Raw genomic sequence first — 72,089 nt, 5'->3', positions numbered from 1 at the left:
TCAATGTCATTAGCTCAGAGTCCATATCAGTAACTCTGAGTCCATATCAGTAACTCAAAGTCCATGTCAGCAAATCAAAATCCATGTCAGTAACTCAGACTCCATGTCAGTAACTCAAAGTCAATGTCAGTAACTCAGAACCCATGTCAGTAACTCAGAGTCCATGTCAGTAACTCAGAATCCATGTCAGTAAAACAGAATCAATGTCAGCAACTCAGAGTCAATTTCAGTAAATCAGAGTCCATGTCAGTAAATCAGACTCCATGTCAGTAACTCAGAGTCCATGTCAGTAAATCAGAATCCATGTCAGTAACTCAGACTCCATGTCAGTAACTCAGAGTCCATGTCAGTAACTCAGACTCCATGTCAGTAAATCAGAGTCCATGTCAGTAACTCAGACTCCATGTCAGTAAATCAGAGTCCATGTCAGTAACTCAGAGTCCATGTCAGTAAATCAGAGTCAATGTCAGCAACTAAGAGTCCATGTCAGTAATTCAGAGTCCATATCAGTAACTCAGAGTCCATGTCAGCAAATCAGAATCCATGTCAGTAACTCAGACTCCATGTCAGTAACTCAGAGTCAATGTCAGTAACTCAGAGCCCATGTCAGTAACTCAGAGTCCATGTCAGTAACTCAGAGTCCATGTCAGTAAATCAAAATCCATGTCAGTAACTCAGACTCCATGTCACTAACTCAGAGTCCATGTCAGTAACTCAGAGTCCATTTCAGTAACTCAGAGTCCATGTCACAAACTCAGAGTCCATGTCAGTAACTCAGAATCCATGTCAGCAACTCAGAGTCCATGTCAGTAACTCAGAGTCCATGTCACAAACTCAGAGTCCATGTCAGTAAAACAGAATCAATGTCAGCAACTCAGAGTCAATTTCAGTAAATCAGAGTCCATGTCAGTAAATCAGACTCCATGTCAGTAACTCAGAGTCCATGTCAGTAAATCAGAATCCATGTCAGTAACTCAGACTACATATCAGTAACTCAGAGTCCATGTCAGTAACTCAGACTCCATGTCAGTAAATCAGAGTCCATGTCAGTAACTCAGACTACAGGTCAGTAAATCATAGTCCATGTCAGTAACTCAGAATCCATGTCAGTAAATCAGAATCAATGTCAGCAACTAAGAGTCCATGTCAGTAATTCAGAGTCCATATCAGTAACTCAAAGTCCATGTCAGCAAATCAAAATCCATGTCAGTAACTCAGACTCCATTTCAGTAACTCAAAGTCAATGTCAGTAACTCAGAGCCCATGTCAGTAACTCAGAGTCCATATCAGTAACTCAGAGTCCATGTCAGCAAATCAGAATCCATGTCAGTAACTCAGACTCCATGTCAGTAAATCAGACTCCATGTCAGTAAATCTGAGTCCATGTCAGTAACTCAGACTCCATGTCAATAACTCAGAGTCCATGTCATTAACTAAGACTCCATGTCAGTAACTCAGACTCTATGTCTGTAACTCAGACTCCATGTCACTAAATCAGAGTCCATGTCAGTAACTCAGAATCCATGTCAGCAACTCAGAGTCCATGTCAATAACTCAGAGTTCATGTCAGTAAATCAGAATCCATGTCAGTAAATCAGAGTCCACGTCAGTAACTCAGAGTACACGTCAGTAACTCAGACCCATGTCAGTAACTCAGAGTCCATGTCAGTAACTCAGAGTCCATGTCAGTAACAAAGAGTCGATGTCAGTAACTCAGACTCCATTTCAGTAAATCAGAGTCCATGTCAGTAACTCAGACTACAGGTCAGTAAATCAGAGTCCATGTCAGTAACTCAGAATCCATGTCAGTAAATCAGAATCAATGTCAGCAACTAAGAGTCCATGTCAGTAATTCAGAGTCCATGTCATTAAATCAGACTCCATGTCAGTAACTCAGACTTCCCGTCAGTAACTCAGAGTCCATGTCAGTAACTCAGACTCCATGTCAGTAACTCAGAGTCCATGTCAGTAACTCAGAGTCCATGTCAGTAACTCAGACTCCATGTCAGTAACTCAGATTCCATGTAAGTAAATCAGACTCCATGTCAGTAGCTCAGACTCCATGTCAGTAACTCGGAGTCCATGTCAGTAACTCAGAGTCCATTCCAGTAACTCAGAGTCCATGTCATTAGCTCAGAGTCCATATCAGTAACTCTGAGTACATATCAGTAACTCAGAACCCATTTTAGTAGCTCAGAGTCCATGTCAGTAACTCAGACTCCATGTCAGTAACTCAGAGTCCATGTCAGTAACTCAGAGTCCATGTCAGTAACTCAGAGTCCATGTCAGAAACTCAGAGTCCATGTCAGTAACTCAGAATCCATGTCAGCAACTCAGAGTCCATGTCAGTAACTCAGACTCCATGTCAGTAACTCAGAGTCCATGTCAGTAACTCAGAATCCATGTCAGTAACTCAGAGTCCATGTCAGTAACTCAGAGTCCATGTCAGTAACAAAGAGTCGATGTCAGTAACTCAGACTACAGGTCAGTAAATCATAGTCCATGTCAGCAACTCAGATTCCATGTCAGTAATTCAGACTCCATGTCAGTAACTCAGAGTCCATGTCAGTAAATCAGACTCCATGTCAGTAACTCAGACTACAGGTCAGTAAATCATAGTCCATGTCAGTAACTCAGAATCCATGTCAGTAAATCAGAATCAATGTCAGCAACTAAGAGTCCATGTCAGTAATTCAGAATCCATATCAGTAACTCAAAGTCCATGTCAGCAAATCAAAATCCATGTCAGTAACTCAGACTCCATTTCAGTAACTCAGAGTCAATGTCAGTAACTCAGAGCCCATGTCAGTAACTCAGAGTCCATATCAGTAACTCAAAGTCCATGTCAGCAAATCAAAATCCATGTCAGTAACTCAGACTCCATGTCAGTAAATCAGACTCCATGTCAGTAAATCTGAGTCCATGTCAGTAACTCAGACTCCATGTCAGTAACTCAGACTCCATGTCATTAACTAAGACTCCATGTCAGTAACTCAGACTCTATGTCTGTAACTCAGACTCCATGTCACTAAATCAGAGTCCATGTCAGTAACTCAGAATCCATGTCAGCAACTCAGAGTCCATGTCAATAACTCAGAGTCCACGTCAGTAACTCAGAGTACACGTCAGTAACTCAGACCCATGTCAGTAACTAAGAGTCCACGTCAGTAACTCAGAGTACACGTCAGTAACTCAGACCCATGTCAGTAACTCAGAGTCCATGTCAGTAACTCAGAGTCCATGTCAGTAACAAAGAGTCGATGTCAGTAACTCAGACTCCATTTCAGTAAATCAGAGTCCATGTCAGTAACTCAGACTACAGGTCAGTAAATCATAGTCCATGTCAGTAACTCAGAATCCATGTCAGTAAATCAGAATCAATGTCAGCAACTAAGAGTCCATGTCAGTAATTCAGAGTCCATGTCAGTAAATCAGACTCCATGTCAGTAACTCAGACTTCCCGTCAGTATCTCAGAGTCCATGTCAGTAACTCAGACTCCATGTCAGTAACTCAGAGTCCATGTCAGTAACTCAGAGTCCATCTCAGTAACTCAGACTCCATGTCAGTAACTCAGATTCCATGTAAGTAAATCAGACTCCATGTCAGTAGCTCAGACTCCATGTCAGTAACTCGGAGTCCATGTCAGTAACTCAGAGTCCATTCCAGTAACTCAGATTCCATGTCATTAGCTCAGAGTCCATATCAGTAACTCTGAGTACATATCAATAACTCAGAACCCATTTTAGTAGCTCAGAGTCCATGTCAGTAACTCAGACTCCATGTCAGTAACTCAGAGTCCATGTCAGTAACTCAGAGTCCATGTCAGTAACTCAGAGTCCATGTCACAAACTCAGAGTCCATGTCAGTAACTCAGAATCCATGTCAGCAACTCAGAGTCCATGTCAGTAACTCAGAGTCCATGTCACAAACTCAGAGTCCATGTCAGTAACTCAGAATCCATGTCAGCAACTCAGAGTCCATGTCAGTAACTCAGAGTCCATGTCAGTAACAAAGAGTCGATGTCAGTAACTCAGACTACAGGTCAGTAAATCATAGTCCATGTCAGCAACTCAGATTCCATGTCAGTAATTCAGACTCCATGTCAGTAACTCAGAGTCCATGTCAGTAAATCAGACTCCATGTCAGTAAATCAGACTCCATGTCAGTAACTCAGACTCCATGTCAGTAACTCAGAGTCCATGTCAGTAACTCAGACTCCATGTCAATAACTCAGAGTCCATGTCAGTAAATCAGAGACCATGTCAGTAACTCAGAGTCCATGTCAGTTAATCAGACTCCATGTCAGTAAATCTGAGTCCATGTCAGTAACTCAGAATCCATGTCAATAACTCAGAGTCCATGTCATTAACTCAGACTCCGTGTCAGTAACTCAGACTCTATTTCTGTAACTCAGACTCCATGTCACAAACTCAGAGTCCATGTCAGTAACTCAGAATCCATGTCAGCAACTCAGAGTCCATGTCAGTAACAAAGAGTTGATGTTAGTAACTCAGACTACAGGTCAGTAAATCATAGTCCATGTCAGTAACTCAGAATCCATGTCAGTAAAACAGAATCAATGTCAGCAACTCAGAGTCCATGTCAGTAAATCAGAATCCATGTCAGTAAATCAGACTCCATGTCAGTAACTCAGACTCCATGTCAGTAACTCAGAGTCCATGTCAGTAAATCATATCCATGTCAGTAACTCAGACTCCATGTCAGTAACTCAGAGCCCACGTCAGTAACTCAGACTCCATGTCAGTAACTCAGATTCCATGTCAGTAACTCAGACTCCATGTCAGTAACTCAGACTCCATGTCAGTAACTCGGAGTCCATGTTTGTAACTCAGAGTCCATTCCAGTAACTCAGAGTCCATGTCATTAGCTAAGAGTCCATCTAAATAACTCAGAGGTCCATGTCAGTAACTCAGAGTCAATGTCAGTAACTCAGAGTCCATGTCAGTAACTCAGAGTCCATTATCAGTAACTCAGAGTCCATGTCAGTAACTCAGAAACCATGTCAGCAACTCAGAGTCCATGTCAGTAACTCAGACTCCATGTCAGTAACTCAGAGTCCATGTCAGTAAATCAGACTCCATGTCAGTAAATCAGACTCCATGTCAGTAACTCGGAGTCCATGTCAGTAACTCAGAGTCCAAGTCAGTAACTCAGACTCCATGTCAGTAACTCAGAGTCTATGTCAGTAACTCAGAGTCCATTTCAGTAATTCAGAATCAATGTCATTAGCTCAGAGTCCAAATCAGTAACTCTGAGTCCATATCAGTAACTCTAAGTCCATGTCAGCAAATCAGAATCCATGTCAGTAACTCAGAGTCCATGTCAGTAACTCAGAGTCAATGTCAGTAACTCAGAACCCATGTCAGTAACTCAGAGTCCATGTCAGTAATTCAGACTCCATGTCAGTAACTCACAGTCCATGTCAGTAAATCAGACTCCATGTCAGTAAATCAGACTCCATGTCAGTAACTCGGAGTCCATGTCAGTAACTCAGAGTCCAAGTCAGTAACTCAGACTCCATGTCAGTAACTCAGAGTCTATGTCAGTAACTCAGAGTCCATTTCAGTAATTCAGAATCAATGTCATTAGCTCAGAGTCCAAATCAGTAACTCTGAGTCCATATCAGTAACTCTAAGTCCATGTCAGCAAATCAAAATCCATGTCTGTAACTCAGACTCCATGTCAGTAACTCAAAGTCAATGTCAGTAACTCAGAGCCCATGTCAGTAACTCAGAGTCCATGTCAGTAACTCAGACTCAATGTCAGTAAATCAGACTCCATGTCAGTAAATCTGAGTCCATGTCAGTTACTCAGACTCCATTTCAATAACTCAGAGTCCATGTCAGTAACTCAGAATCCATGTCAGCAACTCAGAGTCCATGTCAGTAACAAAGAGTTGATGTCAGTAGCTCATACTACAGGTCAGTAAATCATAGTCCATGTCAGTAACTCAGAATCCATGTCAGTAAAACAGAATCAATGTCAGCAACTCAGAGTCCATGTCAGTAAATCAGAGTCCATGTCAGTAAATCAGACTCCATGTCAGTAACTCAGACTCCATGTCAGTAACTCAGAGTCCATGTCAGTAAATCAGAATCCATGTCAGTAACTCAGACTACATGTCAGTAACTCAGAGTCCATGTCAGTAACTCAGACTCCATGTCAGTAACTCAGATTCCATGTCAGTAAATCAGACTCCATGTCAGTAACTCAGACTCCATGTCAGTAACTCGGAGTCCATGTTTGTAACTCAGAGTCCATTCCAGTAACTCAGAGTCCATGTCATTAGCTAAGAGTCCATATCAGTAACTCTGAGTCCATTTCAGTAACTCAAAGTCCATGTCAGCAAATCAGAATCCATGTCAGTAACTCAGACTCCATGTCAGTAACTCAGAGCCCATTTCAGTAACATAGAGTCAATGTCAGTAAATCAGAGCCCATTTCAGTAACATAGAGTCCATGTCAGTAACTCAGACTCCATGTCAGTAAATCAGAGTCCATGTCAGTAACTCAGATTCCATGTCAGTAAATCAGAGTCCATGTCAGTAACTTATACTCCATGACAATAACTCAGATCCATATCAGTAACTCAGAGTCCATGTCAGTATCTCAGAGTCCATCTAAATAACTCAGAGGTCCATGTCAGTAACTCAGAGTCAATGTCAGTAACTCAGAGTCCATGTCAGTAACTCAGAGTCCATTATCAGTAACTCAGAGTCCATGTCAGTAACTCAGAAACCATGTCAGCAACTCAGAGTCCATGTCAGTAATTCAGACTCCATGTCAGTAACTCACAGTCCATGTCAGTAAATCAGACTCCATGTCAGTAAATCAGACTCCATGTCAGTAACTCGGAGTCCATGTCAGTAACTCAGAGTCCAAGTCAGTAACTCAGACTCCATGTCAATAACTCAGAGTCCATGTCAGTACATCAGACTCCATGTCAGTAACTCAGAGTCTATGTCAGTAACTCAGAGTCCATTTCAGTAATTCAGAGTCAATGTCATTAGCTCAGAGTCCAAATCAGTAACTCTGAGTCCATATCAGTAACTCTAAGTCCATGTCAGCAAATCAAAATCCATGTCTGTAACTCAGACTCCATGTCAGTAACTCAAAGTCAATGTCAGTAACTCAGAACCCATGTCAGTAACTCAGAGTCCATGTCAGTAACTCAGACTCCATGTCAGTAAATCAGACTCCATGTCAGTAAATCTGAGTCCATGTCAGTTACTCAGACTCCATTTCAATAACTCAGAGTCCATGTCAGTAACTCAGAATCCATGTCAGCAACTCAGAGTCCATGTCAGTAACTCAGACTCCATGTCAGTAAAACAGAGTCCATGTCAGCAACTCAGAGTCCATGTCAGTAAATCAGAGTCCATGTCAGTAACTCAGACTCCATGTCAGTAACTCAGACTCCATGTCAGTAACTCAGAGTCCATGTCAGTAAATCAGAGTCCATGTCAGTAACTCAGACTCCATGTCAGTAACTCAGAGTCCATGTCAGTAACTCAGACTCCATGTCAGTAACTCAGAGTCCATGTCAGTAACTCAGAGCCCACGTCAGTAACTCAGACTCCATGTCAGTAACTCAGATTCCATGTCAGTAAATCAGACTCCATGTCAGTAACTCAGAGTCCATGTCAGTAACTCGGAGTCCATGTTTGTAACTCAGAGTCCATTCCAGTAACTCAGAGTCCATGTCATTAGCTAAGAGTCCATATCAGTAACTCTGAGTCCATTTCAGTAACTCAAAGTCAATGTCAGTAAATCAGAGTCCATGTCAGTAACTCAGAGTCCATGTCAGTAAATCAGAGTCCATGTCAGTAACTTATACTCCATGAAAGTAACTCAGATCCATATCAGTAACTCAGAGTCCATGTCAGTATCTCAGAGTCCATCTAAATATCTCAGAGGTCCATATCAGTAACTCAGAGTCAATGTCAGTAACTCAGAGTCCATTTCAGTAATTCAGAGTCCATGTCATTAGCTCAGAGTCCATATCAGTAACTCTGAGTCCATGTCAGCAAATCAAAATCCATGTCTGTAACTCAGACTCCATGTCAGTAACTCAAAGTCAATGTCAGTAACTCAGAACCCATGTCAGTAACTCAGAGTCCATGTCAGTAACTCAGACTCCATGTCAGTAAATCAGACTCCATGTCAGTAAATCTGAGTCCATGTCAGTTACTCAGACTCCATGTCAATAACTCAGAGTCCATGCCATTAACTCAGAGTACATGTCAGTAACTCAGACTCCATGTCAGTAACTCAGAGTCCATATCAGTAACTCAGAGTCCATGTCAGTAACAAAGAGTCGATGTCAGTAACTCAGAGTACATTTCAGTAATTCAGACTCCATGTCAGTAACTCAGAGTCCATGTCAGTAAATCAGACTCCATGTCAGTAAATCAGACTCCATGTCAGTAATTCATCAGAGTCCATGTCAGTAACTCGGAGTCCATGTTTGTAACTCAGAGTCCATTCCAGTAACTCAGAGTCCATGTCATTAGCTAAGAGTCCATATCAGTAACTCTGAGTCCATTTCAGTAACTCAAAGTCCATGTCAGCAAATCAGAATCCATGTCAGTAACTCAGACTCCATGTCAGTAACTCAGAGTCAATGTCAGTAAATCAGAGTCCATGTCAGTAACTCAGACTCCATGTCAGTAAATCAGAGTCCATGTCAGTAACTTATACTCCATGAAAGTAACTCAGATCCATATCAGTAACTCAGAGTCCATGTCAGTATCTCAGAGTCCATCTAAATATCTCAGAGGTCCATGTCAGTAACTCAGAGTCAATGTCAGTAACTCAGAGTCCATGTCAGTAAATCAGACTCCATGTCAGTAAATCAGACTCCATGTCAGTAACTCGGAGTCCATGTCAGTAACTCAGAGTCCAAGTCAGTAACTCAGACTCCATGTCAATATCTCAGAGTCCATGTCAGTAAATCAGACTCCATGTCAGTAACTCAGAGTCCATGTCAGTAACTCAGAGTCCATTTCAGTAATTCAGAGTCCATGTCATTAGCTCAGAGTCCATATCAGTAACTCTGAGTCCATGTCAGCAAATCAAAATCCATGTCTGTAACTCAGACTCCATGTCAGTAACTCAAAGTCAATGTCAGTAACTCAGAACCCATGTCAGTAACTCAGAGTCCATGTCAGTAACTCAGACTCCATGTCAGTAAATCAGACTCCATGTCAGTAAATCTGAGTCCATGTCAGTTACTCAGACTCCATGTCAATAACTCAGAGTCCATGCCATTAACTCAGAGTACACATCAGTAACTCAGACTCCATGTCAGTAACTCAGAGTCCATATCAGTAACTCAGAGTCCATGTCAGTAACAAAGAGTCGATGTCAGTAACTCAGAGTACATTTCAGTAATTCAGACTCCATGTCAGTAACTCAGAGTCCATGTCAGTAAATCAGACTCCATGTCAGTAAATCAGACTCCATGTCAGTAATTCATCAGAGTCCATGTCAGTAACTCAGAGTCCATGTCAGTAACTCAGACTCCATGTCAATAACTCAGAATCCATGTCAGCAAATCAAAATCCATGTCAGTAACTCAGACTCCATGTCAGTAACTCAAAGTCAATGTCAGTATCTCAGAGCCCATGTCAGTAAATCAGAGTCCATATCAGTAACTCAAAGTCCATGTCAGCAAATCAAAATCCATATCAGTAACTCAGAGTCCATGTCAGTAACCCAGACTCCATGTCAGTAATTAAGACTCCATGTCAGTAACTCAGTGCCCATGTCAGTAACTCAGAGTCCATGTCAGTAACTCAGACTCCATGTCAGTAACTCAGAGTCCATGTCAGTAACGTATACTCCATGTCAGTAACTCAGACTCCATGTCAGTAACTCAGAGTCCATGTCAGTATCTCATAGTCCATCTCAGTAACTCAGAGGTCCATGTCAGTAAATCAGACTCCATGTCAGTAACTCAGAGTCCATCTCAGTAACTCAGAGGTCCATGTCAGTAACTCTGAGTCCATATCAGTAACTCAAAGTCCATGTCAGCAAATCAGAATCCATGTCAGTAACTCAGACTCCATGTCAGTAACTCAGAGTCAATGTCAGTAACTCAGTGCCCATGTCAGTTACTCAGAGTTCATTTCAGTAACTCAGCCTCCATGTCAGTTAATCAAAGTCCATGTCAGTAAATCAGAGTCCATGTCAGTAACTTATACTTAATGCCAGTATCTCAAAGTCCATCTCAGTAACTTAGAGGTCCATGTCAGTAACTCAGACTCCATGTCAGTAACTCAGAGTCCATGTCAGTAAATCAGAGTACATGTCAGTAACTCAGACTCCATGTCAGTATCTCAGACTCCATGTCAGTAACTCAGATTCCATGTCAGTAACTCAGACTCCATTTCAGTAAATCAGCCTCCATGTCAGTAACTCATAGTCCATGTCAGTAACCCAGACTCCATGTCAGTAATTCAGACTCAATGTCAGTAACTCAGTGCCCATGTCAGTAACTCAGAGTCCATGTCAGTAACTCAAACTCCATGTCAGTAACTCAGAGTCCATGTCAGTAACTTATACTCAATGTCATTAACGCAGACTCAATGTCAATAACTCAGAGTCTATGTCATTAACTCAGACTCCATGTCAGTAACTCAGAGTAACTCAGAGTCTATGTCAGTAACTCAGAGTCCATTATCAGTAACTCAGAGTCCATGTCAGTAACGTATACTCCATGTCAGTAACTCAGAGTCCATGTCAGTATCTCATAGTCCATCTCAGTAACTCAGAGGTCCATGTCAGTAACTCAGACTCCATGTCAGTAACTCAGAGTCCATGTCAGTAACTCAGACTCCATGTAAGTAACCCAGACTCCATGTCAGTAAATCAGACTCAATGTCAGTAACTCAGAGTCCATGTCAGTAACCCAGACTCCATGTCAGTAAATCAGACTCAATGTCATTAACTCAGAGTCCATGTCAGTAACTCAGACTCCATCCTACCTTTGTCTATTCGTGGCATGGGAATATACCGCAGGATAAGATAGTGGACCAGCAGAACAGTGGAGGGAGGCCAGAGCTTCACATGGGGACGATTGATGGTCCCTACCCCACTGAGTTCACAACCCATCGCGCATTCCCTGCACCCTCCTAGGTAATCGCCTCATTTCCTTGTGGCGTAAATCCTGCAGTTCACCGCACTCACCACAAACCACAAAAGGGGGACACCCACAGGGCCGGGTTCAGCATGCCCATCTGTTTGCCTGAGATTAAAAACAACAACAAACTGTTTTGCACCATTGTTGTATCATCTGTTTCTTGTAAATGACATAGAAGAGTACACAATGGTAACGTAAAAGAACGGTTGACTGATAGGATTTCTCTCTCTAAGCAAACAGTGCATACAGGTTGCCTTGGAGATAAAACAAAGAAACAATGGAAGCAAGAGGATATTTGACCATCTTTTGCATTATGATATGTCATTATTATAATGCATGATTTGTCATATACGTTCAAATCATTTCCTTGACCAATGTGTCACACCAAACCTCACTATAAGCTTTCAACATGTTTCACAGACTTCACTCTGTTCTAAGCCGTCCCCCATATCTCCTCTTTCTTACTAGCTGCTTTCCTGGGTGAAACCCTAGCCTGCTATTACAACCTGACGGACCCGGGTTGACATCTCCCAACACACTGGAACGGTTAGGAGGGGCTTGACCCCCTGACCTCCTGACCTCACCTCCACTAACACGTACATACAGCCTCTCTGAGATGCCCCCAGGGAAGACATGGGGGAGAGGGGTTTGGGGGGGGTAATGGCTGAATGGGCCCCTTACTCCATGTTTGGACCTTTTCACCACACACACACACACACACACACACACACACACACACACACACACACACACACACACACACACACACACACACACACACACACACACACACACACACACACACACACACAGTGTTCTGATAGTTCTGTGCGCTACAGACACAGTGGTCCTGGGTTCTTGGAGTGAGGATAAGAAGCCCTCTGTCATTCTTTCATGGCCTGAGTCACATTCCCTCTGGTCTGTGGTGGCGTGATATAAATGGCTTTGTAGCAAAGAGCTGCAGCCCGGCCGTCAGAACATGAGGTTCCCTTCCCCCTCCCTGCTCTCTTTTTCTACACACATAGACACACAAACACATCAAATAACAAGTTCTTGCCACTCAGTCTGGATTTCCTTACCTTGGGTTATAATAGTTAGACTGTGAAATCATCCATGCATCCCTCCTCCCCCAGTCACTTATAGCAGATCTTTAATATTTATGGCTGCAAAGCCTGGGGAGCGGGTGGGGGTGAGGGCCTGGGTTGGTCTACTGCTCCCTGGGTATTGTCAGTGGACCGGCCTGGGTGGTGCTGGTGGTGGTGGTGTGCAGGGCAGGCACCCCGAGGCTTAGGCCCCCATACTGAAGTGATTAGGGCACAGGAAGCAGAACCTGACATTGCTGACACTAGGCCCCACCGCCACATCCTGCCTGCAAAACCCTTGCCACGCTGACACTTGATTCGCCGTGACAACCGCTGGCTGATTTACATCTTGTGATAAAGGGAGCTGGGGTGGTATTGACATGTAGGAGCTATAGATGAGAAGACACTCGTAGAGGATTGTATTACTAGCAGGAAACCCAGACAAGGAACAACTGTCTTTGTTGGCCTCTTCCTTTATTGTGTTGCTCCTTGTTAGTGTGATGTTGGGTGTTAACTGGAACAAACAATAAGGACCGCCTATTTTAGGCCTCCAGAGAGACTAATAGAACTTCTGCTTCTTTATTTTGGCAATCAATCACTCACAACCAGAGCCACTGCTGCAGTCCAGAGTTTTCCTGTGAGGGATAACGTTATTTCCTCATAAGCATGCTCAAACCCTGGTCTCATCTACATGAGCATCTCTGAGAACTAATTCCCTCTGACTCTAAAATATACAGTATATATATTGTACGTATATGCAGAGAGAGGGAACATACTAGTTCCTTTGAATATGATTTCATGTTGCAATGTATCTCACTTTCCTTCCTTCCTGAAACAGTAGGTTAAATGATAAATGTTTGCTTTAAATATGTGTCAAATGTTCAAAAGCACGTGTCCAGTTCTATTACACGTCAGAATTCCACTGCTACATATACATTTTGCTCTCAATAGTAGGTATCTTAAGTTACATGTAGGCCTAGATCAAAGGGTGTATTTTAAACGGACTGAGCAAACTGCAATCTTCTCAGATCAAAAGATCTTGAAGACAGAGCACTGCTGCCACCTGGTGCAATGGGGTGTGAAGGAGAGGGCAATCATGTAGCCCAGCGGTTCCCAAACTTTTTCTCGGCCCCCAACCATTATTGGGGAACACCAACCCCCCCCCCCAGTCTTATGTGTGTTAATGTGATATCTGAGTGACTCAAACATTACAACAAAACCACTTGGTTTGGGAACCACTGATGTAGTCCAAAAGAGTCATATCAACACACCAATAAAATGAAACACCATTTACATAATATCAAATTTGCAACATAAACTATTGTCTTTATTGATAATCACAAACATACTGTGCCTTTTTCTAGTAAAGCCGTAATTTGGTAACGTGGCTTGTAATACATGTAATTATTATCTACAGATAATTTTACAACTGAGACATTTTCAAGGAACACATTTTTCATGAGAAAAAGGAAAATGTTGACATATTGCCTAGTTACTGTAAGGGAAGCTTTGAGCTCTTACAGCAGAAAAGGTGAGTCATTTTCCTGAAACCAGATATACTTTAGTATTAGGAGAAGCGATGATGGGTTATAGGGCAGGGGTGTTGGGCAGTGTACCCCTTTCCACCCTTACAATGTTTTCCTTAATAACAGACCATCAGTGTTGCCATAGGGATACAACAACTCTAGAGGATGTGTTTAATATGGTGCCTTGGGGTTGTAGACAGGAGCTTTTAATCCAAGTTTGTAATTAGTCTGTCTGTCAGTTTTTTTTTTTCTCTCTTCCATTTCGTCGTCCTTCAGAGATACTTCCTCTAGCTTCTCTGCATAGCTAAGAATATTTTTTGAACCATATCTTTGACCAAAAGCATTCTCACAAAGCCAACATTTCAGTTCAGGGAAAATTCCCTTCTTGCAACTCTTCAGTGACTGATTGTTATGTCCTTTAATTTGTTTATGGCACATGAATACCTCTACTATTTGCTAAGCATTACCATTGGACCAATGGAACAGTTTCATGCTAACCCTCCAGCAATGTTCCATTTAAAATAGTAAAGACAAATCGATTGTCCATCAAATTGACAAAAAGTATGATTCCATAACTTCCATAAATTCTGGGAAATGTTTAGTGACTATCATGACAAATTTTTTTTACTATTTTTGTCTTGCCAGTTACACGCATCATCAAGGTATGTTACACTCTAAAAATAGTCCTTACTTAGACCTCATTCTGACCTCTGTGTAAATTTGAGATAAACACCATCTGGTATGGGCATAATTAAAAATAATGCAAATTCATATCCTGTCCAACAAACATATATATTTTTGTACTCTCCTCTCCAATTCCTCCTGCAGTACGCTCTTATTTTTTTGATCTCTTCTCTCCCTGTCAGAATATCTCCAGCTCTTCTCTTTGTCTGTAGCTTCCTTTGACTCCGGTTTCCTACCGAGTGTGTTCCATTTCACTAATGCAGAGGTGAAGCCAGCTCAACTAGAAGAACAGGATCTCTCCGAATACACAAGGGGCCACAGAAATAATCAAAATAGTGCAGAACCAGGGAGGAATACAAACTCCAGTTAAGAACAAAGGAAATTGAAATCAATCGCAAAATATGCAGATTTTTTTTTTTCATAGAGCAAGATGCAAATCATCCTTTGGGACTTCGCCTTGCCAGGTTAAAAATATATAAAGGAACATATAAAATGCAGCTTTTCAAATAAAGTGGCAAACCATTACACCTACTTAGTGTTGCATATACGAAAATGTTTGGAAACAGTCAGTTGCTAACATACTGTAATGCACCAGGCATGAGGTTAGACACCCTAAGGCAGTGGTCATATCATTCGACCTCACTATGTGTTTACGGCAAATGCGGGGGCACCAGAAGCAGGGAGTTAAAATGTTTAATGCTAGCCTCATTATTGAGGGGTAGTGTCTTGTTTAGTCCATATAATAGTAGGGGTTCGAATGGGGTGGGAATAGTTGTTCTCTAGTAAAGGAAACAGCTGTATTTGTCAGTCTGGCGACACTTGAGGAGCTTGAGGAAGGTCTCCATCTTGTGCGCGTCCTTCTTGAAGCAGCTGAGAAGAGTGTAGTCCCTCGGAACTGACTCCAGCACCTCAGACTGCATGTCGTATGGAGCCACGCCCTGCTCGTAGTAGGAGGTGGTCAGCATGCCCTCGTCCAGCATCTATAGTACGCAGGAAGGACAGGACAGAGTAGACAGGGGGATGAGAGAGAGAGAGAGAGAGAGAGAGAGAGAGAGAGAGAGAGAGAGAGAGAGAGAGAGAGAGAGAGAGAGAGAGAGAGAGAGAGAGAGGTGATGGCAAGGAAATGAGGCATTGATAGAGGAGTAAGAGATGTGAGCAAATGAGTGCTAATGGATTTGCATTGTGTGAAAATGCATTGGGCTTAACAATGCCTAAAGGCCACAAGTATTAGAGTAATGATACTGAAGTACCTTCCTGATGAGGACCACGACTCCTTGTTCTAAACTAAGGAGTTTTTCCGACACCAATTTGGTCTTGTTGAGTAGAGTGTCAGGGGCGTCGTCATAACGATCCAAGGTGGTTTGCAGGTACACCAATGGCTCAATCCAGGACTGGACCAGCATTAGGACAGAGTGAAGGAGCCACTTGTCCTGCACAACACAGTTTATGGAGCACAGTTTGAGTTTTGTGACCATTGTGTACTGAACAGCACTGTATTATTGTGCAGTTTTAATATAGTTATGTAACTGGATTCAGCTATAGCAATTACATACTAACCTAAAAATAATTACCCTCAAATCACAGAGGCACAGAGGCACAGAGGCACAGAGGCAATACCTTCAACAGTAAAGTCATCGATCTATCTGACAGAAACATTACAGTGCTAAAAGTACAAGGAAATTGTTTTTCTGTACTCAATTAAACTTTTTGGCATTTAGTGTAGAATGCAGAGGGAGTTCTGGTGTTCAGCTAGCAGTTACAGTAGTGAACAATTATCGTCTTCCTGCTCCGAACTCACAGTGTTCCACTTGTCATTTGTACGTTGTAGAGGAATACTTATAGATATTTATGTTTGAGCAATCCACATTTTCCCACCTCAACCTTTATATAAGTGCTGCTGCTTAGTTTCCAACTCACGGACTTAGCTGACCTTAAAGCTAAAGAGTTTGGCCCTGGCAGGATCACAGTTAAAGGTGGTCTTGGTCATCTCCCGCTTGAATGGTGTATGTGCAGCCAGGATCCAAACAGTGAGCAAGCGCTCCGCTTTCTCTGTGTTTGCCATACTGGCGTGTGACTCAGATGTTTGTTGCTTTTGTGTTTGCCATTTCACGGTCTGTGCTTGTTTTGGGAGGCGGGGTGCGGGCTGTATTTGCAAACCCACTGTAGCTTATAGCAAACTTTTAGTAAATTCCTGTCAAGAAGAGAGACACAGAAGACCAGTTAGCCTAGCTAGCCTGTAGTTTGAAATGGAGGTAGCTAATTAATGGTTTCAACGCTACAGTGCTCTAATCTGGGGCAATGTGGACTGTCTGGACTTTCAATGTAGCAACTGTTTGCTCGCAGATGACTACAGAGGCGAAGTGGCTACTCTTAGCAAACAAATAGCGAACTTACACAAGCTACTGGGGAATCCACGTCCGCCTACTTTCTCTTTCTCTTCTACTCCAGTAGCTGGAAAATGGTGTTGGTAGGATGCTTCTGGATGACTTAGAGGATGCTTATTTTCTTGACCATGCCAACCAGCCATGGAGGCACGTCACTCGTCGTGGAAGTCGAAAGTAGCGGCCTTTGGCAGTAGGGGCCTCCTTGGCGGTGGGAAGCCCGGACCGGATACAGACTTCAAACAGCTTTGCTGCCCTGAATCTGGAGGTTCCGTTACCCTCATACCTGGGGGCTTCCACTTTGAGATCGGTTCCGGAGGTATCTGCGCCTTCGTCCCCTGTTCTGGCTTCTACGGTGAATGAGGCTTCGTTGGTTATGGCAGGCTCGAACCGGGTGCCAGGAGTTGCGAGCGTGCAAGTTTCTGCCTCTCGCAAGTCCTCGATGGGTCTCCCGAGTCATGCTATGTGTAGGAATGGGCAGATTTCCTCTTCCATCTTGCCGGCAGTGTTCTTAGGCAGCTCTATGGTAAGAAACGTCTCGGTTTCTGGAGCAAAAACCATGTGCTACCCTGGTACAGGATATTACTAGGCTGCTCCCCACCGTTCTATGTCAGCACATGGAGATTGATGCTGTTGTAGTCCATGTGGGATTTAATGACATTAGGAATGGTATCTCGGAACGGCTGAAACAGGATTTTGAAGAATTGATTGGGTCTCTGCTGAACACCCCAAAAATGTTTTTGCAGGCTAATAGCACTTCACAACTGGCTACGTGACTACTGCAGCTCCTTGGGTGTAACTTTTGTAGACAATTCTGACACCTTTTTGAAGCAGAGGATGCTCTATAAGGAGGATGGGATCCACCCTAATCATTTGGGTGCCTGGATCCTGTCCAAACACTACAAGGCAGCACTGAGGCATTGACTGGTCAAATCAAGCTCCTGAAAGGTATCTACTCCGATATCATTCCGCCACAGCTTCCCATGTTAATAGGAGTATTGTACATAGCAATTCTGTGCCTGTTAATTTAATTTCCATTGATAGCTCTGTTAGCGCCCTTAAGGAACCCACTGTTAGCTCCACCTATGGTATTAATAGTTTTATATCAAGCTATTGTTTTGCTACATGTGCTCATAAGCATAGGCGTGTTGTCAATAGTAATCCTGTGCACAGTTACCTGAATTCTACTATTAGCTCTCTAACTTTGAATCCAATTAGGAAGCATATTGTGCCTAGCTCATCCAGTTCTATTGACTCCTGTGACACTATGGATACTCCTGCTGTTTTCAAATCTCGCACAGGGCTTGGACTGTTACATATAAACGTGCGAAGCCTGATGTCTAAACTGGACTTTCTGGATGTCTGGGTGCATGACACTGGCCCAGACGTTCTGGTTATCTCAAAGACCTGGCTGAATTATTTGATTATGGATAAGGACTTTGCCATTGCGGACTACAACATTTTCAGATGTGACAGACACAAAAGGGGGGAGGGGTGGCTATTTAGGTAAGATCTTCCCTTATGGCAACATGCTCTCTTAGCATCTCTGTCCCCAAAATGTGTAAGCTGTTAGTTATAAAAGTGTCCACAAGCCAAAAAGTGCATATATACAGTACCATTCAAAAGTTTGGACACACCTACTCATTCAAGCGTTTTTCGTTGTTATTACTATTTTCTACATTGTAGAATGATAGTGAGACATCAAAACTAAGAAATAACACATATGGAATCATGTAGTAACCAAAAAAGTGTTAAACAAATCAAAATATATTTTAGATTTTTGGCATTCTCTCAACCAGCTTCACCTGGAATGCTTTTCCAACAGTCTGGAAGGAGTTCCCACATATGCTGAGCACTTGTTGGCTACTTTTCCTACACTCTGCGGTCCAACTCATCCTAAACCATCTCAATTGGGTTGAGGTTGGGTGATTGTGGAGGCCAGGTCATCTGATGCAGCACTCTCCTTCTTGGTAAAATAGCCCTTACACAGCCAGGGGGTGTGTTGGGTCATTGTCCTGTTGAAAAACAAATGATAGTCCTACTAAGCGCAAACCAGATGGGATGGCGTATTGCTGCAGAATGCTGTGGTAGCCATGATGGTTAAGTGTGCCTTGAATTGTAAATAAATCACTGACAGTGTCACCAGCAAAGCACCCCCACACCATCCCACCTCCTCCTCCATGCTTCATCATGGGAACTACGCATGGAGAGATCATCCGTTCACCTACTCTGCGTCTCACAAAGACACAGCGGTTGGAACCAAAAATCTCAAATTTGGACTCATCAGACCAAAGGACAGATTTCCACCGGTCTAATGTCCATTGCTCATGTTTTTTGGCACAAGCAAGTCTCTTCTTCTTATTGGTGTCCTTTAGTAGTGGTTTCTTTGCAGCAATTCGTCCATGAAGGCCTGATTAACGCAGTCTCCTCTGAATAGTTGCTGTTGAGATGTGTCTATTACTTGAACTCTGTGAATTATTTATTTGGGCTGCAATTTCTGAGGCTGGTAACTCTAATGAACTTCTCCTCTGCAGCAGAGGTAATTCTGGGTCTTCCTTTCCTGTGGTGGTCCTCATGAGAGCCAGTTTCATCATAGCGCTTGATGGTTTTTGCGACTGCACTTGAAGAAACTTTCAAAGTTCTTGAAATGTTCCGGGTTGACTGACCTTCATGTCTAAGTAATGATGGACTGTCGTTTCTCCTTGCTTATTTGAGCTGTTCTTGCCATAATATGGACTTGGTCTTTTACCAAATGGGCTATCTACCTTGTCACAACACAACTCATTGGCTCAAGAAAGAAGGAAAGAAATTCCACATATTAACTTTTAAGAAGGCACACCTGTTAATTGAAATGTATTGCAGGTGACTACCTCATGAAGCTGGTTGAGAGAATGCCAAGAGTGTGCAAAGCTGTCATCAAGGCAAAGGGTGGCTATTTTGAAGAATCTCAAATATATTTTGATTTGCTTAACACTTTTTCCATATGTGTTATTTCATAGTGTTGATGTCTTAACTATTATTCTACAATGTAGAAAATAGTAAAAATAAAGAAAAACCATTGAATGAGTTGGTGTGTCCAAACTTTTGACAGGTACTGTATATTGCTGTGGTTTACCGCCCCCCAGCCGCTTTTGGCAGAGGCTGTTGGTATTATTTCAGATTATTTAAAACCCTTTCTTGTATCTGAACTGGTTGTGTTAGGAGATCTTAATCCTGATTAGCTTATACATGCCTCAGATCAGTTTAAGAATATCTGTCTTGAGTTCATCTCCACTCGGCGGATAACGAAAACCTCTCGGATTAAAGAACCTATCAAACTCCTCATTGATTGACCTTATCCTGACTAACTATCCCCATAAGTAATTGGTTAGTGGTGTTTTTTCAAATTATATCAGCGACCACTGCCCTATGCTTGCAAATTGAAAAATTCTGACCCTCGTATAATTGCATACTGCATACCAGACCCTGTTTTGGCACTTTTTCTCGTCAATTTTTACCTCTCTGGATGGGCCAGTATAAAAAAAAAAGATTTAATCACTAACTGTAAGTCGCTCTGGATAAGAGCGTCTGCTAAATGACTAAAATGTAAATGTAATAAACATGCCCCTCTCAAGCGACTCAGAGTCAACAACTGAATGAATCCATGGTACTCTCCTAAACTCTCAGACTTCTTCTTGATAAATCAGGCCTGTGTTAAGGCTAGACAAACTAGCTCGTTAGCTAATTGGCAGCTATTTAGGCAATTGAGAAATAGGTGAACTGCCATGGTTAAACAGGCCAAATCAAACTATTTCCTTAGCGCTATGGAAGACTCTGTTAGTGATCCCTCTAAATTCTGGAAAACCGTTAATTCACTAAAGCAGGGTAATTCTTCTACTTCCCTGCCTAAGCAAGTCATTTTAGACTCCTGCATCATACTGAAATAGTTAACATTTGTGATGATTTTAATCAGCATTTTTATCTCAGCTGGTCATACTGGTCTTGGCCAGTTAGTTGACTGTTCTTCCCACATACAGCCTCCAGTTGCCTCGATGGATGATCAGTAAACCTCACTTGGCTTGGGAAATGCTAATCAGGGTTTTTATTTTCTGCAACTCACAGAGACAGAAGTTCTTGATGTCTTATTAGCTATTGACACCAAGAAGTCATAGGGGCTGACAATTTGGACCCGTCTTTGCTTCAGTATGCAGCACCTCTCATTGCTGGCTCAGTAACACACTTTTTTTTTTTAAACTTTAGTTTCAGGAAATATTCCAAAAGTGTGCGCTACCACTCCAAATGGGCGGGGATAATAAGGATCTCGATAATGATCAACCCATTTCCAGGCTCCCTTGTCTTGCGAAAATATTAGAATCATTGATCAACAAACAGCTACGTTATCAATCCAGATTCAGACCTAAACATAGCACCACTATGGCTACCATGTTTGTTGTAAATTATATTGCAAATGCCTTAGATGATAGAAATAATTGTGCTGCCATGTTTGTAGTCTTATCAAAAGCTTTTAATACTGTAGACCATGCTATTCTGTTGAATAAGCTGTCCTCGATAGGGTTGGGTACTGATGCTTGCCAATGATTTCATAACTATCTCAAGGACAGAACTCAGGCCATCAAGGTAGATGGGGTCAAATCTGAGTTCCTTGAATTACATTAGGAGGTGCCCCAAGGTTCGATACTAGGGCCACTACTGTTTACAGTCTACAGTGAGGGGAAAAAGTATTTGATCCCCTGCTGATTTTGTACGTTTGCCCACTGACAAAGACATGATGAGTCTATAATTTTAATGGTAGGTTTATTTGAACAGTGAGAGACAGAATAACAACAGAAAAATCCAGAAAAACGCATGTCAAAAATGTTATAAATTGATTTGCATTTTAATGAGGGAAATAAGTATTTGACCCCTCTGCAAAACATGACTTAGTACTTGGTGGCAAAACCCTTGTTGGCAATCACAGAGGTCAGACGTTTCTTGTAGTTGGCCACCAGGTTTGCACACATCTCAGGAGGGATTTTGTCCCACTCCTATTTCCAGATCTTCTCCAAGTCATTAAGGTTTCGAGCTTGACGTTTGGCAACTCGAACCTTCAGCTCCCTCCACAGATTTTCTATGGGATTAAGGTCTGGAGACTGGCTAGGCCACTCCAGGACCTAAATGTGCTTCTTCTTAAGCCACTCCTTTGTTGCCTTGGCCGTGTGTTTTGGGTCATTGTCATGCTGGAATACCCATCCACGACCCATTTTCAATGCCCTGGCTGAGGGAAGGAGGTTCTCACCCAAGATTTGACGGTACATGGCCCCATCCATCGTCCCTTTGATGCGGTGAAGTTGTCCTGTCCCCTTAGCAGAAAAACACCCCCAAAGCATAATGTTTCCACCTCCATGTTTGAGGGTGGGGATGGTGTTCTTGGGGTCATAGGCAGCATTCCTCCTCCTCCAAACACGGCGAGTTGAGTTGATGCCAAAGAGCTCCATTTTGGTCTCATCTGACCACAACACTTTCACCCAGTTCTCCTCTGAATCATTCAGATGTTCATTGGCAAACTTCAGACGGGCCTGTATATGTGCTTTCTTGAGCAGGGGGACCTTGCGGGCGCTGCAGGATTTCAGTCCTTCACGGCGTAGTGTGTTACCAATTGTTTTCTTGGTGACTATGGTCCCAGCTGCCTTGAGATCATTGACAAGATCCTCCCGTGTAGTTCTGTGCTGATTCCTCACCGTTCTCATGATCATTGCAACTCCACGAGGTGAGATCTTGCATGGAGACCCAGGCCAAGGGAGATTGACAGTTATTGTGTGTTTCTTCCAAGCTGCTTGGCGATGGTATTGTAGCCCATTCCTGGAGAGCTCTTTGGTCTTGGCCATGGTGGAAAGTTTGGAATCTGATTGATTGATTGCTTCTGTGGACAGGTGTCTTTTATACAGGTAACAAGCTGAAATTAGGAGCACTTCCTTTAAGAGTGTGCTCCTAATCTCAGCTCGTTACCTGTATAAAAGACACCTGGGAGCCAGAAATCTTTCTGATTGAGAGGGGGTCAAATACTTATTTCCCTCCTTAAAATGCAAATCAATTTATAACATTTTTTACATGAGTTTTTCTGGATTTTTCTGTTGTTATTCTGTCTCTCACTGTTCAAATAAACCTACCATTAAAATTATAGACTGATCATTTCTTTGTCAGTGGGAAAACGTACAAAATCAGCAGGGGATCAAATACTTTTTTCCCTCACTGTATATAAATAACATTGGTAATGCTGAAAAAAAAAATATATATATATATATATATATATATATATATTCATTTGCATGCAAATGATACAGTGTTGTATTCCATTGCTCCATCGGTTGGCCAAGCCTTTTCACATTTGAAGTCAGATTTTTAAGCACTGCAGAGGTCACTATTGAATCTAAAGTTAGCGCTAAATGCAAGCAAAACAAAATGCATGTTTTTTTTCTAGGACCCATAACCCAGACTTAAATGAATATTGGTAGCTGGCTTGATGACAAACTGTCCTTTTAAAACATGTCACTGAGCTGGTGAAGAAGTTGTAGTTCAAAGAAGGTCTATTTTACAGAAACAAAGCATCTATGACTTTTGTTAATAGGAAGGAAATTGTCCAGGCCATTTTTATGTCTATTTTAGATTATTGATTTATGTTCATGCAACAGCAGCTACACTTAAACCATTAAATGCTGTTTTCCATTGTCCCCTTAGGTTGATTACCGATGATGGTTATTGAACTCACCTTTGTGTTCTATATCAAAAAGTGTGTTGGGCCTCTTTGTATGTAAGGAAAGAGCAGTATTTTCTTGTGTTTATCTACAAAGCAATCATGCAGAAACGTCCTTTGTATCTATCATCATTAATTCAATTAAGACTTACAAATTACCAAAATCCGGTCTCAGGCTTGGATAACACTGGAGGCCCTTTCGGTCTCCACAGAGTTGGGTAAACCTGCTTTTAGTTTTTTTTTTATCCCTATATGTGGAGCAACTTACAGAGCTCTCTGTAATTAGATGTTCTGGCCCCCCTTGGTCAGTTCAGAGTAATCATCGGAGACCTCTATGTTGATAAATGTGTCTGTTTATCTTAATATGTTTTGTAATTGTGTATATTATATGTGTTTGATGTATTTAATCAGGGCTCATCTGTAAAAGAGACCCTAGTGTCAGTATTACTTCCCTGTCAAAATAAAGGTAAAAATACAACAACAACAAAATAATAACAATAATTATAATGGTGGCACCAAGGGACATTTTCAAGACTTCTCAAGAATAATTAGGCCCAACTTTTGTTCAATGGGCCAAAACAATCCACCACAGAAGATGGCACTACAGAGACAGAAGACTCACTCATATGTTAAGTGACCATAACTGCAAAGCGACGTGCTGTTTCTATGCACCGCTAATTCTGTTTTGTGTTTTGGGGCTACACACACAGACACATGTGTGTGCGAGCGTGCGTGTGTGTGTGTGTGTGGAGTCCCACAATCATAGAAGGAAGACATCTCAATCGCAGGAAATTAAGACAAAAGCCCAAACAAACAGAGAGAGAGAGAGAGAGAGAGAGAGAGAGAGAGAGAGAGAGAGAGAGAGAGAGAGAGAACCGTGGAGCGCCCAGCTCTCATCTGCTCACCGAGATCTGCTGGATTTCACTCTTGGAGCCGGGGATGGGGAAGGCTTTGGTGGCGCACGTGTATCCTGCCTGGTTCCTCTGGGAGCGCATGGGGATAGGGACAAACATCTCCTCCTATGTATCAAACAGACAGGGAACAATGAACAACATGTCAGATAAACACTGACTCATGCTCGCCTAACTCCAGCCAATAGAGACGAGCCGTCTGTCAACTGAGCTACAAGCAGAGCGGCTGGTGTTTTCTTCTTCAACTTGTTCTCATCTGTTGGCCTCATGCAGTGTCTTTCCAATAACCAGTGGTGTAAAGTACTTAAGTAAAAATACTTTAAAGTACTACTTAAGTAGTTTTTTGGAGTATCTGTACTTTACTATTTATATTTTTGACAACTTTTACTTTTGCTTCACTACATTCCTAAATAAAATATTGTACTTTTTACTCCATACATTTTCCCTGACAACCAAAAGTACTCGTTACATTTTGATTGCTAAGCAGGACAGGACAATTGTAAAATCCACGCACTTATCATCCCTACTGCCTCTGGCCTGCGGACTCACTAAACACAAATGCATCTTTTGAAAATAACGTCTGAGTGTTGGAGTGTGCCCCTGGCTATACATACATTTTAAAAACAAGAAAATGGTGCTGTCTGCTTTGCTTGATATAAGGAATTTTAAATGATTTATATTTATATTTTTATTTTGATACTTAAGTACATTTTAGCAATTACATTTACTTTTGATACTTAAGTATATTTAAAACCAAATACTTTTAGACTTTTACTCAAGTAGTATTTTGCTGGCTGACTTTCACTTTTACTTGAGTAACTTTCTATTAAGGTATCTATACTTTTACTCAAGTATGAAAATTGGGTACTTTTTCCACCACTGCCAATAACGAGGAGATACATGATGTTTCCATTTCAAAGCTGATGCTGGTTCCCTACCGTATGGGCTTTCCTGCTACTGAAAACCACAATATGAATTCACAGCACAGTATATCATTATCAGCATGGTCTTGATTCTATACCTTCAATAAATCATTCTTTGTCTGAGGAGAGTTGGGAAACTACTTTGAAGCTAGAAGGTGTTGGTTATATTGGTGGAGCATATAGCAAAGAGATTGGTAGGGTAATTATTTCCATAGGACTTCCCCAAAACACAGGGCACATATAATGTGCAGACAGATATGACAGATATGAATGAACACATTTCTTCAGTGAGTACTGTTAGAGGAGGTACGTTGAAAATGTAGGAAGTACGTAGGAGTAGTGTGGTACTCACAAACAGAGTACAGGACTCCTCAGAGACGCGGTAGATGAGCTCGGCATGTTGGATGACCCGGTCCAGTAGTTTCTCCTGGGAGATGGAGGCACAGCGTGTGATGCTGCCCTGCTCATCCTTACACTCCAGAGGGACACCCAGGGAGAGCAGACAGGGCCAGAGCAGCGCTGCCCACACACCACCCTGCAAGACTGAGTAGACAAACAAACACACACACACACACACACACAGATAAAAAAATACCCAGAACCAATCTATCTACAGTCATTTTCTCTAATTGCACTACTAGCAATATACCTACTGCCAGCAAAAGGATGCATCCAATATATTTCTAGTCATTTGATTACATTTATAATATTATTATTGATCATATCCTACATTCTATCTGAAGGGGTATAAAGTACCTTGCATCATGTTCATTCTGTCAGGACAGTGGTCTTCCTACTAACATATTTGAGGGTACCAAGGACCTTTATATGGATTCAACAGGCCATGAATGAGACAAAAGGATGGGGTCTTGCAAAGGTTTTTGGTAAGGGGATATGTTCTTACCCATCCAACATACTCTGTTCACTATGGATTATATTCAGATGAGAGAGGACCTTACCTGTTTCAGAGACTTTGTCTGGTGTATTTGTCCAATGTTGACCATTGTTGAGAGATTCCTTCAAATTTCTCCCATATGCCTGATGATACTCCATAATACATCCATTTACTGTGTACTAGATACTATGGTAAAGGAGATGGTGTCTGAAAACTCTAAACCTGGAAATGTCTGTTTTCTATTCTGGTGAAGGAAATCTGGTGAGAACCAGTCAGTCTCCCCCAGCAGCCAGAGCTGCACATCTTACAGTATTGACCCTGTTTGGTTGTCATTGGCAGCACACATTTAGAGCGGGGATAATAAAACGAATCCCTGTTGAAATAAAGCCAGGGTAGGTGGGCGAAGGACATCATAAAATCCGACATATTGCAATTTTGATTACTGAGTGCCCTACATATTACGGTCTCCCAAACCCACACCATTAAATGTGTTAATCCATTCTGAGAATTATAAGTGATGTGTCCTGTCTGTCGATTGGAAAATTAAACCCCCTTAGTTGGCATCATGCACATTTCTGGATCCAATTTCTCTGATCTTCGAAAGAGTGGGAGAGAAATAGGCTGTAAACAAATTTTTTTGATTTTTAAGATAATTAGTTTTATGAAATGAACTGCATCACAACAAATTGATAGGGTACAAAAAATAAAGCTACTCAAATGTTGACAAAAATGTAGTTGGAAATATAATTTTCTCATTATTTAATTCAATTTCTTTAAAACATCTTGTTATGGATTACTAGGGCTGTCAAACAATTACAAAAAATCACAATTAATCTCAAATTCAGCTGTAATTTAAGATTTTTTTTTACAAAACCATTACATGAACATTGATATCTTGATTTTCTCTGAAGTAATGGTGAGAAAAATTGGTAAATTGAGAAAGCAAACTTTCTGTTACCTCAGTGTCAACTTGTTTTTACATTGCATTGATATTTTTAGCTGTATCTATTATGTTTGCAGTGTATTGTGAATGCTTTTAGCTTTAAAAATAATAATTGTGCACAAAAATTACAATAAGTTAACTTGAGTTAACTGATTAACTCTGACAGCCCTATGAATTACATCTGTCATTTTCTTTGTTTTTTAAAGGCTTAATATCTATAGATAATCATTTTCAACTTCAATACTCAAGATCAGCTTGCAGCATTCCATTTACGTTCTATGTTAATCCCCTGCATGTACTGTAGAGTGCCTTAAGAAAGTATTCACACCCCTTTACTTTTTCCACATCTTGTGTTACGAAGTGGGATTCAAATGGATTTAATTGAGATTTACACAAAATACTCTGTAATGACAAAGTAAAAAATATATATTATTTGTAAAAAAAAAAATAAGAAAAATAAAACACTAATATATCTTGATTAGATAAGTATTCAACCCCCTGAGTCAATACATGTTAGAATTACCTTTGTCACCGATTACAGCTGTGAGTCTTTCTGTGTAACTCTCTAAGAGCTTTCCACAAATGTGCAACATTTGCCCATTATTATTTTCAAAATTCTTCATACTTTGTCATATAGGTTGTTGATCATTGTTAGACAGCTATTTGCAGATCTTGCCATATATTTTCAAGCAGATTAAAGTCAAAACTGTAACTCAGGAACAGTTACTGTCTTCTCAGTAAGCAACTCCAGTGTGGTTTTGGCCTTGTGTTTTAGGTTATTGTCCTGCTGAAAGGTGAATTCATCTCCCAGTGTCTGGTGGAAAGCAGACTGAACCAGGTTTTCCTCTAGGATTTTGCTTGTGCTTAGCTCCATTCCATGTATTTTTTATCCTGAAAAAGTCCTTAATGATTATGAGCATAGCCACAACATGATGCAGCCTCCACTATGCTTGAAAATATGGAAAGTGGTACTCAGTAATGGGTTGTATTGGATTTAACCCAAACATAACACTTGTTATTCAGGACAAAAAGTGAATTGCTTTTGCAGTATTACTTTAGTGCATTGTTGCAAACAGGATGCATGTTTTGGAATATTTTTATTCTGTACAGTCTTCCTTCTTTTCACTCTGTCAATTATGTTTGTATTGTGGAGTAACTACAATGTTGTTGATCCATCCTAAGTTTTCTCCTATCACAGCCATTAAACTCTGTAACTGTTTTAAAGTCACCATTGGCCTCATGGTGAAATCCCTGAGCGGTTTCCTTCCTCTCCGGCAACTGAGTTAGGAAGGACACATGTATCTGTGTAGAGTAATTAATAACTTCACTATGCTCAAAGGGATATTCAATGTCTGCTTTTTTCCCCTACCCATCTACCTTCTTTGCGAGGCATTGGAAAGCCTCCCTGGCCTTTGTGTTTGAATCTGTGTTTGAAATTCACTGCTCGACTGAGGGACGTTACAGATAATTGTATGTGTGAGGTACAGAGATGAGGTAGTCATTCAAAAATCATGTTAAAAACTATTATTGCACACAGAGTGAGTCCATGGAACTTATTATATGACTTGTTAAACATATTTATTGTCAGAGCGGGCGTAGGTGTGGTGTAGGAATCAGATGCAGGACACAGATGCTAGTCCAAAAATACTTTAGTAAAGTGCACAAAAGAACGGCTACAAAACAAAGCCGGAGGCACGAGAAAAATAACGCACACAGCGTATAAATGCAAAACACAGCAAACACGCACAACAAGTGCGGACTCTCTATCTAATACAAAATAGAGCACTAACTGACTGGAAGCACCAGCTGACAAGGAACAACTACACAAAACCACAAGACAGAAACAACGGGAACATAAAGGACACATAATCAAGACAAAATGAGAAACAGGTGTACCAAAACAGACCAAACCAAACAAACACAGAAACAACGAACGGTGGCAGCTAGTACTCCGGAGACGACGACCGCCGAAGCCTGCCCGAACAAGGAGAAGGAGCAGCCTCGGCCGAAACCGTGACATTTATACTCCTGAACTTATTTAGACTTGCCATAACAAAGGGGTTAAATACTTATTGACTCAAGACATTTCAGCTTTTCATCTCTTATTAATTTGTAAAAAAAAATTAAAACATAATTCTACTTTGACATTATGGGGTATTGTGTGTAGGCCAGTGACCAAATCTAAATGTAATCCATTATAATTGCAGGCTGTAACACAAGAAAATGTGGAAAAAGTCAAGGGGAGTGAATACTTTCTGAAGGCACTCTATATTGTATATCTACAGTATAACGGCTTAACCATGAATCTATACAGTAACATTATAAACCAGCATTTTTGGGATAACAAATATAACAGCATAGCCTCTCTGTGATAACCAAAACACAGGTGTTGTATTTGCAATCTTCATGCATACAACATGCATGAAGTTCAAGTTTCAAGTTTATTTCCCACGTTTATTTGATTAAATCTTACCAGAGGGGTCAAGGAGTGGGCAGAGTGCCTTGTGTAATCAGCAGCTGGTCACACATTCAGCGAATGAGAGATGGCTCAGGGAGGAAACTGAAGATGCAGAAGTCTAACAATGCATTGACAGATGTCACCAAGGTATTGTCTATTCACACTTCTTCTTTAAGACACCTGCAGCCTGCTTCACCTGTCCACTCTATCAGTGTGTCAGAGGCTTGGGTTTCAGCTTCTTATCTTCTGTTCTTCTTTGTTCTCTCCAGTAATGTAATCTTGTGTTGGAGTATAAGAATACTAATTACACATACTCACCCACACACCCACAAAGTTAGTACTTGGGAAATCAAATGAAAAAGACAACAAGGCCTTGTAATAGTAAAAACCAAACATATTTAGTGAATTATTTATTTTGGTGGGGGAAAAACATTTTTTAAATGCAATTTTTATGTTTTAGTGTTGCTCTCAGCTTTTCCACACATTTAATTGCCACTTCCAGAATTGCATGAATTACTCCTTGCTTTCATCACTATGAAGACAAATGGAGATACTTAGGATTTTCTCTATTTTCTGTAGCTTGATTCTAATGTATGAGGATTGTTTGTATTTTGTATTCTTTATACATTGGTTGTACTGTCGTAAAAATATTACTCAGCCTTGATAAGTGTAAGGTACACAGGTTGACAAATTCTCTGGGCAATTATTCAACATCCTCCCATTTGCAACTCTATTTATCAAACTGTATAGCTCTCTAACGCTGAACAATGAATCCAGTGACTAGAGAATAAATAAATAATATGGAGCACACAAGTCATAAACAGCAAATGCAAATGTTTTGTTAAAAGGAGATACGAATGCACTGTGAATTCCATACTTGATATACAGTGAGTGTACAAAACATTAAGAACATCTGCTCTTTCCATGATATAGACTGACCAGGTGAATCCAGGTGAAAGCTATGATCCCTTATTGATGTCACTTGTTAAATCCATTCAATCAGTGTGGATGAAGGGGAGGAGAACAGATAAAAAATAATATTTAAAGATTTTGAGACAATTGAGACATGGATTGTGTATGTGTGCCATTCAGAGGGTGAATGTGCAAGACAAAATATTTAAGTGTAAGACAAAATATTTAAGTGCCTTTGGACTGGGTATAGTAGTACTCAGACCGGTTTGAGTGTGTCAAGAACTGCACCGCTGCTGGATTTTTCTCACTCAACAGTTTCCCGTGTGTATCAACAATGGTCCACCACCCAAAGGACATCCAGCCAACTTGACAGAACTGTGGGAAGCATTGGTGTCAACATGGGCCAGCATCCCTGTGTAATGCTTTCGACACCATGTAGAGTCCATGTGCCAATGAATTGAGGCTGTTCTTAGGGCAAAATTGGTGCAACTCAATATTAGGTAGGTGTTTCTAATGTTTTGTCCACTCAGTGTATGCTCTGCTTTCTTCTGTTATTTCATTTTTATAGTCCCCCTGGAGAACCTGAGCTCATGTTTTCTATTCCATAGAGGACGCCCTATGATTTGTACAACCTGTACTTGGTGTCCAAGGTGAAAAATGCATTTACATAATCTCTCACATATAAAGATATTTTCCATCCCCAAGCCATGCAATTTGTATTTAACCAATATTGTATTACAGCCTTTGACAATGCATGTGTCACGATCGTTGAGAGACGGGTGAGACCAAGGTGCAGCGTGGTATGCAAACATGTTTATTAAACCAAATAAACATTAAACAAAACAAGAAACAACGTAACGTGAAGTCCTCAGGCTAAACACATACAAGCCTAACACGGAACAAATTCCCACAACTAAGGTAGGCAAATGGGCTACTTAAGTATGATCCCCAATCAGAGACAACGAGCGACAGCTGTCTCTGATTGGGAATCACACCCGGCCAAACATAGAAATACAATACCTAGATCACAAACATAGAATTTCCAGCATAGATTCTCACGCCCTGACCAAACCAACTAAAGACAACAGGCCTCTCAAGGCCAGGGCGTGACAGCATGTCTGTCTCTTTGTAAAGCAAGTCCCAATACAATAACGTGTCTAAAACCTTCAAATAGACTGTACAGTTGCACAGTATCCTGGAGTCCAAAGGCCACATTCAAAACCATACCAGTGATATGGCTTTTGTCCATCTTCACCCAGTCACTGCTCATTTCTACCAGCTACTGTTTGTATGAAAACTCTGGTAGCCTTGTGTCTTTGCCTGTTGTTGGTGTGAGAATCAGATGGTACCAAGCCATGCTGCCCTCTCAACAGACAGAAGGAGATTGTTTGATCCGCTGTGGGGGAGAAGACAACCAGACTCAATATGGATGCCCTTGAGGCCAGCAGAACAGAACGCGGTGTGTGTGTGTGTGGTTTCGGCTTGCGCTACTAACTTATGTCTTGAAGCGGGCCTTGCGTCCTCTTGACATGTGGAGTGTGCCTGTTTGCCTACGTGTGCACAGCCACTTTACCCCTCACAGAGAGAACCGGGAATAGCATACATATTCATATTTATTATGCTGAGGATTTCAGGGCAATTATGAGATGGGTTCCCCTCTTTCCTCCTGATGGTTGATCAGCACCGACCGTAATCAATTTGGGAGCCATCAGCTCTGAAATTAGGCTGTGGGATAGTGAGGGAGAGGGGAGAGTGTTAGGGCAAAGAGGAGTGGGAGTTGGAACACTGCTTGGAGTGGCTCACCAAGGGAGGCTTTAGGGGTAATGATGATCGCAGTCGCTCACACAAATACACAGCACAATGTAAAAACAGACACTGACAAAGGCTTACAGCTCTAAGTGACGGTATGATTTAAAACCAGTCATTGTATTGATTGTAAATGGAAGTTGATGAGGTCTGGGTAAAATTGAATTTTACTACAGGGACCAGAAGTTACCACAGAGCTGGGGGGAAACGTTCTGTTGTCACTCATTCAACGAGTTCATGAAATAACTACTGTAGTAGATACCAGCTTTGATATGGCTTGCTTGATAAATTATCATCATTATAATTTCATATGAGCAAAATCACAAAGCCAACGGGTGGGGGATCAGCCTGGGGTTTGTTCTGCGACCATCTTATTTGTTCAAGAGATGAGAAACAGAGAAAGTAGGCAATGTGAAGTTCTTTAATGAGAACTTTGAAATACAAAGAGACAGTCAATTTTGCAGAGCAATATTCATAGTCCTTAGGCAGCGAGGAGAACTACACATTTATATAATTACGCCTCTTTATGACTGTTGCATTTGGGTCACCATGTGTTTTATCTGCATGGAGGGGAACACAGGCGAACATTGAGAAAAATAAATATTTCATGTGTTCCAAGAAAGAAAGAGGCTATTTTGATTAAACCTTTTATGTTCCAATTAACATAGCTGAGTGTGCTTGAGAAAACACTCAGATAGACTAATTAATGGATCCTGGTAATACTAAACCACACTTTTAATGTTTTTTTGTTAATTCCTCCTAATTAATGAAAGCAGACAAAACTAAGTACAAGTTCAATAACGGTGTTCTAATTTGGTATACATTGACAAGCCATTAAATAACAAAAGCCATTTCATAAGCAGGTGTTTGGATAAAGGTAGAACATTTTCTGCCACATAATAATGCATACAAGAATTAGGCCTACATCTACATTGTGTGGCTGTAATTTGCATCACCCTACTCTTTTCTCAAGGCTTGTTGCTCATAGTGCAACATTTTATTTTTCAGAATCTCCCAAGAGATGGGTTCAGATGGTGTGTGTTAGTGTGTCTTGTCCGTGACCCTTATTGTGCTCCTCTAAGTGATCAGAGGGGTATGAGCGAGGAGAGTAGACCGCTAGATGACAGTTCTGGGGTAAAGATCCTTTACCACCTTGCCCCAGGCTTAATTAAGTGCTCTCTCTGATCAGATGAAATCCTTCTTATGTTTCCGCCTTATGTTTCAGGAGTCAGGAGCTCAGGACCCCTTCTCTAATCCTCCCTTCTCCATCTCCATTGCTTCCCACGATTAACTCCTCTTCCCCTCCGCTCTCCAGCAGAGTGCACCTGCAGGTAAACAATTAGAGTTTATCATCATGATGAGACTGAAAAGACTGAAAAGTCCCCAGATCCTCAAAACGTTTTACAGCTGACCATCGAGAGCATCCTGACCAGTTGCATCACCGCCTGGTATGGCAACTGCTGGGCGTCCGACTGTAACGCTCTACAGAGGGTAGTGCGTACAGCCCAATACATCACTGGGGCCAAGCTTCCTGCCATACAGGACCTATTCACTAGGCGGTGTCAGAGGAAGGCCAAAAAAATTGTCAAAGACTCCAGTGACCCAAGTAATAGACTGTTCTCTCTGCTACCGCACAGCTGAACAATTAATCAAATGGCCACCCGGACTGTTTACATTTACTTTGTTTTTACACTGCTGCTACTCGCTGTTTATTATCTATGCATAGTCACTTTACCCCTACCTACATGTACAAATTACCTCAACTAACCTGTACCCCTGTATATAGCCTTGGTATTGTTATTTTATTGTGTTACTTTTTATTTTATTTTTTACTTTAGTTTATTTAGTAAATATTTCTTAACTCTATTACTCTAAGTAAGCATTTCACGGTAAGGTGTACACCTGTTGTATTCGGCGCATGTGATAAATAACATTTGATTAGATAATTTGGGATGAATCAAGCTTGTTATTTTCCTTGTGGATCCTGTAGCGAGAAAGCTGCACTTTTGTTTTACCCTGTCCCCCTGTGCACGCATTTCTGCTGGGAATAAAGGAATGCTAAGTAAAGCCTTAAGTTATATTGGTCACAGAGCCTTGCCAATCACCTCAGACAAGGTATGCAGCAGTTTCCAAGGTGAAACTGTCATTACGCAGCCAGCCCGTCGGTTTGTCACGCCAAAGTGGAAAGAGAAAATGGATAATGCGTAGACTAAAGCCTGGTACACACCCACAGCATTGAGTAGGGGATTTATTGTGCTGAGGTTCAACTCCACTCAACGCCCACAATAGAGGCTTTGCTTTGCCCATCTTCAAAGTGGGATTTGAAGAAAGAAAATGCTTGGCAAGGTTTACCCCAGAAGTAGCTCCTGATGGAAAGAAGACATTGGGCACCTCACACTATCCTCCCTGGGGCACATGTATTCTAAAGCCCCACTCCTCTCTGCTTTACTTCTTATTCTAAGTACATCCTCTCCTAATGAGTACATCTCTCTCTCTCTCTCATTCGCTCTCTAGTTCTCTTGTTCTCTCGCTCTCTCTCTTGTTCTCTCTCTCTTGTTCTCTTGTTCTCTCTCTCTCTCTCTCTCTCTCTCTCTCTCTCTCTCTCTCTCTCTCTCTCTCTCTCTCTCTCTCTCTCTCTCTCTCTCTCTCTCTTATGCTTTCTCTCTCTTGGACTGAGACAGGCTCTGAGACAGGCCTGGTGATCCCAGCAGCAGAGCAGAGTATCAGGTGTTGGGCTCAGAGCAGAGCCTTCTACTGCGAGTCAGCCAGATGGCTGCTCAGAAATGCTTCATGAAAGCCCAGTGGAGGAAACTAGAAAGGTTTCATATGAGCTCTGAGACCTGGAGAGAGTGTGTTTGGTTTATTGTGAGCATGTATACCGTGGGTTTGACCTTATCCTCTGTAGACCTGTAGGAGAGATGCCTCACATTGCAATTGTCCTTACTTTTTATTGTCAAAATGTACGCTACTAGTATTCATGTGTAACCTTTACTATAGCTTATGGTGGGTGTTGATGTGGTGCTGCTCGAACAGGTAGACATTCCCTAGTGACTCTGATCACTCCCGGAGGCAAGCTGGTGCATACCATACACATATCACAGTCTGCCAGGAATATGACATGCATATTCACTGGGAGAGATCCTACAGGCAGGGGCGGTGTGTTCAATAGGGCGATATGGGCGACGCACTGCCAAACGGGAAAAGGAAGGGATTTTTTTTCTAATCAATTATATCACGGCAACAGTAGTTATCAGTGTTGTAATCTAGACGTCTGATCTGCCACAGTGCCACTAAATGTCCAATCAGGCTAAAGTCGTGCTTCAAATGCCCCCCCCTTTTGGGGCGATTTCAGTCAGGTTGAAAATCGCCCAGAAGTCTGTCATAGACTCCCATGTAAAATCTATTTTTTTCAAATATCAGAGCTTTCAATACAATCTCTATGGGTTTCTGAGGGCTTGCACTTACGCGCTTTCGTCATACGTAACGTAACCATGAACGTAACTAAGAAAAGAGCGGGTAGCAGCGTCAATCAATTCACTATTACTGTCAAAATGGCTAGGCTTCAGTGCAACTCGATTGTGTCTTTGAAAGAAGTTCCTTTTTGTCGGTGAACAAATGAAGATAAATTGGCAACGAAACAATTAGGACCTCCCAGACCAAATTTAATAATTCAACAGGTTTCTACTAAAGGGGGGAAGTCCTACACCCGAGGATTTTCCAAAAAATTGGTACGAACGAAAAACCTGGCTAGCAGGCTGCGATGTAGCTAATGCAGTCTTCTGCTACCCCCTGCTTACTCTTTCACCCTGAAGGCGGCACGGCAGAAAGCACCGCTTGGACAGCGACTGGTGTGTAACGGACATGCACCATCTTTCAGGAAAGATTAAGAAACATGAGCTGTCAAAGACCCACATGGATAGCTGTTTGAGATTGTCTGCTTTGGGGAGAGTGAACATTCCCACTCAACTGGATGAGGGATACAGGCTAGCTGTCCGCCGCCACAACGATGAGGTTAGTGTTGATAATCACAAGTTTACTGGAGAACTGAAACTGACAAGGCTGACAAGATAGGACCCTTTTGTCCATTGTTATTGGATAGGAACAGAACTTATAACCAGCTCCTGACCTAAATAGATCTTAGCACAACATTTTACTCAACATATCATATTCCATATTCACTATAACAAATATATTTACTACGACATTAGCAAGAACCGCCACATCCTCAGCCGGCTAATCCAGTGTGTGAAGTTTTGCGGAGTGTTTGAGTTAGCTTTGCGAGGCAAAGATGAAACTGAGGGCTCCACCAACCCTGGTAAGCCAACACTTTTGAGATCAGTCAATAAATGCTTCTGGTATTGACTTATATGCTGCCCCTGTCTTCATGTTGTTGCTGGACATATCTTTTTTAAAATGTGTGTAGGTCACCTAAATCATCAGAAAAATTGCCCCCCCTGAGAATTTTTTCAGGAGCCGCCACTGCCTACAGGTAGTTATTGAGCATTGTTTGCATCACTCGATAAATAAGCACAGACTAGCAGATAATGTGAGGACCAGAGGGAATCCATCCAGAGCCATAGTGTCTATAGAAGATTGACTTAGCCAATTAATACTCCGTCTTTACTGTATTTCTCTGTAATTGGGGACTCAACTTGTTTTAAAGGTTGTCCTGTCAAGATGGTGGAGCATCCTGCTCAGAATAACAACAAACATCAGTGTTTTGAGCAATTAGGGCTCTGGAGGCAAAAGGGTCGGAGCTGACAATCTGAACCGGGTGTCTTGGTACCAAAAAAAGTCACTCTTTCCAGTGTTTTAACCCGCGGCCTCAGATGACCTGGCTTGCTGTGTGGCAGTGATTGTCAGGTAACATTTAGAAAGCCCTCTCAATCTATTTGCCATGCCGAAGCTTCACTCTCACAAAGATATATTTTTTGTGGAGAAACACATTCATTGGGATTCAGAATGCTGCTCCATGGCTCAACGGTCCCGTTTGAAATTAGATTTAACAGAGGGAAAAAAGAAATGGCATAGCCGCATAACGTCCTGATGAATAAAACATGGAGGCACAAATGACATATAAACAACAACAGAGCATAATTAGTTCAGTTTCTCTTATTTTAGGAACACTTTACGTGACACTTCCTATGTGTGGGCTGCTGGATCGCTTTTATCAGGATTGGTCTGCTGCTTTACATGCTGTGTGGGCTCACTAGGCAATCACACAATAAAGCTCCACAAATAATGTTTGTGCTACTTACATATATGCCAATACTGTCACGGATGCCGCCAAGGCTGCTCCTCCTCCTTGCTCGGGCAGGCTTCGGCGTTCGTCGTCCCCGGAGTACTAGCTGCTACCGTTTGATGTTTTCGATGTTTCCTTTGTCATGTCTAGTTAGTGCACCTGTTTCGTATTCTGTATTGATTATGTCACCTATAAGTTCCCCTATGTTATGTTTGTATCTTGTGTGTTATTGTTCCACCTGTCGTGTATGGATAGGTTCGGTGCCTTGGCTCTACGTTGTTGTTTTACGGACTCCGCGTATTTGTTCGCCTCCAGTGTTTTGAGGCCGTTTATTTTGTGTACTATTTCAAGTGTTAGTAAAGTCGTCTTGACTTATCCTCTGTGTCCTGCGCTTGACTCCACCACCGCATCCACATCAGCACACTCTGACAGAATAACACACCACCTATGGAGTCAGAAGGAGCAGCGGCGGTAGCCGAGTCACTGGAGGATCGGGTCAGCAGCCAGGACGCCATGATCCATCGACTCGGCTCCGCCATGCAAGGCGTCATGGACACTCTACGCCGATGGGAAAGAGAAGGCCTGCCCACACCTCCTCCTACCTTACCACCACCATCGGCCAGCCCCATCATACCAGCTCCGGAGTCCAGTGGGATTCGGCTCTCGCTCCCGAGGGCATATGATGGCACCGCAGCCGGGTGTCAGGGGTTCCTCCTTCAGGTGGAACTCTACCTGGCAACCATACACCCGGTACCCTCGGGATACGAGAGCGTTTCCGCCCTCATCTCCTGTCTCTCCGGCAAGGCCTTGGAGTGGGCCAATGCCGAATGGAGGGGAATAGACGCCGCCACCATCAGCTACGCTGAGTTCTCCCGCCGCTTCATTGCTGTGTTCGATCACCCCCCAGAGGGTAAAGCGGCGGGAGAGCGTCTGTTCCACCTCCGACAGGGGAAGAGGAGCGCACAGGAGTTCGCCCTGGACTTCCGGACTCTAGCGGCAGATGCGGGGTGGAATGAGAGGGCCCTCATCGACCACTATCGGTGCAGCCTGCGAGAGGACGTTCGACGAGAGTTGGCCTGCAGGGACACCAATCTAACCTTCGACCAGTTGGTGGACATGTCAATCCGTCTGGATACCCTGCTGGCAACCCGCGGACGTCCGGAGTTGGGGCCGTCCATTCCATCCCCCAGCACCTCCGAGCCGAGCCCTATGGAGCTCGGAGGTGCTGGCGCTAGAGAGAAGAGGAGAGAGATCCGGAGGGAGGTCGTCCCCTGCACCAACTGTGGCCGTAGAGGACACACTGCGGTTCGGTGCTGGGGAGGGCCTCCAGGGGATCGAGGCAACAGGGCACGCAGGTGAGTAGGCGCCCAACTCACCCAGAGCTCTCTGTTGTTCAGTTGTGTATACCTGTAGTATTTCCCCAGGTTGCATCTCATTCCCAGCATAAGGCGCTAGTCGATTCAGGCGCAGCTGGGAATTTTATTGATCGGAATTTTTGTGTTAAGTTAGGGATTCCCCTCCTACCCGTAGATGTGCCTTTCCCTATTCATGCCCGAGCGTCCGTTGGGATCTGGTTTGATTAGGGGAGGTCACAGCACCACTAAAGATGAAGGCGCAGGGGGTCATGAAGAGATCATTCAGTTATATCTGATCGACTCTCCTGCGTATCCCGTGGTGTTGGGGCTTCCTTGGTTAATCACCCATGACCCCACCATTTCGTGGCAACAGAGGGCTCTCAAGGAGTGGTCTGACCAGTGTGTTGGGCGATGTCTAGGTGTTTCCGGAGGGGCGACCACGGTGGAAAGTCCGAACCAACTGCCGGCATTGCACATTCCTCCTGAGTATGAGGATTTGGCACTCGTGTTCAGCAAGACTAGGGCGACGCGATTGCCACCTCATAGACAGGCGGATTGTGCGATAGACCTCCAGGCAGGCGCTGCACTTCCACGGAGTCATGTGTATCCTCTGTCTCAAGAGGAGAAGGCGGCTATGGAGACATACATAGCCGAGTCTCTGAGACAGGGATACATACGGCCCTCCACTTCCCCTGCATCCTCGAGTTTCTTTTTTGTGAAGAAGAAGGATGGAGGGTTGCGCCCTCAGATCACAGTGAAATACAGTTATCCACTCCCTCTGATTACGAGTATGACGGAATCATTACACGGAGCGCGTTTCTTCACAAAACTGGATCTCAGGAGCGCCTACAACTTGGTGCGCATTAGGGAGGGAGATGAATGGAAGACAGCATTTAGTACCACCTCGGGTCACTATGAGTATCTCATCATGCCATACGGGTTAATGAATGCTCCTTCAGTCTTCCAATCCTTTGTGGACGAGATCTTCCGGGATTTGCATGGGCAGGGTGTAGTAGTGTATATTGACGACATACTAGTTTACTCGTCTACACGAGCCGAGCATGTAGCCCTGGTGCGTCGAGTGTTGGGTAGACTGTTGGAGCATGACTTGTATGTCAAGGCAGAGAAATGTCTGTTTTTCCAGGTGTCCATCTCCTTCCTGGGCCATCGATTGTCCGCGTCAGGAGTGGAGATGGAGACTGACCGCATTTCAGCCATGAGTAATTGGCAGACTCCAACCAAGGTAAAGGAAGTGCAGCGGTTTTTGGGTTTTGCCAATTACTACCGGAGGTTTATCCGGGGTTTTGGACAGGTAGCAGCTCCCATCACCTCCTTGCTGAAGGGGGGCCCGGTGCGTTTGCAGTGGTCAGCTGAGGCGGACAGGGCGTTTGGTAAACTGAAGGACCTGTTCACCTCTGCTCCGGTGCTGGCGCATCCGGATCCCACTTTAGCGTTCCAGGTGGAGGTGGACGCGTCAGAGGCCGGTATTGGGGCTGTACTGTCTCAACGTTCAGGCACGCCCCTAAACTCTGGCCCTGCGCTTTTTACTCTAAGAAGCTCAGCCCGGCGGAGCGTAATTATGACGTGGGGACAGGGAGCTGCTAGCCGTGGGTTCAAGCCCTAAAGGTGTGGAGGCATTGGCTTGAGGGGGCTCAACACCCTTTTCTCATTCTGACTGACCATCGTAACCTGGAGTACATCCGGGCAGCTAGGAGACTGAACCCTCGTCAGGCTAGGTGGACCATGTTTCTGGCCTGGTTTGTGTTTAAGCTCACTTACATCCCAGGGTCCCAGAACGGTAAGGCAGACGCCCGGTCCCGGCGATATGACACAGAGGAGAGGTCCATTGAGCCCACTCCCATACTGCCGGAGTCTTGTCTGGTGGCGCCGGTGGTGTGGGAGGTCGATACGGAAATCGAGCAGGCGTTACGTACCGACCCTACTCCTCCAGAGTGTCCAGTGGGGCGGATGTACGTTCCGCTCGAGATTCGGGATCGTCTCATATATTGGGCTCATACGTCACCCTCCTCTGGACATCCTGGTATTGGCCGGACAGTGCACTGTCTTAGCGAAAAGTACTGGTGGCCAACATTGGCTAAGGACGTGAGGGTTTATGTCTCCTCCTGCTCGGTGTGCGCTCAGTGTAAGGCGCCTAGACACCTGCCCAGGGGGAAGTTACAACCCCTTCCCGTTCCACAATGGCCGTGGTCTCACCTCTCGGTAGACTTTGTCACGGACCTTCCCCCCTCCCAGGGGAATACCACCATTCTGGTCGTTGTGGATCAGTTACCTAAAGCCTGTCGTCTCATCCCAATGCCGGGTCTCCCTACTGCCCTACAGACTGCTGAGGCTTTGTTTACCCACGTCTTCCGGCAGTACGGGGTACCCGTGGATATAGTGTCTGATCGGGGTCCCCAATTCACCTCTAGAGTCTGGAGGGCGTTCATGGAACGCTTGGGGGTCTCGGTTAGCCTTACCTCGGGTTTCCACCCTGAGAGTAATGGGCAGGTGGAGAGAGTGAACCAGGATGTGGGTAGGTTTCTGAGATCATATTGCCAGAACCGGCAGGAGGAGTGGTCGGGGTATATCCCCTGGGCGGAGATTGCCCAGAATTATCTTCGCCATTCCTCTACTAATCTGACCCCTTTCCAGTGTGTGTTGGGGTATCAGCCGGTTCTGGCACCATGGCATCAGAGCCAGATCGAGGCTCCTGCGGTGGATGAGTGGTTTCGGCGCTCGGAGGAGACATGGAACGCTGCGCATGTACATCTGCAGCGGGCTATCCGTCAGCAGAAGGCGAGCGCCGATCTCCACCGCAGTGAGGGTCCAGTGTACGCACCTGGAGATCGAGTCTGGCTCTCGACTCGAAACCTGCCCCTTCGCCTGCCCTGCCGGAAGCTGGGTCGGCGGTTTGTGGGGCCATTTAAAGTCCTGAGGAGATTGAACGAGGTATGTTACAGGTTACAACTGCCTAATGATTATCACATTAACCCCTCGTTCCATGTGTCTCTCCTCAGGCCGGTGGTAGCTGGTCCACTCCAGGACAATGAGATACGGGAGACTCCTCCGCCCCCACTGGACATCGAGCTCCGGCGTACTCAGTTCGGTCCGTCGTGGATTCGAGACGTCGGATGGGGGGTCTGCAGTATCTCGTGGAGTGGGAGGGGTACGGCCCGGAGGAACGGTGCTGGGTGCCTAGGAGGGACATTTTAGATCCCTCCCTCCTGACGGAGTTCCACCGGAGCCATCCCACGCGCCCTGCTTCGCGTCCTCCTGGCCGTCCCCGAGGCCGGGGTCGGCGCACGGCTGGAGCCGCGCGTCAAGGGGGGGGTACTGTCACGGATGCCACCGAGGCTGCTCCTCCTCCTTGCTCGGGCAGGCTTCGGCGTTCGTCGTCCCCGGAGTACTAGCTGCTACCGTTTGATGTTTTCGATGTTTGTTTTGTCATGTCTAGTTAGTGCACCTGTTTCGTATTCTGTATTGATTATGTCACCTATAAGTTCCCCTATGTTATGTTTGTATCTTGTGTGTTCTTGTTCCACCTGTCGTGTATGGATAGGTTCGGTGCCTTGGCTCTACGTTGTTGTTTTACGCACTCCGCGTATTTTGACTCTTCGTGTTGTTTTACGCACTCCGTGTATTTGTTCGCCTCCAGTGTTTTGAGGCCGTTTATTTTGTGTACTATTTCAAGTGTTAGTAAAGTCGTCTTGACTTATCCTCTATGTCCTGCGCTTGACTCCACCACCGCATCCACATCAGCACACTCTGACAAATACTCTATATCAACTGACATATATTCTTCTTATAATCAGTTTTGACTTTTGTTGTGAAAAATGTAAATGTTCCACCCCCTTAGTAGTTACTGATAGTGACACTGACAATGATTCTGGTGTTGATTATGGTGATGACTGTTGTGGCTGTTCTGCTGTAGATGCTGATATTAAAACTAATGCTTGATATTAATACTAATGACAAGACTGCTCTGTTCTGATTCTACAATGATTCCACACCTCAGCCTCCCCAGCAGCATGCAGTGGCCTGTCCAAAGCCCATGTCAGCTGTGATCTCCCAGGTGAGCTCCAGGGTGGCTGTTGTGTGCCAGGCCTTTGACTGTGGTCCTCTTCACAAGCCCCATGCTGACGCATCTGAGGCAGAGCCGAGTGAAGCTTTTGCCCCAGGCACTGCCTGTAGGTTGGGGCAGGGGACTAGTAGAGAATAGGTGTGTGAGGGATGGGGAGGAGGGGAGGTGGTAGGGGTGGGGGGTTGTCGATAGGCCCCCGACCTCACTTCCACTTTGTCTCATTAGGCACCCTGATAGTACGTCTAGTGGATTCAATTAGCACAGTGTTCAGAGAAGCAGGCATCCAGTAGGCAGCCCGCTGACACCCAGTCCACCCCCAGCACACCGCTGAGTCTCAGCCAACCCACACCATGTTAATAAAGAGGAGACAAAAGCCTCCGACACCAACCATCCAAAGGTCACTTCGGATGTGAAATGTAAAACACTTGCGTCCCCTTTGAAGCGACAAACATCCTCCACCCACCCTCCCCTACCACCCTCCTCTCCCCAGTAGATGAGTGGAATATTCAGCTGATTTACAGTTGTTTACACTGGGAGCTTTTGACTTTAGTCTCCAGTCCTCTGTCTTTCCTACAATGTTCACAGACCCAACCAGAATAATCAGCTTGCTATTGACATGGGGTGTCTTTGTATCGCTGGCCTCTCACACTAGCCGTTTGTCACACGATCTCGTCTCATCAGTTTCCCCTCCATCCTTTGATAGACTTTTCTCCTAGCTAGTTATACAATAAAACTCCAATAGGGTCCGTGTTCTTCTCTCCGAATGTGATGCTATTATGGATTCTTATGTGTCATTATGCGGCTTTCCCTCTGAAAGGATTTGACCTTTGAGACTGAGAAAATAGAAGGGTCAGCTTCCAACACCTGAATGGGAAATGTGAACAAAGCAGCAGTACAATGGTACATGATCCACTGCTGGCTCTCTCTGACCTTCACCCCCCTGAAATTTTGACCAAGATGAGCACCAGCAGCAATATTCATCAATCTCACCGAGAAAGCCTCAGAGCGAGCAAACACGTAAAGACATGAATGAGAAGTAATTTTATACTTTTGTTTCTTTTTTTATTATTAAAATGTTTTGGGAAGCCTGGCTTTCCTTGGCATCCATGAATACACACCACTCTGTGGGCCGAAGATCATTACATGTATGGTGTTTGTAATAGATGTCCCTTTCCATTCAAATTGCGGGTGCACAGTGCACTGTTCAGATGCTGGAATTTCTGGGGAATAGACGAACGTGCGCAGGTAACCTACTTAACCTACTTTTTGAAGTGATTTATTTGACAATCAGATGAAAAGACTGGTTGTGTTCCTGACACATTAAAAGGTAACAACACGTCTTTACTACGAAGCCCATAAAACATTTCTGTTCATGCGCAAGCGCGTGCACACATTGGAGGTCCCGTAAAAAAAAGAAAGCCCCCCCTAAAATGTCACACTACAATTCACAGTCTGGATATCACATTCAAGAGAATTTACTGATGTATGCTAAACCTTGAATGCAAACACCGTAACAAGACTTTTGGAATGTATTTATGATTTGTTTGAACAGGGAAATGTACCAAACATAAGCTGAAGCATTTAATACGTTGAACCATCATAATTACTTTGTTATGCCCCCCATAAACTTGGTCTGTGCACCACCTTGGCCACCCAAATTCAAAATGTTCTGGACACGCCACTGTTGGCCTTCCCTCTGGCCTGGAGTGTGCTTACATTTCTGCCTCCTCTGAGGCAAAATACCAGCCAGTGGGATGGAGAGGAGGAAGGATAGAAATAATAAGAAAGAGAGAGAAAGAATCTGGCCTGAACTACAAGGATCACTAATCAACCACCAACGTAGACAGTAGCTGCATAAGTAGCAGATCCATGTTGAGCTTGCCTACCCCACTGGACTCTTAAGTAAAGTAAAGTAAAGTAAAGACCATAAAACCCAATTTCAATCATCCCCAACTGCCAATGATGTTATGTTGAGTGACTTCTAAAATGACCTATTGTCATTCATCACCAACAGCTCTAAAAGGAACTGTCCAGGGGCCTGAAATCCCCTTGCAGGCATAATATTTAGCTTCAGCTCTTTGCATTCCCCTAGCTTGCACCTGTTTCTGTGTATCAGGCCACTCTCTTTGATAGAAAGTCGGGAGCTATGATAACCATTCATATTGAGGACAGGCTTATGCAAAGACGACCATGTGTTGACGGGCCCCGGACAGCATGACGCATGGCTGCCTTGAAATAGCCGAGTCCTCGTTCCCCAGCCCTTCTGCCCCCCATCCCTCCCTCCCCCATGGCAGGGGCCACTTAGCAGAAACAGCCCAGGGATCTGGCCGGGACCATGGGGCTGAGCGTGATGAAGAGGCACACTGACTCCCCTACCTTATTAAAGCCTTATTATTAAAGGGAGAGAGGGGCATAGCTCACTGACAGACAGAGGCCCACTACCCTTGGAGAGGCTGGCGCTTAGTCTGGGACCAGGGTAGAGGAGAGAGGGGATTTATGAGTCTATATCATGGCTGGATCTCCATCTGCTGTGAGATGTAGAGAGAAGAGATGGGGAGAAAGTAGTGGAGCTACTTGGGCCTCCAACTGAAGCAGAATGCCATTGTCAAACACACCCTTTAATCTGGCTCAGTCTTTCCCAGCCCCCTTCCCTCCAAATCTAGGACATTTATTTTTCATCACCAGTGTGTTTTAGCTACTGTCTCAGAGGTACACAGAAACCAAAAGCCAAACAAAGCCCCATAGTGGAGGTGTCTGTTCTTTCCTCTGCTGTCTGTAGTTTAGACACTGTTCGGGAAGGGGTAGCGAGGACAATATAATAGAATCTGATATCAGTGGAGGAGAGGAAACAAGGGAGCCACAGCTCCATAAAGGCAATGCTGTCATTAAGGGAATACTCTGAGCTGAAGATATTCTTTATGACAAATGAAGATATTTTTGAGCGTTAACATGAAAACACTATAGATAAAAGGAAGAGGAATGGAGTGTGAGCTGGGAAGGTGGAGAAAACAGTCCTTCCTCACTCTGGCTTCGTCAATGATGACAGACATACATTATAGGAAACATAAACCTTTGTTAATGACACAGTTATCTTTGCAATAACGACAAAAAATACATTAGACCCGTAATAAGCATAATGACAACATTATAATGCAGCACTTCTGATCTGGTAATATTCCCTGGGGGTAATGTTAGAAAATAACCAAAAGCAACAGCGATGGCATTTAATGGAATACTACTTTCATTGCCGTCTCACACATACATTTTTGTAAAGGTTTTGTGCTAATACCACTTGTCTTAAAGAGGCAATCAGCGGTTGAAAAAATAACAAAGTGTAGACCCCACCCCTGTTTTAGCAAAATGCTGAAGGATGGGGCTGAAGAAATTTAACCACTAACAAATTCATAAACAGAGATTTAGATGCAAGGACTGACCATCCATGATATCAAAATTATAGTTTTAACTATGTTTTGAGGCTATATAGTCTTTGTTAACAATTACTTTGTTTACAAACATTGCAGTAAAACAAGCTATCAAGGTTGTCTGTTGGATTTTCATCACAAACAGACCCCCCTGGTGACCTTTGAAATGCTGTCACTGCATCAGACACATACAGCTCTCTGACCTCTGAGCGAAGCCTGGTGAGCTGCCAGGGGAATTGCTGTTTGTTTAGCGTCTATAGTGAAGAAATCTGCTTGCCAGGGTTGTTTTTACCAACACTAATCCTGTTTGGACAGTGAGTTTGTCCTCTCTGGGAAGCCAACACTAGGTGGTGCACATATGCTGTCTTCCATGTCTGTGGCTGCATGGATCACCAGGCTGGAGAGAGTTGGGCTGTGGAAAGAGTAACGGTCTCCGATTTAATTGTGGTTTGGAAGAAAAATAAAGTAAAATACAACTACAATAACATGGGAAATACAATAAAGCTATAATAAATATACTCCAAGCATTCGAGGTTAGACTCAACAGAGCAACGGAGCACAACCTTCCCATTCTGTGTTACTGGAGTTACCAGTGGAAATGTTAAAATGGCCATGAAGTCTAGTGCTGGTAGAAAACATGCTACGTTCTGTTGGGGCATCTTAGGACCTGGTCTTGTGATGTATTATAAATGTATCCAATTATTTCAAACCCACAGCCTCTTATAGAAAACAAGCCCATGATGAAAAAGTTATAATGTATAGTATTTACATCCTTGGGGGAAACTAAATCAAGACCTTGAAGATTAGCTGGTTTCATGACTAGGCTATCACAGTGAACTGGGACAGAGCAGCCCTACTCATTAGGAGGAGGGAGAGGTTTTATGTAAGGGTAAGGAGGCAGCGACCATAGACAAATCCCTGTCTCCAAAGCAAACAGATATTGGTCCTAAATCATCCACACCAATAAAACCTCACCAAGACAGCTATGACCAATGTTATATTTTCATTCCCAGGCACCACAGTGGGAGGTGAAATGGAGATTTGTCTCTCTTTGGCCCAGGCAGCACACCACACCGATGGCATATGACTGCCACAGGAAAACGAATTAGCTGGATGGGACAAGGTTACAGACACGTAATGAAAGTTATTGGGTATGTCACTTCATCACGTCCCGACCCCCCTATTACTTTCAATCAGGTTAGCCGGCCGTGAAATGGAGTTTCATGTGATGCTAGGAATATGCCCGGCGTATTGCACCTTCCCCAGTGGGTTCGTACATGGATGATCAAGGCACTTACTCTAATGTGCATGGCTGAAGGCGATAAGAGGGAGAGAGGGACTTAATCCATCAGGTTATATCATTTAAAGCCCATTCCATCACATGGAAGCCCGGGTTCTTCCCAATCAACTGCTGCTCATTGTACAGTAGCTTTAATCTACATTCAGCCCCTCGCTGTGAACAGGGAGGAGGGGATGGATGGATGGGGATGGGGTGATCCATTTAGCTGTTATCAAAGCACTATGCCCATGGGAGAATAGAATGGAAGACACAAGGCTGAGGTGCTATTGCTGGTCCATTGAAATATCATCAACAAAATGCATCTCTTGCTAATGAGTCAACAAATGAGAACAACACAGATTGTGGCCAACAACTAATAATATTGATCTATGATAATAACACAACAATACTAGACAATGAGCATCACTCCTGTTCATCAAGGACTAAATGAAGCCTGTGTGTAACGGTTTGTCAGTGATGGAGAAAGCAGGGTATCTGTAAAATGCAGTGAGTCCCAGTGAGGACTGTGTGTTGGCCTGATTAATCTCTGAGAGTCCAGCCAGCACTACCGGGAACACAAACACAACTGATACAATAGTGCTGGCGATAGCAGATCCCCAACAGATTATTTACACATTTTTCACGAACACGTAACAGTGTCTATTTTTGCCCCAGAAGAAACAAAGGACCAAAATAATGAGAGTTGGAGTGTTTCTGGCTAACCCAGTGTTGAACTAACAAGCCAAAGCTTTGAGCTGGTGCCGCACCAATTGGCTTAATTGTGACTTGATAAACTCCACATCTAAGCGTACACACAAAAATACATCCTAAACAAACCTGAATAAACATGGCTTATTAAACCGTCTCACTTTGTCAGCCAGGGGCGGTCTTTGGATGTCAATTTTGTGCACTGTTCGGTCTTAGTTTTATATTATGAATTTAATCTGTAGTTAATTGGCAGCATTTAAATACCTGGCTGATAATTAAATAGAATAATGGTGGATCGTTAGGTGGTGTGTGTCTCTGCTACTCACAGCCAGTGTCTATGCCACGTTGCATTCATTAACAAATGAAGGTCTTTAAGGATAATTATTTGTGTCAAATATGCGGAACGCATATGGACTTTCTCATTTCTGCTTATCATAGAATAAACTTAATCAATGATGGTACCAAATTAGTTAAAGAAAGTAAACAGGAAATACACACACTTATCAATAGTTTATTCCATATGTTAGATTGTGCTAAAACCAATGTTTCAGATCATGCAACCATACCTTTGTATTTTAATTGCTTTGTATTTTATGTGATATTCTGTTCCTGTTTAAGATTAGGCCCATCCATCACTTGGGCATCACAGACAAAAGCCCGGCTCTCTAAATCAATGCCTCATTGACTGGCCTGCAGCAGATATGGACACACCTCTGTCTATCTGACAGTTCCAAAACCAGGAGTTCAAATTGGGCTTCACTGACTGCAGACTCTGACTGAGGGAGCAGGAGAACAGATCATTGACAATCATGACATAAATCCATCTCTGGTTCTGAAGAACCCTGCATTCTTGCTCCTGGTCCCTCCAGTCCTCTTGCTTAGTATGAGTTGAGACAGACATGCCAAGAATGGTCATTTTCTTCTGACTGCCTAAAGTCAGCTTGAGCTCAGAGCTTGGGAGGACGTTTTGACAATAGGAGGTGGATGGAGGTAAAATCCTGTCGGTAGCTTTGCTGTTTATTGATTGCAAATGTGGTGAGAACTTAATTAATTCACACTCTCAGATCAACACCATAATCTCTTGGCCTTGGGAGTACAGTGCACTCTGCAGGTAAAATGCACGGAAATAGTGGAAGAAGACACAGCACAACAAAACAACATAATTCAGTCAAAGTAATAACATATAAACCCACACATACACATACAGTGCAATTGGAAATTATTCAGACCCCTTCACTTTTTCCACATTTTGTTACATTACAGCCTTATTCTAAAATGGATTAAATACATTGTATCCTCATCAATCTACACACAATACCCCATAATGACAAAGAAAACAGAAATACCTTATTTACATAAGTATTCAGACCCTTTGCTTTGAGACTCGAAATTGAGCTCAGGTGCATCCTGTTTCTATTGATCATCCATGAGATGTTTTTACAACTTGATTGGAGTCCACCTGTGGTAAATTGAATTGATTGGACATGACCTATATAAGGTCCCACAGTTGACAGTGCATGTGGGAGGGGGAAGGTGCTCCTAATGTTTGATATACTCAGTGTACAGTACTGTCATATCATATAGTAATCAAGTGCTATATTCTCACCTACAACATACAACACATTATCTTTATCTTTGTAATGATCAGATCAGTAGGGTAAAAATCATTGTTTAGTATTTCTGATTGGGAAATATGTAGAGTTTACCTTAGAGAAGTTTGCATGTTCAGAAACTTCAGATAACTTAATCATGTGTTGTAATGTAACCAGGATCCACCCGTGGTGTTGTGAGTCCAGATATCACCTGCTGCTTGCCACGAGGTAGTAGACGTTAGCCCTTCTTCTCCCAGGGATGCATCCAGTTTGGGCCCAGGCAGGGGGAGAACAGAGGAGTCCTGATGCCTATGATGCTATGTACTTTACAGCCTCAGTCTTTGGTTGATTGTTTTTTCACCACTCATCTCAATCACAGTGGGGTTTTGTTTTCCCAAATCCTGTATTTTCTTGCCTGAAGCCTCCTGAGGCTCTACATGGATCCCTCCGTCCATCTATCTATCTTTCTTCCCGGTCCTTCCTTCCTTCCCTCCACTTTCATTTTCTCTGACGTGACGACTTGTCATTATCTTCTACACCTTGTTCCCTCCTCTACAGCAGGCCACGCTAGCATCCCCCTTCGTCCCCACTGGTCTCATTAGAATCCCTGACCCTATCCCTCTCTCTATGGGACTTCCAGGCTGGAGCTTTGAACCAGACCAGACAGAAGTCGTGGGTGTCATAGCTGCCAGGCACACATGCAGACGGGTGGAGGGACAGATCCATGGATGGATGGATGGCTAAAATAGGCAGCACAAAATGAAACAGTAGTCTCAGTAGTCTCAGCGGCACGCCAGGCTAAAAGGGGATACAGGATGAAGATGAGGCTGGCCACCGTGGGACTGCAGCCAACCTCCCACATCCTCCGGCTGAAGGAAAGAAGGGCCTGATCAAGAGTCAGGCTGGAGGAGAAGGCAGACCAGACTCGGACACCAAAGCGTTTCATGTGTTGGCCATTGATGTCTCAGGGACAATACACCCATCATTTTTGCCTTTTTCTGGCACAGATAAGTGTGGTGTAGCAGGGGGGCTCAGACCATCCTTGAGCCTTGTCTGGAGAAGGAGGAAAAGTTGCTCTGCCTGTGCCTAGTATGCTTCAGAAATGAAAGGGCAAGCCATCCAAAGCCTTCGTCTGGTTGAAGTTTCTGTAGGGGCCAGCCTGTTGGATGTTGGCCCTGCGATATGCAGGGACCCCAGGATACTAGAGCTGAGACAATGATCAAAATATAAAGGGGAATATAGCTCGCTGAGAGCTAGATGATAAAAGTAGGTGACATTAGTAATGGCAGTAGCTTTATGACCATGTGTAGTACACATTAATCAAACTGACTGACTGCCAGCCATGTACCGTATAACACACAACATTGTTGAAAAATGCAAGGCATTTGCAAGCCAGACAGAATCCAAAAGAAACCTTGGTTGAATGTGAACAAGAATTATTACAATAACCAAAACACTATAGCATACCTGCATCTAGCCAGAGGCGATAGACTTCAATAGAAACCAATCAATAACCAGCTTCAGAAGTTTTGACTCCTGGGTGGAGGACCTCAGTGGGAAGACATGCATTTTGAATTGACCCAAGATGGAGGTTATAAAGGGTGAAGTGGGACAGCTGGAATAGGAAAGTAGGTCCATTGCTCTGAAGTTGTAGGTGGTGGTCGACGGGGAAGAATCTGGGCAATCTATGAGAGTGTAGGAGTTGAATATTGGAGCAGAAGTAGTAAATACACTTAGCTGAGGGATTGGCAAAGCAGAGGTTGAAAAGTACATGTATCCCATCCTCCCAGACAGAGTTTTGGAAAACTTTGCTCCCTAGTTCTTCCCCTCCTTCCATATGTGAATCAATATCCAAGTATTCAAGAACATAACCTTAGGCCTGAATGACACTTTCAGATGACAAATAATATGTTAAATAGAAGGCGACATTGATTGCATCACCTCTATGGGTAGCAGTAGAAGTAGAAGTTCACCTTAGACGTGTGTCACAGCATCATGTCCCCAGTAGTTACGGTGTTCCCAGTAGTCCAGGCAAGCCAAACCAGTCAGTCTCATGGGAGGGGTGTCTTCCTTCTCAGCCGGTTTCTCCTTCTCTCTCCTCCTCCTCTGGTACAGAATGTCCCCGGTGTGGCAGTCAGCCATGTGATAAGCTCTACCTACCCTGCGGGGAAACAGCACTCTGCTCTATGCTGCTTCTGCTCCATCAGGAGCTGTGCTGCCTGCTTCACTACACATACTGTAGGACAGCAGACTGCTACTCTGCTCTCCCAGAGAAAAAAGCTACAAGGTTACAATCAACATTAACCAATACCACAACGTCAATAATTGAGGAATTGTGGGTATGGTCAGGGATGTGGTGCATGTGAGCCAATGAAAACTCAATTGAATTAAAAATACCATAATTCTTCCCATATTGCAGATTAAAACGCTATCACCAAGCGCACTGAAAGTTTCCTAAACAATTAATTAATGCGTGGCATTCATGGTGGCTCCCCCAGTCTCCTTTGTAAAACATGATAAAGCAGGGGATTTAATTAAACATCTTATTATACTACACAGTTTTCAGATGGAATAGTGTATTTTCAAATGAAATGAAGCACCCTGCCTTCTCCCTGAGAGAGCACACACACACGCACACACTCATACACACACACACACACACACACACACACACACACACAACATTGTCACAGCTAATGTTCTGTATGCAAAGTGAGCAGGAGCATGAGCTTTTGCGCTCATTGTCACAATTCCATTTAAATCCCCCCTTTCCCCCCCCACCGTCTTGTTTTTGTAGACTGAGAAATTAATTTCCGTTCTCCTCCAGTGCGGTCGCTGGTTGTATGGAGAAAGCCGTGCTGTTGTCATAAGACATGCAGGAGAAGTGTGCCACGGTGGCAGGCGGTGCGTTGCTGTTCTTTTCTTCTTCTCTTTTTCACATACTCCCGCTCTCGTTTCCATAGACGTGTTTCTCATCTTTTATGGAGTAAACTACATCAACTCAGGTTTCCTCTGAAATAGCTATTTATTAAACTTGCCCTCTATCTCTGAGGCTGCTCTCTCCAAGAGGAGGCGCACTTGAGTATCAGCCACAACAATGGGAGAATAGGAGGGAGATTGAGGGCAGCTCGTACCCGACCAGGACTAATCTCCCATGACTCTCTGGGCCAACAGCTCTGCTGCATTGTGAGAGCAGAGGTATTCTTCTCCCACCTGGGACTTCATTCGAAACCCTCAGCTGCAGTCAACTGCTTCACATCTTGATGCTGGCGATGTGACACCACTGTCTGTCAATCTGCCGTCAATGCAATGTTGTTGTCGCTGCATATGTATTGTGTATTATTATTGGCTGGCTTTTGTGATGTTGTTGTTATCTGTGTGGGCTTTAGACAAAGCCTGGAGGGGTCGTCCACGAAAAGCAGGCAAAGGAATGATCCAATTTCACATCCTATAGTGTTCTAACCAGATGAGCCAAAGCAAGGGCTTTCTATTCATGAGGCCTAGGAACAGGAGGGTAATTTTCTGCACTCACTGAGCCAGGGATTCCTCAGGACAAGTCTGGGGCTGGGCAGATACATAGATCACAAGGCAGAGCAGCAGTGATGAAGGGAACGAGCGAGCATGCACACACACACACACACACACACACACACACACACACACACACACACACACACCCACAGACACACACACACACACCCACAGACACACACACACAGACATACACTCTCTCTCTCTCTCTCTCTCTCTCTCTCTCTCTCTCTCTCTCTCTCTCTCTCTCTCTCTATGTCTCCCCCCTCTCTCTCTCTCTCTCTCTCTCTCTCTTTCTCTCTCTCTCGCTCTCTTTCTCCGCTCCCCTAAATCAGACTCCATCCCTCCAGTGCATGGCAGCCTGCTCTTCCAAATCCGTCGCTATTCCCAAATTGCTTGTCAAAAGGACAAAATTAGAAATAAAATGCCAGAGCTGACAAACAAGATTACATGCTGTTTGCACCTGGCCTTGGCAATTAAAGCCTTGATGACAGGGGAGGATGGCCTCCTAATGTGGAGTCTCAAGGCATATCAGCATTTTCACAAAGAGATTAGCCCCGCCGTGGCTCTGTGGCAGCACAGCCAGCTCCCCCCTTTTACTGTCATTCTGAAGCCTCATGGTAGCTAGACTAGACTGCACAGGTCGGAAATACACCCATTCACTCATTTTAACACATGTATACACATTTGGCTTTGACAATAATGCAACCACCTACACAGCTATGACACATGGACACTCACAAACCCTAAATTGACATGACAATGCTCAGCGTGAGGGATTGAATCTACCACCTTCCCCTCACACACATACTTCCCACACTTCACAACTGACCTGGTAAAAGTCAGTAAGTTGAGAATACAGGGACAATACAGAGACTGTCTCTTATGTCCAGATATGGATGGATGCCAAATTTGTCTTAGGTAAATATTAATGCAAAAAACCCACATTAAACGAATTAAAATCCATGCTAATGTGCTTTCTCTCAGCCCAGAGTAAACAGTACAGTGTGAGGGCTGATCATATTCCACATGAGTAGTCGCTTGCTTGGCACAGGGGAATTTCCTGAAAGCCTTGTGTCTTAAATACCCCATTTGAGTGACAGTAGCTCAGTTGGTAGAGCATGGCGCTTGCAACGCCAGGGTTGTGGGTTCGTTTCCCCCGTGTTTAAATGCACCACTTACACATGCTCGCTGCTTTCATCTCTCTTATTTGTGGCAGAATAATAAGACCCTGCCTTGCAATAAACAGAAGCCACATCATAATTTATAAGTTTGCAGAGTTGTAGCGTAATAAATTATGTACACTTTACTTTCTGAGGGAAGAAAATCATTTCCTTGCATCAGTATGCTGCTGCCTGGTTGAAGGGACTACCTCCCTCCATTTGTCTATGATTTGATTGGGAAATATATCTAACCCCATCAAAAGACTTCACCACATCAAAGAGCGTTCTCTCCTGATGGGTGATTTCATGTTTACAATGAGAGAGATAAATCAAATAAAATGTGTATTTGTCACATACACGTGTTTAGCAGATGTTATTGTGGGTGTAGCGAAATGCTTGTGCTTCTAGCTCCGACAGTGCAGTAATATCTAACAAGTAATATCTAACAATTTCACAACATATACCCAATACACACAAATCTAAATAAGGAATGGAATTGAAGAATATATACATATATGGACAAGCAATGAGAGAGCGGCATGGACTAAGATACAGTAGAATATTATAGAATACAGTATATACATATGAGATGAGTAGTGCAAGATATGTAAACATTATTAAAGTGACTAGTGTTCCATTTCTTAAAGTGGCCAGGGATTTCAATAGGAGTAGATGGAAAGATAGGAGTAGATCAGTGTGTTTGGAGGTGCAGCTGTCTGTTTCAGATGTATTTGTACTGCAATCTAAAAGAGAGGTTTGGTCATTTGGGTATCAAATGAAGGTTTTGATTTTGTTTTGATGGAATCCAATGGGTTTGTAGAACAGACAGACACTAACTCCTCCTCAGCTAAACCCATCCTCAGCTTGACACCCACTTGGGCTAGCTGCTAATTTATTTTCTCGTTTGATTGTGTTCCCTATTTCACTGGCCAAAATCCTACAGCCAATGGTTGAACGTTTCTCATTACCAGCTATCTTCTCTCTCTCTCTCTCTCTCTCTCTCTCTCTCTCTCTCTCTCTCGTGTGTGTGTGTGTGTGTGTGTGTGTGTGTGTGTGTGTGTGTGTGTGCATGCGTACATGCCTCTGTGTGTGTGTGTGTGTGATTGAGTGTCTAACCACTGGTCCCTCTCCTCTCGTCAAACACTGCTAAGTGTTGTACGTTTCCTCACTTAGCTACTCCCACTAGGCTATGGGCTGAGATGCCAATGTCAAATCCTGACAGCCATTGTCATTATCAGAACATGTGTGTATGCTGACAGCATTTAGAAGTATGCAGAGACGCTCAAGTAAAAACCGTCAGATATGAACATACATTGTTCTGAATGGATCATATGACCCATACATTTGTTACATGGGATTAAATTGAGTAGATTGTTTGAGGATCAAGTAATAAAATGAGAGGACAAAGTCACCCTTGGTTCATTAACTCAGAAGTATATTGAACACTCAATTGAAAGAAAATGACTGTTATCACTTAGCTTTGGCAGAGTTTAGGCAGAGTTATGCTGTACAGGGTGGCACAGATGGAGTGTTCTGCCTAGTTTGACAGAGAAGAGCAACCCTGTCAATCTAAATGTGTGTGTGTGTGTGTGTGTGTGTGTGTGTGTGTGTGTGTGTGTGTGTGTGTGTGTGTGTGTGTGTGTGTGTGTGTGTGTGGTGTGTGTGTGGTGTGTGTGTGTGTGTGTGTGTGTGTGTGTGTGTGTGTGTGTGTGTGTGTGCGTGCGTGCGTGCGTGCGTGCGTGCGTGCGTGCGTGCGTGCGTGTGATGGAGGTGGGAAGTATGAAGCAATGAGCTGAATATACAGTAGAGAACAGCTCCCTGAGTCAGAACATAAACCACAGTTAAGTGAAAACTGCAATCATCATAGTCAATGTTCATGTTATTGCCACTTACTCACAGACATGACATGCTACAAAATAAGAATACAATGAATGATTATTTTGGGGTGAGTTGGCATTGGGAAATATCGTCAGAGGCAAAGAGAGGCTCCAAGACACCATAGCTAAGTCACAGAGGAGAGTATGGCACTGTCATGAAAGCATGACAGATTTGGAAATAGTCATCCCGGTCCTCCACAGTGCTTGAGCATAGGGAGTCTGCCTGACTTGTCAATTGTCTTGACAATGGAAAATGGGAATCCTTTGTGACACATGTGGCCTTACTAGTGTGGCTCATGTTTAGGTCTGTCAATACACACCTGGTCCTCGCCTGTCTCAGGCTGACCTTAAAGTTTACAGTCATTCTAAGCTAAGTACACATAGGCCTACTCACACTCGCACGCACTCAAGCACACAGACACACCCGCCCCCCCGCATGCATACACAGAAACATAAATGGTAAACACGCACATGTGAATACCATATATTCAAACACTCCCCTCCTGCTTTTCCTCTATCTAATTTATTCATTATTCAGAGGGATGAAACAGTATTGGAGAGGAAAATGTCCAACAGCGTTCAGCCATTTCAGAATTTTGATTTCTGACATCTCTGACATTGCCAGGTTGTTTATTGCTTTCTCCACAATGGCTCACGGCGTCAAGCCCTCTTGTGTCTCTAATATCTTTTGGTGGGGCGTTCAGAAGAGAGATAAGGTTCTGAGGGATTCATGTAGCACTGCTGCCCAAGACACTTTTCAACAATATTAAAGCTGCTTCACAAATAGATACACTCCGCTCTCACCTAGAGGGAATTATCTAGCCCAGCTATAATTGGCAGGATAGTAATAAAAAATATATATTTATCAAAGTTCTCAGGATTCATCAACATCTTTTACGTAACCTTTGGTGCTCGATGCAAAGCCCACTCTTTACGTGACAGGGGAGTGAAGGACCAGTTTGGATTTACAGTGATTTTCTTTGTTCAAATATCCCTCAATATTTTGTTGTATAAAACTCTCCAGATGTAGAGAATAGTAACAAAAACACACATCATCTAATTTCAAAGTACACCTTTTCATCTGTAATTCTTGTTATGTAAGATAACACAAAATAGATACATGCCATGGATTATAAGCCCACTTCAGAGTATGAAAGCAGAAAATAGAGCATTAACTGTGCACTTATTTTACCCTGTGTTTGGAAGTATCTGGGGGATTTAACATACTGTCTTTGACTCCAACAGATTTTCCTACTGCTCAGTATTCTAAACAGAATGTCACCCACACAGTATTCATGAAATTGTCATATTTTCTGATTGACATGGGATCCACCTGTTTAGCAATAATATACAGTACCAGTCAAAAGTTTGGGCACACCTACTCATTGCAGGGTTTTTCTTTATTTTTTACTATTTTCTACATTCTAGAATAATAGTGAAGACATCAAAACGATGAAATAACACATATGGAATCATGTAGTAACCAAAAAAGTGTTAAGCAAATCAAAATATTTTATATTTGAGATTCTTCAAATAGCCACCCTTTGCCACAGAGCTGTGAGGGGAACGGCACCTCCTTACCTTCAGGCTCTGATCAGACCCTACACCCAAACGAGGGCACTACGTTCATCCACCTCTGGCCTGCTAGCTCCCCTACCTCTACGGAAGCACAGTTCCTGCTCAGCCCAGTCAAAGCTATTTGCTGCTCTGGCACCCCAATGGTGGAACAAGCTCCCCCACGACGCCAGGACAGCGGAGTCACTGACCACCTTCCGGAGACATTTTAAATGCTACCTCTTTAGGGAATATCTAGAATAGTATAAAGTAATCCTTCTTCCCCCACCCCCCATAAAAAAATAAAAAAATAAAAAAGGTGGTTGTCCCACTGGCTATCATAAGTTGAATGCACCAATTTGTAAGTCGCTCTGGATAAGAGCGTCTGCTAAATGATGTAAATGTAAATGTAAAATGACAGCTTTGCACACTCTTGGCATTCTCTCAACCAGCTTCACCCTATTTGGTAAAAGACCAAGTCCATATTATGGCAAGAACAGCTTAAATAAGCAAAGATAAATGACAGTCCACCATTACTTTAAGACATGAAGGTCAGTCAATCTGGAACATTTCAAGAACTTTGAAAGTTTCTTGAAGTGCAGTCGCAAAAACCATCAAGCGCTAAGATGAAATTGGCTCTCATGAGGACCGCCACAGGAAAGGAAGACCCAGAGTTAACTCTGCTGCAGAGGGTAAGTTCATTAGAGTTAACTGCACCTCAGATTGCAGCCCAAATAAATGCTTCACAGAGTTCAAGTAACAGACATCAACTGTTCAGAGGAGACTGTGTGAATCAGGCCTTCATGGTCAAATTGCTGCAAAGAAACCACTACCAAAGGACCAATAAGAAGAATAGACTTGCTTGGGCCAAGAAACATGAGGAATGGACATTAGACCGCTGGAAATCTGTCCTTTGGTCTGATGAGTCCAAATTTGAGATTTTGGGTTCCAACCGCCGTGTCTTTGTGAGACACAGAGTGGGTGAACAGATGATCTCCGCATGTATGGTTCCCACCATAAAGCATGGAGGAGGAGGTGTGATGGTGTGGGGGTGCTTTGCTGGTGACACTGTCTGTGATTTATTTAGAATTCAAGGCACACTTAACCAGCATGGCTACCACAGCATTCTGCAGTGATACGCCATCCCATCTGGTTTGCTCTTAGTGGGACTATCATTTGTTTTTCAACAGGACAATGACCCAAAACATACCTCCAGGCTATGTAAGGGCTATTTGACCAAGGAGAGTGATGGAGTGCTGCATCAGATGACCTGGCCTCCACAATCACCTGACTTCAACCCAGTTGAGATGGTTTGGGATGAGTTGGACCACAGAGTGAAGGAAAAGCAACCAACAAGTGCTCAGCATATTTGGGAACTCCTTCAAGACTGTTGGAAAAGCATTCCTCATGAAGCTGGTTGAGAGAATTCCAAGAGTGTGCAAAGCTGTCATCAAGGCAAATGGTGGCTACTTTGAAGAATATGAAATATATTTTGATTTGTTTAACACTTTTTTGTTTACTACATGATTCCATATGTGTTATTTCATAGTTTTTATGTCTTCACTATTATTCTACAATGTATAAAATAGTACAAATAAAGAAAAATCCTGGAATGAGTAGGTGTCCAAACTTTTGACTGGTACTGTATGATAGCCCACTTTATGCATTTAAGAAAAATTGCTAGTCTGCCTTGTCATGCTTGGCACAGTGTTGATGTTGAACCAATTATTTTGCTAAATAACTACAGTTCAACGATTACTATGGACCTTGCATTCCGATTATAATGAGACATTCTCTGCTAGAATTTGTTTCATAAGAAAAAGTTCCTGTCTTAGTGAAACAACGTGACACACAACTGTACAACTTCAAAGCTTTTTATTTTATTATTTGTCCTCTGCATGTTCACAGGTGAACAGTAAATCAATATTTCATGAAGGTCAAAACATATCATGCACCCAGTAGATTCCGGTTTACCTAAGATCATTGACCCATAATCCCTTGCCTGCTACCTTGAAAGTCCCCTCCCTCTCTCTTTAACCACAACTGAAGAGGGTACTGGGCAAGCAAATGTGTCCTAGTGTGACATAGTCAATATGGTTGCAGACAGATACTGTGTAATCCATGTAACGGACATGATTAGCTATCATGTGGACATCTACTCTATCGGCATCATACTGTGCGGTATTATTACATAATCTTCCAATAGCAAAGTCATTAAATAGTCTTATTATTGCAAAGTCATTGTATAGTCTAACAATAGCAATGTAATTAAAAAGTCTTACAATAGCAAAGTCCTTAAATAGTCTCACAACAGCAAAGCCATTAAATAGTCTCACAATAGCAAAGTCATCAAATAGTCTTATAAGAGCAAATACATTAAATAGTCTTACAATAGCAAAGTCTGTAAGGTTCTGTATTTGTTTTCTTAGTCATCCTTTTGTTCTTGTACGTAGCCCTGTCTTTCATTTTTGTTCATTGATTTCACCTGTGTTAGTTACTCACCTGGTCTCATCAGCTCCTTATTTAGTTCAGTTCTTTCTGTTTGTGCCTTGTGAGGTATTGTTCGTTTTGATTCTACTAAGCCTTTTCCTAGCTCATTTGTGAGAACCAGTTTTAGCCTTCAGTCCTAGTTTTGTTTCACCTGCCTGTTTGCCTACCTGTGTATGACCATTGCCTGCCTGTGACCACAATTCCAGCGTAATAAACACCTGCCGCGCTCTGCGCGTGAATCTACACCTTTTTCTCCCTGAGTATTTATTACAGAATACCTCACCTAAAACGGAATTGATTCAGCGGAGCTACAGTGGCGCCTAACCCGGCAAGAGAAGCGTATGGAGGTAATCGACCATCTTCTCTGCCAGCCTATCCCTACTCCTCCAATGCCAGGTATCGTAACCCATAGTCCTCCATTCATATCCATGCCTGGAAAATATGATGGTTCACCTGGGAAATGTCAGGGATTTCTGATGCAATGCAGCAAATACATTGAGCACAACCCCACTAACTTTGCCACCGACAAGAGCAGGGTGGATTTTGTTGTTTCTACTCACAGGCAAAGCTCTGGATTGGGCCACCGCCATATGGACTGCCAACAGCACATAACTCTGATCTGAGACCCATTTCCACATTCTCTTCAAAGAGGTATTCGATCACTCTCCTTCCGGTCGTCCTATAGGGGACCTCCTCATAGACCTTCAACAAGGACGCAATTCAGCTGCCGAGTATGCCCTCGAGTTCCGCACCATGGCTGCAGGGAGTGGATGGAGTGAGGCTGCTTTACTTACCGAAGAGGGCTCAACAGGAACCTTCAGGCGGAGCTGGCCTGTATGTCCATCTCCATCGACCACCTCATCGCCGACCGCCTAAGAACTCTGCCACCCAGGAACCCGAAACCTTCTCTTTCCATGATTCCGTCATCCCGTCCGAGTCTTCCAGAGCCCATGCAGTTGGGTCATGCTCCTCTCCCGTGTATCGAACGTCAAAGGCGGTTCCAAGAAGGGCTCTGCCTATACTGTGGAGGGAAAGATCATCTACTCAGCCATTGCCCTGTTCGCCCCCCACGGAGAGATGAGAAGGGTCCCTCCACTGCCATGCAGGTAGGCGGGTCCGTATTTCTAAATATCTAAAGAAGCAATTCTCCATCCCAGTATTGATAACCGTGAAGGGGGTTACGAAGTACGTAGAGGGCTTGATAGATTCGGGAGCAGCAGGTAGTTTTATCGCTCACCAGCTAGTACAAGAGCTTGACATTGATCTTAAACCTGTCACTCCTCCCTTAAGGATTAACACCCTGGACGGGCAGCCATTGGGCACGGGCTTCATTACGCACCTGACACAGAGCATTACTGTCACGGTTTACTAAGCCAGAACCCAGAAGCAGACCAGGACAAGGTGAGTTGAAATGAAGGTGAGTATTTGTTTAACAGATTCAAAACACGATGTAGAATAATCCAGGGGACAGAGCGGACGGCGGAGATGAGTTGGTGGAGGTGCAGTGGTAGATCCAAGAATGGCTCGGCAGCCGCCGACAACCAGGCAGGGGTTGGGTGAAGGTTCCGGGAGATTGACTGCAGATAGAAACAAAACGGAGGTCAGTACACGGCAAGCCAACAAGGTGCAAAACAACAAAACTAACGCTAGAAACTCCAAGGCTGATACTCTGACAAACATACTGTTCATGGCTAACGATCCGGCAGGGAATGGATGTCAGGTCAGGGCTTAAGAAGGGTGATGATCAGGACCAGGTGTGCAGACCGCTGATGAGATGCAGGTGCGGTTAATCGGGAGATCTCCCGCCTAGCAACGTCGCCCGGCAACCAGGCCGGGAGCGTTCACGAACCCTCAGGAAACTGGAGATTCCGAGCAGAAAAATGGCAACACAGGCAGGGAACCGACTCAGGATGCAGGGTTCATGACAGTACCCCCCTCCGGCGAACGCCACCGGGCGGACTACCCGGAGCGCCAGGATGGAGGCGGTAGAAGTCACGAAGGAGGTCAGCATCCAGGATCTGGCGCCGAGGAATCCAACTCCTCTCTTCAGGACCATACCCCTCCCAGTCCACGAGATACTGGAAACCCCGGCCCCGCCGTCTGGAATCCATAATGCGGCGCACCGTGTAGGCAGGACCACCTCCGATCATCCGAGGGGGAGGAGGAGGAGGCAGAGGGGGTAACAGAGGACTGAGGAGAACAGGCTTGAGGCAGGAGACATGAAAGGTGGGATGGACTCTGAGCGTTATAGGTAACTTGAGTCGAACCGCAACAGGATTGATCACCTTCTCCACCACAAACGGACCAATGAACTTCGGTGACAGTTTCTTAGACTCAGTCCGCAGAGGAAGATCCCGTGTGGCCAACCAGACCCTATCTCCGATGGTATAGGTGGGGGCGGGAATCCGGCGACGATTCGCCTGGAGCTGATACCGGTCAGAAACTCTGAGGGCCTTTCTGGCCCGATGCCAGGTCCGGTGGCAACGACGAATGTGGGCCTGAACAGAGGGCACTGAGAGATCCTTCTCCTGAGAAGGAAACAAGGGAGGTTGGTAGCCATACAGGCACTGGAAGGGAGACATCCCAGTGGCAGATGTAGGGAGAGTATTGTGGGCATACTCAACCCAAGGCAACTGAGAGACCCAGGAGGTGGGGTTGGAGGAGACAAGGCAGCGTAGCGTGGATTCCATCTTCTGGTTGGCTCTCTCCGCCTGACCATTAGATTGGGGGTGGAAACCAGATGTGAGACTGACTGTAGCTCCAATGGCCAAACAGAAAGACTTCCAGACAGCAGAGGTAAACTGAGGGCCACGTCGGAAACTATGTCACTGGGCAACCCGTGGACCAGGAAAACCTCCCTAACCAGGATCTCGGACGTCTCAGAGGCCGAGGGAAGCTTGGAAATGGGCACAAAGTGGGCGAACTTGCTGAATCTGTCCACGATAGTCAGAATGACCGTGTTCCCCTCGGAAGAGGGAAACCCAGTGACAAAGTCCAGGGCCAGATGCGACCATGGTCGCCGGGGAATAGGGAGGGGGTGAAGTAGTCCAGAGCTGGGCCGGTTGGCACTCTTATTCTGCGCACACACTGGACAGGCAGCAACAAACCTCCGAGTATCTTCTCCCATGGCCGGCCACCAAAATCGTCTGCGAAGTAACGCCATCGTCCGGGCCACGCCAGGGTGACAAGCCATCTTGCTGGCGTGGGACCATTGGAGGACAGCAGAACGAACCGACTCAGGCACAAACAAACGACCGGGTGGACCGTTACCGGGACCGGGCTGCGTCCGAAGGGCCGCCATAACCTCCTCCTCAATCCTCCACATAACTGCTCCCACGACACAGTTCCGGGGAAGAATCGTCTCGGTCTTGGCCCCACTCTCCTCCGTCTTGGAGAACATCCGGGACAAGGCATCCGCCTTGCCGTTCTTAGACCCAGGTCGGAACGTCAGGGAAAAATTTAAGCGTCCGAAAAACAAAGCCCACCTGGCCTGACGGGAGTTGAGACGTCTAGCCGATTGCACGTAAGCAAGATTCTTGTGGTCGGTCCAGACAATAAACGGTTGCTCCGCCCCCTCCAACCAGTGGCGCCACTCCTCCAAGGCAAGCTTCACCGCGAGGACCTCCCGGTTACCCACATCGTAGTTCCTCTCCGCAGACGGAAGACGACGAGAGTAGTAGGCGCAGGGATGGAGTTTCCCGTCAGTGGAGCATCGCTGGGACAGGATGGCGCCAACCCCCACATCAGACGCATCCACTTCCACGACGAACTGACGGGCCGTGTCAGGTTGAGAGAGAATCGGTGCGTTGGTGAATCGCCTCTTCAAATCCAGGAACGCTCGGTCCGCCTCAGGGTTCCAACTGAAGGTCCTGGTATTGGAAGTCAGGGCAGTTAAAGGAGCGGCCACACGGCTGTAATCCCGGATGAATCTGCGATAGAAATTCGCAAACCCCAGAAACCTCTGGAGCTGCAATCTCGTACCGGGCTGGGCCCATTCCAGAACCGCCCTAACCTTCTCCTGGTCCATCCTGATCTCTCCCCTGGAGATGATGTACCCGAGGAAGGATGTAGTGTGGGCGTGAAATTCGCACTTCTCGGCCTTCACGAACAGGCGATTCTCCAACAATCGCTGCAGAACCTGCCTGACATGCTGGACGTGGCTGGAAGGTTCCTTCGAGAAGATAAGAATGTCATCCAGGTAAACAAACACAAAGAGACCGATCATATCTCTCAGGACGTCATTCACCATACTCTGGAACACTGCTGGAGCATTGGTCAGTCCAAACGGCATCACCTGATACTCGAAGTGACCCATCGGTGTATTGAAACCCGTCAACCACTCGTCCCCTTCTCTGATCCGGACCAGGTGATACGCATTGCGTAGGTCTAGCTTGGTGAACACAGTAGCACCCTGTAAGGAGTCGAAGGCAGAGCTCATCAAGGGCAGGGGATACTTGTTCTTGACCGTGATATCATTCAACCCCCGATAATCAATACACGGTCGAAGAGAGCCATCCTTCTTACCCACAAAGAAGAATCCTGCCCCCAGGGGGTGATGATGAGGGACGAATGAGACCAGCCGCTAGGGACTCCTTGATGTAGGTCTCCAAAGCCTCACGTTCAGGTCGGGAGATGCTGTATAACCGTCCCTTGGGATAGACAGCTCCAGGGAACAGGTTTATGGCACAGTCATATGGTCGGTGGGGAGGGAAGTGACAGAGCCCTCTGCTTACTGAACACTTCCCCCAAATCGTGATATGTCTCGGGAACCAGGGACAAATCTGGGGGTCTAGCCTCAATCACCTGACTGGGAACAGAATGGGAACAGGCAGTCTTGAGGCAGTTAGCATGACACTCAAGGCTCCAACTAGTTACCTTGCCAGTCACCCAATCGAACGTGGGATTGTGTTCTTTCAGCCAGGGGTATCCAAGGACCAGAGGAACATGGGAAGAAGGCAGAATGAAGAATGAGATCACCTCAGAATGATTCCCTGACAACAGCATCTTAACCGGTTCAGTCCTCATCGTGATACGTGCCAGACTACTGCCGTTCAGAGTGGTAGCTTCAATGGCTTCCGGTAATCGCTCCTTGGAAAGCCCCAGCTGTTCCACCACTTCTGTATTTGTTTTCTTAGTTCACCTTGAGTTCATGTACGTATCTTTCATTTTTGTTAATTGATTTCATTTATCAGTTACTCACCTGGTCTCATCAGCTCCTTATTTAGTTCAGTTCTTTCAGTTTGTGCCTTGTGAGGTATTGTTCGTTTTGACTCTACTAAGCCTTTTCCTAGATCGTTTGTGAGAACCAGTTTTAGCCTTCAGTCCTAGTTGTTTCAACAGCCTGTGTGCCTACCTGTGTATGACCATTGTCTGCCTGTGACCACGATTCCTGCCTTCTGCGAAGGCGTAATAAACACCTGCCATGCTCTGCGCGTGAATCTACACCTTTTTCTCCCAGAGTATTCATTACAAAGTCATTCAATAGTTGTACAATAGCAAATTCCTTAAATAGTCTTGCAATAGCAAAGCCATTAACTTGTCTTACAATAGCAAAGTCATTAAATTGTCTTACAATAGCAAAGTCCGTAATGGAACAGAGGCAGGAATATAGTTTAGCAAGAGAACATTCGCTACACTTGAAGCCTATTGGGTTTTGCTAATGTACAGTGGGTCTGTGATCAGAGTGAAAGCAAAGGTGAAAGCAACATTTAGTATTCCGTGCAGGCCTAAACAAGTTGTTTTCCATTGATTTTGTTGGAAGTCTCATATAGCAGAAGCCAGCATCTGAAGGCTATGAGATTTTGGGAGCTCAATATGAAAGCTTGGAGCCCCAAGTTGTTAGGATCGCTTATCGGCACTTGAACAGAACATTCCAGAAGACATTTATCCAAACTTGAAAAAAAATATTTAATATGTTTTAGGCTACGTTGCCAACCTCAAATGCGCATATATATATATATATATATACACGAAACAAATGAACATTAGAAGAGAAGTCATAAGAGATGTTATGCACTTTATAACCACACGTGTATTGCCTACCTCAAAGTGCAGTATGCAATGCAGCATTGTATTGACAATAATAGGTGTATGAAATATCAAGTGCTGTTGTAAAATCCATGTAATGCAACGTCAACTATGTTTTTCTTGAGAATTAACTGATATTATGTGATCCCAAGGCTGGCTGGTAAGGGTTGTTTGAATTTGTTTGAAGTAAGGATTTGTTGGAATGTGATGGGATTCCATAATGATTTGTTCAGCTACAACTGCTTGTCTAATACGAAGAAGGTCATATTTATGTCAGTGTAATAACTAAGGAATATGTTTGTTTCACTATTTACTTATAGGATACATAATTTGAATCATGTTTTGACTCGTTAATTAAACACTTCCTCCATAAGAGAATGACTATGTTAATACTTGGTTCTCACATTCATGATGTTGCAAACGTCTCCAAAAAGCCAGATGTTAGATGTGTAGAGGAATATGTTTTGGTCTCATTGTTGTGTTTTCAGGTCTTATGGTTTATTAATGGGATTTTACTTTCTGATGCTTTATTCTCAAAATAGGATTGCACTTGTGTGTGCATGTGACCTTTCCAGTTAACCTGTCGCTACGGCACTCTTTCCACAGCCGTTACGACACCATAATGAGGCATAATTCCAGGTAAACTACACTAGTTTAAATGCACTGCAACCTTTTGGCCCTCAGAAAATCAGAGTCCTCTGGGCACCAGAGTCTAGAGTAGAACATTGTTGTTAATGAATCAATATATCCTATTGTGCACCACTGCTATATTAACTGCAATGCCAAGATTCTTCATCTAGTCTTACTCTGACAGAGGCCACAAGAGTAATGCTTCGAGACATATCACATGAATTACCACATAGGCTACTTGATATACAGAGTCAACACAATTAGGCCTATGTGCTAAAGCAGCAGCAATTATCGGTTATTTGTAAGCGTCTAAATAGATTTGACATTTTCAAAAAATCCTCTCCCAGCTAGGCGATCATTCTCATCATCTTCATCATTAGCGGCTGCCTGTAATGACTCCTGTCACCTTCATACCATGTGATTCTTTCAGAGCTGAGGAGACAGAAATAATTCCTGAAACACCCTATACTAAAACATACTGGAATCTAATGCAGAAATTGCGATCTAGTGCAGAAATCAGCCCATTTGTGTGCTTAAAGATTGAGAGGCACATTACCTGCCTCTCTAAAAAAAGGCCTATCTGCTATCAGACAGCCACTATTTTGAACTTCCTCCTCCTTTTATAAAACTGTTTCTTCCTTTTATGAATGCCTTTGATTGTGGGACTAGCTAATAAAGCCCAGTTGGAGTTGCAGTTCGTTTCAAAACGCTGTCCTATCAACATTTTAGTTGTTGACTCTGCACTGGGAGCGTCCTATTATTTCAAGTGACAGGTCACTGTCACTTTTAATTACTTCAGAGGCCCATCTACTTTCCCTGCTTGCACTTTTTAAGACAAAAGAGAGAGAGACACAATCCCTGCTGATTATTGGTTCCCTGTGTCCTCTAGTCCAGAAGGAGCTCTGTCACATATCTCCTTAGAAGACAACTGATCCCACCCTCCCACTGCATGCACCACCTCCCTCTCCTGGGCTTTCACTGGGCTCCTGCTCTTTGAAGATTCCTGCTTCTGCAGCATCTGCTCTTTTCATTCCCCCAACTCACTGCTGCCTTTATACTTTGATTGCATATCTCTCATTGGAGTCGTATGGCTAATTGCATCATTCGAATGCTCCTTTTTATGATCATACTCTCTGGGAAGTTGATGATTTATGTAGCTTATTATTTCAAATTAGCAAGAAGAAAAGGTTGAGGAAGTAAAACGGAGAGAAACCGCTGATCTCAAGTTTGAATGAACAAATTGAGATTGTCTGGGTTCTGAGTATTTGGAGCAGAGTGGGATCAGGTTTAGAGAAGCTTTTCTATGAGTTTGTAATACACAGTACTTTATCTTCATGTTAGGGACTACGACAGTTTGTACTTCAGAAAGATATTTACAGTACCAATCAAAGGTTTGGACACACCTACTCATTCCAGGGTTTTTCTTCATTTTGACAATTTTCTACATTGTAGTGAAGATATCAAAACTATGAAATAACACATGTGGAATCATGTAGCAACCAAAAAAGTGTTAAACAAATCAAAATATATTTATTACTTGCTGTTGTGGCTGGTGTTGGATCTCGGTAAACATGATTATAAAAGCACAGCACCGCCACAGCCTTATCTACAGGTAGGGATCAATTGAGTGTGATAAGAAGTTCAGTCTCTTTCCTTTTTTGCAAGAGCTAACAATACTTGAGTCTGTTTTAGATGCTACATAATCAGCCTCTCCGCGGACATTGATGGAGTCGTTCAAGACGGAGAATGAAAAACGATATGAACAATTCCATACCCATACCTGTGAGCATTACATCAAAGGGAATGAGTCTGAAAGGGCATGTGTTTTAAATATGCTCAATTCCCCATTAAATAAAATCAGACAGAACATAACATGCTGCAGGGGTCCACTGTCAGACAATTCAAAAAGTTGCCCACATTGTGGACACTCGTACTTTGTCTCATGTTCTGTACTTTCTATAATGTATTGTTAAATGTATAAATCTTGAAATTCATGGATTTTGCTAGTAACTTCTCAGCGCAGAGTGAAATAATGAAGGGCAGGTGAATCCTAGTGAATCCCTCCAAGAAGAGCCCTGTCTCACCACATCAGTCAGAATTCCTTCTTCACAATGTCAATCATGTGCTGCCTTCACCTACCCCTCTTCTCATGCTCCAATTGCCCACCTGAAACCCTGCTTAACGATTCCCCCCTATTTATGGAAGAGGGAAGCCAACTATGGCTATCCACACATGCAGTAAATCTCAAATCTCAAGGAAGTTGTTCAATTTGAACAATAACAGTGGGGTAAGCTACCAAACCCACCACGGTAGTGTCTCTTACTCATTCACCTAGCTTTAAGATAGGTAAGTAGCACTCTGCCTCCTCGTCCTATAGTCAGTTTCATAGAACTAGGCACCAAGGCAGTCTCAGCTCAGTCTTTGCTTTATGTAATGTAATTTCACAGTTCATTAGGGGCCTAGAACCACTCCTCTGAGCTGGTTTGAGTACAGGCACGGTACTTAGTGCCCATTGGCCATTGACTGCATTGGTCAGTTCATCAAATATATAGAATTACAATATTCAATGAGCTGGACTTGTCTTTATGAATACAGTATGTGTCCTTAAGTGGTTGTAGATGCTTAAATAATAGTTTCAAATGACATGGGTCACAAATGCCATTTGTCTTAAGTCTTCTGTATGCAAAAGTAATAAACAAAGTAATAAATTACATCATTATAATGAAAATTAATTACGCTTTTCCAGGAATGAATTTAGCAGCAACCGCAGGAGCACTAACATGTATTTTTTAATAGGTGTATCTTCACCGCTGAAGCTTTAGTAATGATAATTAAATGTGCACTGATAACGGTTAGATCAAAGCAAATATTATTCAGGACAAAAACAAGATAAAATATTTGTGTGTGTGCATCTGTGTGTGCATGCATGTGTGTGCCTAGGTATACTTTCTTCTAGTAAATGTCATTTTACCACCTGCTCCTGCTGGGTTGCAGATAATACACAGCAGGTCTCAGGATCAAATGAACTAATTCAGGATACACTGAACCAGTTTATTATTTTGCATTACCCTTTGACCTGCTGGTATTTTCCTCTCCTGCAAAAGGCACGGAGCACAGTCACCGGTACTCTGGAGAGGTTTTGCTCTCCCCACTCCCCACTTACCCCCTCCCACCACCCACTTTGGTGGGCCTTTGTGTGTAGAGAGGGCCATTTTGATTGGTCTCACCTCCATCAAACCAGAGACACTTGCCTTGTGTGAGGTGCCGCCATTTCAATTCCTTTCAAAATCATGTCTACTTAGTCCTTGTGTCCAACCCTCCCTCAGTCCTAGTGATGTCTCCCTGATTATTGCCAAGCATATCTCCACTACCTCCTCCTCAAATTTTTCCAGAGTATTAACGTATGACATGTCTCCGAGATTACGAATGGTGGCTGTGCAACTCTCACTTAATAAAATATCCCATTAACCTTGTGGGATTGAAAGTGCTTCTTGTTTCTTGCTTTAGGTTTTAGGGAGCAATTGTTTCATTTGGCCATACAGGACGATAAACAGGAGCGGGGCATCATGCAATCCCAGAGAAGCATGTGGGCTGGGTAATTCGGTAAGCAAAAGGTCTGTCGACCGTTTACCTTTCTGTATGGTTAACTTCTTCTCTTTTAATATACTGCAGGACATGAAAGGAAAACTCTCCCTTTGAATTAATAATGAAAGTCTGATTGATCTAGAGAGTAGAGCACATCTTACATGGCACTGACACAACAAAACACTCCTCGTCTGACATCTACCCATGTGCTCTAGTTGGCTTGTGTAAACCTCTGCCTCCAAACTCCAAGGTTTAAAAGGGCTGTTCACAAATCAAACCAAATCAAATGAAATTGTATTGGTCACAAACACATATTTAGCAGATGTTATTGTGGGTATAGCGAAATGCTTGTGTTCCTAGCTCCAACAGTGCATTAGTATCTAACAATGCACAACAATACACACAAATCTAAAGTAAAATAATGGAATTAAGAAATATATAAATATTAGGACGAGCAATGTCGGAGTGGCATTGACGTCCTCCCGAGTGGCGCAGTGGTCTAAGGCACTGCATCGCAGTGCCAGCTGTGCCACTAGAGATCCTGGTTTGAATCCAGGCTCTGTCGTAGCCGGCCGTGACCGGGAGACCCATAGGGCGGCGCACAATTGGCCCAGCGTCGTCCAAAGTAGGGGAGGAAATGGCCGGCAGAGATGTAGCTCAGTTGGTAGAGCATGGCATTTGCAACGCCAGGGTTGTGTGTTTGATTCCCACGGGGGGCCAGTATGAAAAAAAAAATTTATGCACTCACTAACTGTAAGTCGCTCTGGATAAGTATCTGCTAAATGACAAAAAAAATTAACAACAACACTTAAATACAGTAGAATATAATACATTATATACATATGAAATGAGTAAAGCAGTATGTAAACATTATTAAAGTGACTAGTGATTCCATGTCTACGTATATAGGGCAGCATCCTCTAAGGTGCAGGGTTGAGTAACCGTCTGATGGCCTTGAGATAGAAGCTGTTTTTCAGTCTCTCAGTCCCAGCTTTGATGCACCTGTACTGACCTCGCCTTCTGGATGGTAGCAGGGTGAACAGGACGTGGCTTGGGTGGTTGATGTCCTTGATTATCTTTTTGGCCTTCCTGTGACATCGGGAAGGCCAAAAATATGTGCTGTAGGTGTCCTGGAGG

General features: G+C 43.7%; 1 protein-coding gene across 1 annotated transcript; it reads right to left on the bottom strand.

Annotated features, from left to right (window-relative positions):
- Positions 1-13,605: 13,605 nt before the first annotated feature.
- LOC121568185 (somatolactin-like) lies at positions 13,606-26,406 on the bottom strand. Its single transcript, XM_041878750.2, has 5 exons — positions 26,362-26,406; positions 25,755-25,958; positions 24,474-24,587; positions 15,708-15,887; positions 13,606-15,437 (listed from the first exon to the last, which is right to left on the bottom strand). The coding sequence occupies exons 1-5, from the start codon at positions 26,404-26,406 to the stop codon at positions 15,237-15,239; spliced, it is 744 nt and encodes a 247-aa protein (XP_041734684.2). The 3' UTR covers positions 13,606-15,236.
- Positions 26,407-72,089: the final 45,683 nt, after the last annotated feature.

This window comes from Coregonus clupeaformis, chromosome 6 (assembly GCF_020615455.1).
Source record: "Coregonus clupeaformis isolate EN_2021a chromosome 6, ASM2061545v1, whole genome shotgun sequence".
NCBI lineage: Eukaryota > Metazoa > Chordata > Actinopteri > Salmoniformes > Salmonidae > Coregonus > Coregonus clupeaformis.
This window is presented reverse-complemented; position numbering and strand designations above follow the sequence as displayed.

Coding starts and splice junctions, on each gene's coding strand:
- LOC121568185 (XM_041878750.2), bottom strand. CDS start 26,406: ATGGTCAACATTGGACAAATACACCAGACAAAGTCTCTGAAACAG. Junction 25,959..26,361: donor AGACAAAGTCTCTGAAACAG/GTAAGGTCCTCT, acceptor TGTGTGTGTTTG/TTTGTCTACTCAGTCTTGCA. Junction 24,588..25,754: donor AGGAGTCCTGTACTCTGTTT/GTGAGTACCACA, acceptor TTTGATACATAG/GAGGAGATGTTTGTCCCTAT.